Source organism: Cibotium barometz, chromosome 24 (genome assembly GCF_041138505.1).
Source record: "Cibotium barometz isolate CiBa-2024 chromosome 24, ASM4113850v1, whole genome shotgun sequence".
Lineage (NCBI taxonomy): Eukaryota > Viridiplantae > Streptophyta > Polypodiopsida > Cyatheales > Cibotiaceae > Cibotium > Cibotium barometz.
Window position 1 is genome coordinate 51,327,010 of NC_141069.1, and position 72,089 is coordinate 51,399,098.

A 72,089-nucleotide genomic window follows, 5' to 3' on the forward strand; every position below is an offset into this window, starting at 1 on the left:
CAAGCTCGTTGGGATGGTAAAGATGCGCAGGCTCATGCCTTGATTGCACTTTCTGTCAAACGTAACATCACCCCACATATTCGTTCAGCTAAAACAGCAAAACAGGCTTGGGATATTCTAGCTGGTTTGTATGCAGGTCGTAACGAGGCAAAAATCGCTTACCTGCGTAAAGAGCTAGAATTGAAGATTATGCAAGAAGATGATGACATGAATGTTTTTCTTGCTGAGACTAAAGATCTCAAAGAACAGTTGATTTCTGTAGGTGAGATTATTCCTGATCATTCTCTTGTGCAGACTGTTCTTGATGCTTTACCTGAGACATATCAGACTTTTGCTTCCACGTGGAGACTTCTTAATGAGGACAGACCTGATGCTGTCAAGTATGATACTTTAGTCAACAAGCTCTTGCAAGAAGCGCAGTCCAGGCAAAATAGGGCCAGGCAGCGTGCAGTTGATCAAGCATTTATTGCTGCCCAGCAGTAGAGAAGAAGTGGCAAGGCAGTCCCTTCCACTGTTTCTTCTCCTATTAGTAGGTCTGCAACTTCTTCTCCTTCCACAGGTAGCAACAATAAGTCTGAGAAGGCTCTTGATAAAGGTAAGAAAAAGACCAGGTGCAACTATTATAAGGCAAATGATCATGTCATTAAGAATTGCCCTAAGCTAAAGGCTAAAGAGGCAAAGAAGAAAGAGTCAAATGCAGCCACAATAGCGGATGCTTCTACAAATGCAGATTCTGCAAATGTTGTGCAGGATACAGAATGGGTGTTTAGCGTGTATTGCCAGTATGACCCATCTGTACATGATGCATGTTTGGCAGTTTTTGTTGACTCTCATGTATGGTATTTTGACAGTGGTGCTACAAAGCACATTACCTCGCATCGTGATATGTTCACTTCTCTTGAGGCTGTCCCTAATGGGAATACTGTCACATGTGCCAATAATGCTTCTTACCCAGTGAAGGGCGTTGGTAAAATTATGCTTACTACTGCAAATGGCAGCGCTTTCACACTTTCAGATGCTTTGTATGTGCCAGGGATAAAGAAGAATCTATTGTCTGTCTCTGCGCTTGCTAGACTTGGACTTGTAGTCAAATTTGTGGATGACAGATGTACTGTTCATGATTTGACTTCTGGTGATACGATTATTGTATCTGACACCTTGTTTCGTGGGCTGTATAGGCTCAATTCTTATGACAAGTGTGTGGAAGATTCAGCAAATGCAGTTTCTGATGAAAAGACAGTTTCTGATGCAAAACTATGGCATGCTCGTTTTGGTCATCTAAACTTTGCTAGTTTGCTGCGTTTGCAGAAATTTGATATGGTTGCTTCATTGCCCCCTCTTGAGGCACTATTGAAACATGTTTGTGAAGGCTGTATTTTGGGCAAAATGCAGCGTTCTACGTTTCCAACGGATGGTTCTGTGTGGGCCACTCGCAAATTGCAGCTTGTACATAGTGATGTATGTGGGCCTATGCAAACTCCGTCATTTGGTAAACACTTGTACTTCGTGACTTTCATTGATGATTACTCAAGGCATGCATGGGTATATCCACTAAAGGCAAAGTCCGAAGTGTTTTTGTGCTTCAAACAGTTTTTTCTTATGGTTGAAAATGTATCCAATTGTACTGTGGGCACCCTCCGTACTGATCGAGGGGGGGAGTACATGTCTAAAGAGTTTGATGCATTTCTGGCTAGTCGTGGGATAAAACACCAATGTACAGTGTCGTATACCCCTCAACAAAATGGTGTTGCTGAGAGGAAGAACAGGTCACTTATGGAGATGGCATGATGTATGGTCAAGAGCCAAGCTTTGCCACATGCGTTTTGGCTTGAGGCTGTCATGTGTGCTGCATATGTACTCAACAGGTGTCCCACTAAGGCCTTGTAGTCTATTACTCCATACGAAGCTTGGCATGGCAGGAAGCCTTCTATTGGTCACTTGCGTGTCTTTGGTTGCTTGGCCTATGCTTTAGTGCCTGTGCAACAACGCAGAAAATTGGATGATAAGGCTGTCAAATGCATTTTTGTTGGTTACAGTGCTGAGAGCAAGGGTTACAGATTGTATCATCTGCAGTCAAAGCGTATCTTGATTAGTCGAGATGTTGTTTTTGTGGAAGATGCTGTGCAGCCCTTGTTATCATGTACCAAAGAGACAGGTGTAAGCTCACGGGATGTATTTGATACGTTGTTGCCTCTCTTTACAGGTGGGAATTCAAATGTAAGTCCTAATGAGGTAAATATTTAGCCTATGCAGATTTCAAACGACATCATAGATCAGCCTATTTCTGATGCAGATTTACAGGATGTAATTCATGAGGATAGGGCTGAAAATGAGCAGGCTAGAGGTATGCCTAAATGGCTGGTGCAAACCTTGCGTGATAGTAAGATTGATGCACCTATGACTAGTCGTACTCGTTCAGGTTTTCAGCATGCCTCTTATGCATCAGATTGTTATGCTTTGGCTGTGTCTAGTATGTGTGAAGAGGAAGAACCTCTTTCATTTGATGAGGCACAAAATTCAAAAAATTGGTTGGCTGCAATGCAAAGTGAATATGATGCTATAATGAAGAATGGTACATGGTCTTTGTGTGATTTGCCTATTGGTAAAAAGGCCATTGGATGTAAGTGGATTTTTAAATTGAAATGAAAGCCAGATGGCAGTGTTGATCGCTATAAGGCTAGACTTGTTGCAAAGGGTTATGCTCAAGAAAAGGGCATTGATTTTGATGAGACCTTTGCTCCCACTTGTCGTATGACTACCATTCGTAGCATTTGTGCATTGGCAGCTCATAATGGTTGGAATGTACATCAGTTGGACATAAAAACTGCGTTCTTGAATGGAGATTTGCATGAGGAGGTGTATGTATCGCAGCCTCGTGGTTTTGTTCAAAAAGGGCAGGAAAACACTCAGACGGCTTATGGCTGACTTGGGTGTTGGACAGGAGTCTGCCACCTCTATCTTCACTGACAGTCAGAGCGCATTGGCAGTTGCGAGAAACCCAATTTTTCATGCTCGCACAAAGCACATTGAGGTGCATTATCACTATGTCAGGGAGAGACTCTCAGCAGGAGAGATCATCTTGGCCTATGTGCCAACAAAGGACAACCTCGCCGATCTTTTCACAAAGGCGCTTCCTCGTGAGAAGTTCGAAGCTTTCCGTAAAGCTTTGGGCTTGCTCCCCTTTGTGGATTGATCTACTTCGGGCATGGCACTCCCCTATACATGAGTGCCAGCTCTCGTTCACACCATCACTCCCAAGGGGAATTTGTTGCCATATATATAGGCAGTGATGTGTGTGAACACACTTAGGACCGCCGGGGCACTTTTTTCCTCTTTAGGAGGTTTTTTCCCCCGGCTTGTATATACGCCCATCCTTCTAGGGCTAACTTATCTTTGTACATTGACACAATCTAATACACTTTGTGTTGTGTGCATTCTTGCTTCTTCTTCTCCAAGCTTTGTGTGCTTTCCTGCAACCCTAATTCCAACACGAGGCACCCAAATTTGGGACGCACGCCTCGATTTGCGTGCCCGACCCCCCGGGGGGTGAATTTTTTCTTTTTTGTCCGGGAGGTTCTCCTGGTCGTAGGGGTTCAGACCGTTTGTCAATCAGACACTCGGTCGTGCATTTATTAAGGTTTAAAGGTCGCCATTTTTTAACTAAAATGATTGAAATTTGCGTATAGGCTTGGTCCGGTATCCGTTTTGGATGCTGCAAAATTCTATATTAGGGTAAAATCACGCACAGATTCCAAATTTGGGCTCAAAATTTGAAGATTCTAAGTAGAAATGACTCAAATAATAAAATCATTGATTTTTATACCATAAAAAACTCATAATTACATGGACATTTCTTTATTAGTGAAGATGAGTATGTTACAGATAGAAATTTCATCATGTTTTAGGTTAATATTGTGTTGGTAGAATCTAGGATCAGTTCCCTTCATGTCGAGGTAGTTCCATGCGAACACACTTTTGTAGGATTTTAACAATTCTAGGAGTCTTCCTCTAAATTTGTGATTCAGTTTTGCACTATCTCTGATTGTTATGGACTCTTTCTTGTCTCCCAGGTTTACTTATTTGAGATCATCTTCCTAGACTCTGATGTTTTGCTTCCTCAATTGGTCTTCCTCTTGCTCGAGAGCCATCATGGCCTTCTCCTGATCGGCATGCAATCCATCGTAATTTCCTAAGTGCCTTCCTCATCTTCCTTTACACTCTCTTCATTCAGTAGTACTTCAGGATAAGAGACCACGACTTCGTGATCATATCTCTGTATAATCCTCTCAATATCCACCTCAAATAGTGACAATAGATCTGGATTTTCTTTTAGGATCTGCTCTTCTTTATCGTCTTCTACCCCTTCCAAGTAATTTAGTCTTTCTACTTGCAACAAGGTCGGCTGGCAAGATTAATCTTGTCTTTTCCTATGAACTTTCTTTTCCCCCCTCCATATTATGATCCTATCCATATCCTAGTTGTGCTTGATCCTTCCACTTCTGAGCTACAATCTTCCCAATAGCATAGAATATGCACCCTCTATCCCAGTCATTTTCAAGACTATGAACACAACAGTGAACATGCATCTTGCCACTTTGATTTATTCTCCCATTAGGGGAAATTTAAACTCAAATTGGGCCCTTTAAGTATTGCTACACATTCTCTCTTTATGAAAATTGGCTCATGGGTGAAAATTTTGTAAATCAACTCAGAAGTGAGCAAAGTTTGGACATTTGGAATCTACTCTTTAATATCTTTCCAATGAACCCCCGTAACTTGCGCATCTATGCAACGCGTCTATGCTTGCTTTATGTTGTAGTGTAGAGTTTAGTAAAGAACCCCCTCACTTAAAACTTGGTGTTATTCTTGATGGTTTCAATCCATTTTTGCATAAATTGAATCAATTGGTCATCTTGGCTAGTAGTCCTGATAAATTACAACTTACCACCATTCATGTACATAAAGAAGGATCTTCTAATATTGAGTTTACTAATGTGAACAAGCAACACGGTCTAAAACTATATTCACCTGACTCATTGAAGCTCTACACAACAACTACAAAAAGAGATAAAATATAAAAGTGCTTGACATATCCAAGCCTATAGGCGAATGGAGCTTTGAGGTTCACGGAATTCTAACCTGGACTATTCATGACTATCCTACCTATGGTTATTCTTCAAGTACTTGATTCGAGTTACTTTGTTTGGATTTGAAAGTGATGTGGAATAACAATTGCACTAATACTTCAATTGTTCATAGGTCAATCAACAAAGGGTTACAAGGCATGTTTGCCATGCAAGGATTGGCTACGATACAAATATAGCAAGAACCTCAACAAGAATATAGATCTCCAACATAGAAGATTTCTACATGAAGGAAACATATTGTGATCAAAAGAACAAGAAAGACATTTTAATAGAAGGATTGAGAGTGGAGTGTATCCTATACAAATGACTCCTATGGACTGGTGCAAAAAATGGAAAATTGGGCCTATTATATATCCAAACTCTGAGCTAACAAGCCAGGAAGACAAGGATTATCTTAGAAACAGAGGAAAAAATTCATAGCACCAGAGATTTCAATATGTTATAGTTTGGAATATTGGAAAGAATTGAAAATCACACATCTTCTTGACCTTATGCAATTTTTAAAAAGCTTTGGACACTCTCTTTGGAAACATCTTGTGGTTGAATTTAAAGGAACAAAAATCTCTTTGGCCTATTGTAGGCCCTAAAATACAAAATAAGACTTATCACCCAACATCGTGGGTACTGACAAAGGTCAAGAAGAACACAATCAATGATAGGATGAGATACCTACAAGTAGCTACTTCTCCACCCACATTTTGATACTATTAAGATATCGTGATTGTGGGAGTCTTGGTGGAGTTTTCTTTAGAGTTGATGTGGAAGGTTTGGGTCCCTCCTTGACTTTGGTTGGCAGTGAAGCTGCAGGTTTGAGACTCATTGGCATTGTTGATGATGAGGTTAGAGTCTCTTGTGGAGTGGCTGTCAATGACGAGGCCTTTGAGCATGTGGTTTTCTCCATTTGTGAGGTTTGTTGATGAAGATGCATAGGCTCCGGGGTCTTTCCTTTGAGTTCCTTGTTAGAGATAGATGGTTGGCTATGGGAACTTCTTCATGAATAGTTGCTGATTGACAGGTTTTGGCATCGCACTTCATAGGTGTGGATGGGGTTGAAGGAGTAGATGCTTTATCGGAGTTGGTTGTTGATGTGGTAGGTCATTGTGTAGAGGGGCTTTTGTGGAAGAGGCTTGTATCCTTTTGCATTCAACATCATAGATATCCACTAAAGTTGGATCCTCTTCCTAGCAGTATGGTATTCACATGATGACTCTATCGCTAGTGGTGCTTGGGTAGCAATAGTCCATTTATGCCCCAAGATTAAATATTCTTCCAACACATGCTCAACCACAAAAAACTTGCAAGTGAGGGGGTTATTTTCAATATACATTGTATGTTCAAAGTACCCCAGACATGGCATGTTCAAGTCTTGTGTAAAGGTAATCCTTTCAGGATGTGCCGTGAGTGCTGGTTGACCTAACAAATCCCATAGCTCGAGGTCATAAGATTGTGTTTTGTTGTTGGATAAAGCTGTGCTTGAGCTATGGTGATTTTATTTGCAATTTCCAATCCAACCAAAATCCTAGGGATCTTTTCAGTAAGATATGTTGGAAGTTCCAGCTCCTATAAGGTTTCTTCCTCCCATATAACAATTGTACATTGCCGGCAGGAGTGTTCAAGGTGACCATTTGTATGGATTCATCTAGTGAATACAATGATTCACTTATCCAAGGTCCACTAAAGATGACATCATGCTCAAGGGAATCTAGGGTAACATGAAATATAAATTCCATATCGCCATCGATTGTTTGAGTAGTGTATCGAAAGTAACCTGGAACTTGAATGTTTTGTTCATTGGTTCCTTTTACAAGACTATTTCTTGTCGAGGTGAGTTTCGGTTGTCCCAATGACACCCAAGTGTCTATCGTCATGATGTTATGACTTGCTCGAGGGCTAATCAATGCGCGTTTGCACGCTGAACATCATTGCCTATAGGAAAATTCAACCATACCATGATAGAATCTTCCAAATGAACCATGGGTGTTTTGGTTATTGTTTCAGCTTCAAATCCCGTGTCTGTTTCATATTCCCATTCACTTTCATCCTCTATTTGGGTCTCAACTTTTTTAAGTACCCAAAGCGTACAATCGCACACTTGGCCCTCTGACTCTTAATGAGGGGTATTTGGAAACTTGCAAATCCTGACAGTCCTATTTTATGTAGTTTGTTATGTCCTTGTATAACTTTGGTTGAGCCATTAAAGATGCAAGTGTTGATGTGATGTTGGCTTTATCATGAGAGACGAGCATTGCTCCAAATGAGGTTTTGATGAGAGACTATTTTAATCTTGTAAGGAAATTATCGAATTCCTCACGTGCTTTCTCAAGACTATAGTTCGTATAGTCTGTTTCAAATGACTCTCTTCTATAGAGAGCTTCTATAGAGAGTGTGTATTTCTCTTGAAAGGGAAAGTGGTACTCCTCTAGGCTTTGTATTTTGGTTGTTGTTTTAGGTTTGGCATTATGAGGCTCAATCACAACCGGTGACCCTGTAAGACATTCAACCAAGCTAAGCATGCTCACCTGAGCTTGCTTTTTGTGTTCCGCATATGTCATGTGATCATCATTATCCATTTGGGGTGGCTGGGTGGGTTCTAGTTTCTTGATTGGTATCTATGCTAGTACACTGAGTGAAGAGTAAGCACTTGTTTCATTCTCACTTAGTGTTGTACTAGAACTTATTTTATTCTTTGACTTTCTTTGGTTTTTTAGTTTTTCATTATGTTTACCCATGCAACGAGATCGAATTTTCTTTTGGGTTTTTGTATCCTGTGTCGTACATATGGGTGTTGAGGTTTATGTGGTGGTCTTTGAGGTGGATGCTTCTGCATCTTGTATAGCTTTTGGCTCTTTTGTGTTTATGTCTCTTTTTGTGTTTATGTCCTCTACAGGCTCCTTTTCTCTATCTTTTAACTCGACCTTGGTTTCGATAATTTGTTGTCTTTTGTTTTTCTTGGGTTTAGAAGGTTTTGTTTTCTCTTTTGGGTTCTGTTTTAAAGCATGTTCTTCTATCCATGTTGAGGTATTTCTTTTATGTTATTTTCCCTGTTTGTCGTGCCTTGGCTTGTAAGTGTGTAGGCACATTCAAGCACACTGTGGACAATTACCCGTTTTGTACACTTAAGATGTTAAAAGTTATATTTTGTGAGACAAGTTGCATTGAAGCAACTCGTCTTGGGCAATCGTAGAACATGTGATCAATGCCACATCGTTCACACATTGGTGGCAAGGTGTCAGTGACTATGGGCATGGAAGTATTCCAAACTATGTAATGTGCCACCTTGTGAGATCCACGATAATAGAAACACTGAAGTGTGTGTTAGAATTAGGGTTGCAGGAAAGCACACAAAGCTTGGAGAAGAAGAAGCAAGAATGCACACAACACAAAGTGTATTAGATTGTGTCAATGTACAAAAGATAAGTTAGCCCTAGAGTAATGGGCGTATATACAAGCCGGGGGGAAAAACCTCCTAAAGAGGGAAAAAGTGCCCCGGCGGTCCTAAGTGTGTTCACACACATCACTGCCTATATATATGGCAACAAATCCCCCCTGGGAGTGATGGTGTGAACGAGAGATAGCACTCATGTATAGGGGAGTGCCATGCCCAAAGTAGATCAATCCACAAAGGGGAGCAAGCCCACAGCTTTGCGGAAAGCTTCGAACTTCTCACGAGGAAGCGCCTTTGTGAAAAGATCGGCAAGGTTGTCCTGTGTTGGCACATAGGCCAAGCTGATCTCTCCTGCTGAGAGTCTCTCCCTGACATAGTGATAATGCACCTCAATGTGCTTTGTGCGAGCATGAAAAACTGGGTTTCTCGCAATTGCCAATGCGCTCTGACTGTCAGTGAAGATAGAGGTGGCAGACTGCTGTCCAACACCCAAGTCAACCCATAAGCCGTCTGAGCCACACACACTCAACCGTAGCTGTGAAAGCTGCCCTGTACTCAGCTTCACAACTAGAAGTGGCCACAGTAGGTTGCTTCTTGCTCAACCAAGATATGCATGAGCTACCGAGCATGAAACAAAAACCACTTATGGACACTCTTGTGTCATAGCAACCAGCCCAATCTGAGTCCAAAAAAGCATGTAAATCTGGCGACAACGATCCCCTCTTGGGATAAAACAACCCAAGATGTATGGTGCCACTCAAGTAGCGAAAGATGCATTTAACTGCCTTCCAATGCTGAGACCCTGGGCTATGCATAAACCTGCTCACCTGTGAGACTGCAAACTGAATGTCTGGCCTCGTAATGCATACATAAATGAGGCAACCAACAGCTGTCTAGAGTGTGACATCAAAGTAATCTCCAGCATCATGAAGACTCAACTTCAAACCTGTCTCCATTGGAGTAGCAATAGGCTTGCAGTCTTCAAGGCCAAATCTCCGCAACAATGTCTCAATATACTTTGTCTGACACAAAGCAATACCTCCATCACACTGCTTAAATTGTATCCCCAAATAATGATGCAAATGCCCCAAATCTGACATCTCAAAAGAGGCATTCAAATCAGCCTTAAAATCAGTAATATGACTTTCATTTGGTCCTGTGAGCAGCATGTCATCGACATAGAGAGCAATGATTAGATGTACACCATCCACACATTTAACATACAAAGTGCTTTCTGTTGTGTGCATTCTTGCTTCTTCTTCTCTAAGCTTTGTGTGCTTTCCTGCAATCCTAATTCTAACATTCTCATGCAAATCTCCATTCAAGAATGCAGTCTTTATGTCCAGCTGATATACATTCCAACCATTATGAGCTGCCAATGCACAAATGCTACGAATGGTAGTCATACGACAAGTGGGAGCAAAGGTCTCATCAAAATCAATGTCCTTTTCTTGAGCATAACCCTTTGCAACAAGTCTAGCCTTATAGCGATCAACACTGCCATCTGGCTTTCGTTTCAACTTAAAAACCCACTTACATCCAATGGCCTTTTTACCAATAGGCAAATCACACAAAGACCATGTACCATTCTTGATTATAGCGTCATATTCACTTTGCATTGCAGCCAACCAATTTTCTAAATTTTGTGCCTCATCAAATGAAAGAGGTTCTTCCTCTTCACACATACTAGACACAGCCAAAGCATAACAATCTGATGTATAAGAGGCATGCTGAAAACCTGAACGAGTACGACTAATCATAGGTGCATCAATCTTACTATCACGCAAGGTTTGCACCAGCCATTTAGGCATACCTCTAGCCTGCTCATTTTCAGCCCTATCCTCATGAATTACATTCTGTAAATCTGCATCAGAAATAGGCTGATCTATGATGTCGTTTGAAATCTGCATAGGCTGAATATTTGTCTCATTAGGACTTACATTTGAATTCCCACCTATAAAGAGAGGCAACAATGTATCAAATACATCGCGTGAGCTCACACCTGTCTCTTTGGTACATGATAACAAAGGCTGCACAGCATCTTCCACAAAAACAACATCTCGACTAATCAAGATACGCTTTGACTACGGATGATATAATCTGTAACCCTTGCTCTCAGCACTGTAACCAACAAAAATGCATTTGACAGCCTTATCATCCAATTTTCTGCATTGTTGCATAGGCACTAAAGCATAGGCCAAGCAACCAAAGACACGCAGGTGACCAATAGAAGGCTTCCTACCATGCCAAGCTTCATATGGAGTAATAGAATGCAAGGCCTTAGTGGGACACCTGTTGAGTACATATGCAGCACACATGACAGCCTCAAGCCAAAACACATGTGGCAAAGATTGGCTCTTGACCATACATCGTGCCATCTCCATAAGTGACATGTTCTTCCTCTCAGCAACACCATTTTGCTGAGGGGTATACGGCACTGTACATTGGTGTTTTATCCCACGACTAGCCAGAAATGCATCAAACTCTTTAGACATGTACTCCCCCCCTGGGGATCAGTACTACGGAGGGTGCCCACAGTACAATTGGATACATTTTCAACCATAAGAAAAAACTGTTTGAAGCACAAAAACATTTCGGACTTTGCCTTCAATGGATATACCCATGCATGCCTTGAGTAATCATCAATGAAAGTCACGAAGTACAAGTGTTTACCAAATGACGGAGTTTGCATAGGCCCACATACATCACTATGTACAAGCTGCAATTTGTGAGTGGCCTGCACAGAACCATCCTTTGGAAACATAGAACGCTGCATTTTGCCCAAAATACAGCCTTCACAAACATGTTTCAATGGTGCCTCAAGAGGGGGCAATGAAGCAACCATATCAAATTTCTGCAAACGCACCAAACTAGCAAAGTTCAGATGACCAAAACGAACATGCCATAGTTTTGCATCTGAAACTGCCTTTTCATCAGAAACTGCATTTGCTGAATCTTCCACACACTTGTCATAAGAATTGAGCCTATAAAGCCCACGAAACAAGGTGCCAGATACAATAATCGTATCACCAGAAGTCAAATCATGAATAGTACATCTGTCGTCCACAAATTTGACTACAAATCCAAGTCTAGCAAGCGCAGAGACAGACAATAGATTCTTCTTTATCCCTAGCACATACAAAGCATCTGAAAGTGTGAAAGCGCTGCCATTTGCAGTCGTAAGCATAATTTTACCAATGCCCTTCACTGGGTAAGAAGCATTATTGGCACATGTGACAGTATTCCCATTAGGGACAGCCTCAAGAGAAGTGAACATATCACGATGTGAGGTAATGTGCTTTGTAGCACCACTGTCAAAATACTATACATGAGAGTCAACAGAAACTGCCAAACATGCATCATGTACAGATGGGTCATACTGGCAATACACGCTAAATGCCCATTCTGTATCCTGCACAATATTTGCAGAATCTGCATTTGTAGAAGCATCCGCTATTGTGGCTGCATTTGACTCTTTCTTCTTTTCCTCTTTAGCCTTTAGCTTAGGGCAATTCTTAATGACATGATCATTTGCCTTACAATAGTTGCACCTAGTCTTTTTCTTGCCTTTATCAAGAGCCTTCTCAGACTTATTGTTGCTACCTGTAGAAGGAGAAGAAGTTGCAGACCTACTAATAGGAGAAGAAACAGTGGAAGGGGCTGCCTTACCACTTCTTCTCTGCTGCTGGGCAGCAATAAATGCTTGATCAACTGCACGCTGCCTGGCCCTGTTTTGCCTGGACTGCGCTTCTTGCAAGAGCTTATTGACTAAAGTATCATACTTGACAGCATCAGGTCTGTCCTCATTAAGAAGTCTCCACGTGGAAGCAAAAGTCTGATATGTCTCAGGTAAAGCATCAAGAACAGTCTGCACAAGAGAATGATCAGGAATAATCTCACCTGCAGAAATCAACTGTTCTTTGAGATCTTTAATCTCAGCAAGAAAAACATTCATGTCATCATCTTCTTGCATAATCTTCAATTCCAGCTCTTTACGCAGGTAAGCGATTTTTGCCTCATTATGACCTGCATACAAACCAGCTAGAATATCCCAAGCCTGTTTTGTTGTTTTAGCTGAACGAATATGTGGGGTGATGTTACGTTTGATAGAAAGTGCAATCAAGGCATGAGCCTGCGCATCTTTACCATCCCAACAAGCTTGTTCAGCAGTGGGTAAAACAGCAGCAATAGTAGAGCTGCTAGAACCTGCAACATCCTCAACAGATCCTACATCCACAGAACCTGGACGTACATCCGTATCCTGCACAATGTTCCACACTCCTTTTGCAACCAAAACATACTGCATCATGTATGCCCAAAGTGGGTAGTTGCTGTCTCCATCCAATTTGTCTTCAGCAGACAACATGTGAAATACATCATTACTGTTATTAGCCATGGCCACTGACTGAAAATTGATGCAAAAGCTACCTGTAATGAAGCAAAGACTGAACAGAAGACAACTTGTGCTATGTAGCACAGACCACAATAGAACACGTATGCCTGTTTTGCAGAAAACTGCACTGTCAAAATTTCTGCAAAAAATGACGAAAACACCTGTGCAGAACTTGAAATGCAAAAACGGAGCCCGAAACGACCTCAGATGCAAATTCTGAGAACGCAAGGCCCTACGGGTTCATTTGCAGAGTATAGGGACCTGCAAGCGCTCATGAAAGCTCACCTCAATCGGAGAACGTGAGTCGGAGGGTGCCGGCGGCGTAGCCCTGGGAGCCGATGCCTGCTCTGATACCAATTGTGTTGCAGGAAAGCACACAAAGCTTGGAGAAGAAGAAGCAAGAATGCACACAACACAAAGTGTATTAGATTGTGTCAATGTACAAAAGATAAGTTAGCCCTAGAGTAATGGGCGTATATACAAGCCGGGGAAAAAAACCTCCTAAAGAGGGAAAAAGTACCCCGGCGGTCCTAAGTGTGTTCACACACATCACTGCCTATATATATGGCAACAGTGTCCGATTAACTGCTTCTTGAGCAGTTGAGTGGAAGTGAAAATTTATGAGAAATCGGTTGTTTTTATTGTGTATTTGTGTGGTGGAGTGGTCTTGGAAGAGGCCTCCACTATTTTTTCTAGTCAATTTGATGTTTGCATCACCAAAATCATTAATGTGAACGAGCAGGGTGGTGTTCCATTTTTCTTTCTTTTCAAAAATTTACAAAAATCACAAAAATAAGGAGCCATTGAACTTGTATTACATTCCTTATGCGTGGCAAAATCATCTTGGAAGCATTTGGATAAGGATTTTGCACCCAAATTCACCTTAGTCGACGTAGGAATTTCCTAGGTGAAACTGCAAGAGATCGTTTCACGACGTGAAATGTTTTCTGCAACTTCACGGCATGAAATGCTCCCGACATCAATGCCACAATTAGCATCACAATTTACGAGATTACCTTGTCAAAAATAGGTAGCTTTATCCTAACACCTATGACACCACAAGTCTGACAAAATTAAGAATTGTGAATTAGCAAAAAACTTTCACGACATGAATTGATTGCATTTCATGGCGTGAAACATTTTTATATCACGACATGAACCATTTCAGAGCTCTTCACGGCATGAAACATTTTCATTTCATGAAGTGAACCATTTGCATTTCATGATGTGAAACCTTTTCCCTTTATGGTGTGAACTATTTCTGCAATTTCACGCCTTAATCAAATCTAACTTAAAAATTATAACAAGGTATTGTGGATTTCTAAGTCCAAAGAAAAAAATTAAACATGTGAAAGTAGAGAAAATCGTTCACACGACGTGAATAGTTTTCTTATAATTCCTCAAATTTGAAGGTTGGATAGGTACTTCTTGCCTTGGACCAAGTCCAGCATTGGTTGACGAACCCATGCCCGTAGACTGCGCCTCTTCATCATCATTGCTGGTTTTTGGAGACCAAGAAATCCCCAGGCTATGTCAATGATACCACTGGATCTGGTAGAGGAGGGTGGTGTCTCCTCTTCCCCAAACCCAGAGTATCACATCCCTTCTTCCATGGATTCTTCACTACTAGTTTTTACGGTGGTTATATTTCTTAAGACACTCAATTGAGTGCTTACTGAGTGGCGTGAACCCACACTCTTTTGATAAGAAAATTTTGGGTGATTTGATACACTATCATCAGGAGTGAGGTCGTCTCCGATGAGCTTTCCAGACCTCAAGTGCATGTGAATATGATTTGATAAGCTATTTTATTGTCCCAATTAAATTCTAGTCAAATAATGTTGACTCGTTTCTGAGGCCGTGAGATTGCAGACAACAGTTCATGGCTTTAAACATTGGTACCCCCCGAATGAGAAGAGACATGGAAAGTGCAGCCAAGACTGGTGAAGTATTCTTTCCAACCTCAAAGAAAGTAGAATTAGATCTGAAAAGGATTGAGGTAGAAGGATAGCTACGACGAGAATGGAGCTTAAGGGAACAAGAGCTCGATACTCGAAGGGCTAGAGCCGAACAAAAGGAGATGGAAAGTGTAAACTTACTTCAATCACGGGGTAAAGAGCTGGAAATGGTCATGGGTAGGAGAGGGGGAGAAATTCCAAACTTAGAAACCATTAATGAAGAGCCCAGAGCAGAGCAAGGGTTGCTAACCCTCGATGAAGGGGATAATCTACCAAGAGAAGCAGGTGAAGTGGAAGACTGCCTGTACACCAAAAAGGACATTGAGCAAATGATCAATCATCTCACGTTCTTATAGGACATGGAACACTTAATTCTACAAAGGCGACTAATGATGATGAGCCATTCCAAAATGAAGTGGCTAGACCGTCCCATAGGCCGAAAATGCCTAGAATATCCAACATAGGAAGAGGACAAGGTCTACGTAGGGGGGGAGTAGTTCCTTTAAGATCAAGGCAAATGAATCTGGTTGTGGAAATGGGCCAAGGAATGGCATAGGTAGCCTTGTGGCCGAACTTTCCACTTCTGTGCAAATGCCATTGGGACAACTGCTATGCAGTTCACCAACATTATGGGCAGACATAAAGGAATGGGTAGAAGGCAAACTAAGGCCAGCCGAGGCTATAGAGGATGTTCTGTCACAACCTGTAGCAAAAAGAACCTTAAAACACACAAGGGAAAGAATAACCAGAGTCGTCAAGATACCAGTTAATCAATTGGGGCGTTATTACAAAAGAGATGACACTAATGCTACGATCCCAATTCATCATAACGTATACCAGGCATTAGCTATCTTGGGATGGTGGGGCGGGGGTTAGCATCATCATCACAAAAAGATGTTGGGAAAATTGGGGAAAACCCAACCTAAAAAGAGTAGATCTTACTGTTAAAATTGCAGACAAAACATATTCAAGGCCCATTAGGCTTTTAGAGAATGTGAGACTCAAAATCTTTATGTTTCACTACCATCATACATTTGTAGTAATGGACTTTCTTCACCAACCAGACACATATGAAATAATATTAGGGAGACCCTGAGAGGGAATCCAAATTGGTGCACGATTGGGCGTTAGACTATGTGTATGTGCGTAGGGATTCATAAATTCTAAAGATAGATCTCAAAACATGGAAAGCACACCCCATGGAAGGGCAACTGATCGATAATGATTCAGTCACAAATAAGCAGACCACATCCGTACAAATATGCCAGGACATGGTGGGAAATTCCAAAGAAGAAGAGGAAACGAAAATGTATGCATCACTTCCTCCTCCGAATTTCAGTGAAAATTGGATGCATGTGCTAGCTACCATAGATGTGATGCAACCCCGAGGAACCCAATACATGGAATCTGGAACTTTTCCTACTACCTCTGTCTGTATGGTCGATTGATGAGGAATAAGAAGAGAAGGTCTCTAGCATAAAAGTGACTAGATTAGCGCGCCAATTCTAAGACCACCCAATTGGGACCTTATATTTCATGTTCATATCGATGCATTGAACTTTGCTATTAGATGCATATTGGCACAGCCTGGTGAGTTCAAATTGGACTACCCAATTTGCTTCATTGGTTGCCAACAATTGAATGATGCATAGGTGAATTACACTACCATAGAGCGAGAAGGGTTGGCCATGGTTTATGCATTCAAGGAGTATCGACATTACCTATTGGCCAACAAATTTATGTTCTTTGTGGACCATCAAGCCTTATTATATTTGGTGAACAAGCCTTACACCATGGGAAGAGTCACAATGTTGATTACTATTATTATTCGAATTTGACTTCACGGTTACTGTTTGAAAGGGGACACAACATGTGTTGGCCAATCATATATCAAGAATTCCAAATGGGGAACTGACAACTAGTGTTGATGATGACCTCCCTTATGCTTGTTTATTCAAACTGGACATGGATCCTGAATGGAGGGAGGAAATATCCGATTATCTAGCTTATGGTTTTTCACAAGAAGGGCCCTTGAAAAAAAATAAAATGTAGCGGCTTATTAAGCTTGTTACACCTTATCAATTCATTGCAGGAGAACTATACAAGCTAGGTAAGGAATTGCAATGTCTTAAGAAGCTGAGTTCGTCACACGATATTGGCTGATGCACATTCAAGGATAGTCGGGGACATTTTGTTGTAGAGATTACGGCTCGCAAGATTCTTCAAGAAGGACTATGGTGGCCCACGTTGTTCGAGGATATCATAGGATTTGTTAAAAGGTGCAAAGAATGTCAAAGATTTGCTATCCCATAACAAAGGGACATGATGCCACTCACCCCTATTATTGTAAGACAACCTTTCAAGAAATGGGGGATTGATTTTGTTGGACCTATTAGTCCAACAGCACATCAATCACTCACAAGCCTGATATGTAATCGTGGCCACATACTATTTCACAAAATGGGCAGAAGCCAAAGCCTCTAAGCGAGTTCATGCATGATTTCATTAAAGAGGTGATTGATCACTTACTTCATGGATTCCTAGTAGTCCATCGGAAGTCATTGTTGAGAAAACCTGGTGCTCATGCTAGGCTAATGGTCAAGCAGAGAGTACAAACAAGATTTTGTGTACTATCTTTAAAAACATTGGAAGCAAGTCAAATGGATTGGGAGAATAAGCTAACAGCAGCCTTATGGGCATACCGAACATCGTATAAGGTACCGACAAGATATACTCCCTTCCGTCTAGCTTATGGTGTTGAGGCAGTAATGCCTATGGAATACTTAGTTCCAAGATTGAGAATTGCAGTGCAAGAATGTTTGACAGAAAATGCATTAGCTACTGAGAGGCTGATTGATTTAGAGAAGCTTCATGAAACCAGACTAATTATATCGCATGGACTTATGGTCAAAAAACTATAAAGAAAACATTGGTTTAGTAATAAATTAAAATAAAAAGAATTGGAAACAGGGGACCTTGTCCTCATATATGGTGTCCGAGAGATCACACCTCAAGGGTTGATTAGAATTGAGACAATTCGGAGGCCATAGAAATGGAGGGTTATGTCAATGGGAGCAAACTTAAAAAATATTTTGTACCACTCACCCACGAGATGCTCTAGCAAGAATATCTTTTAAAACAACGAAAGGAGCTAGCAAAAGAGAAAATCTAACAAGCTCAAGAAAAGGCTAAGGTAAGGGAGGCCAAGGCCAAACAGATACTCCAGAAGAGGATGTTGCATGTGAACATGGCTTCAGTAACTCTCCTAGACGAAGATGAACTAAACACATTGAGCCAACATGACTTAGGGTAGGAATCTCCATGGCTAAATGTCATGCAATGAGCATTGCATTGATAGATACAGAATCATATAATAACCTGATCTCATATGAGACATGGGTAGCCTTAGATAAACCGCACCTTGAAACCAGCAATGCACAAGTACATAGTGTGCACATGACAACTACGAAAGCTGAGGGACTTCTAAATGTTAATGTTTCCATCAGAAATAATTCCTTGGTTGGAAAGGTGTTTGTCATACCTACAGGTTCAATGGAGGAGGAAATGATCCTAGGACAATCTTGGATTTGTGCCAGCAATTATAATATCTAATGGGAGAAGAGGACAACATTACTAAACAAGGGAAACAATGTCATTTTTGTACCCTTATGGAGCCCAGTAAACATAGGGAAGCAGGCCACTCATGATTGAGGATATAGAAACACCAAGCATGGTGACATCAGCCCATGTAGCAAAAAAGGCATCAATTCCGCAATCCCTATACAAAAAGCAACCCAAGTCACAGGGTACACAATAGCAGCGGGTGCCTAAGGGTCAACTTGGAAACCAACTCTAAAAAGAAGAGAAGGGCATCAATAAGGAATCGACAAGAAAGGTTTGAAGTGGTCCAAAAGGCTTCACATCATGATGAACTGGTCCAAAAGGCTTCATGTCGTGAACTAGTCCAAAAGGCTTTATGCCGTGAAATGGTTACATTTTCTTGACCAATCATAAGAAGACACGTGGCATTATTCATTAAGGCAACCGCCTAGTCTGAAGGCTATGACATAAAATCAAAAATCCTCCCTCTTTTATCATTTTGCATTCGTCGTTCATCGTGTGCACATCACAAGCATCGACTATTCCTCTCATTACCTTCCTCCTCACTTCTTCGAGTGCAAAATTGACACATATGGGTTTGAGGTGGGATCTTGGGCCTTTCTTTGCATTTTCTTTCCTTTCATGTGTTTGAATCTTTTCTTTGTAAAATTACAAAAGTTGTAATCATTGATTGCCCTTGTTGACAATGTCTTCGTTATCATCCTTGCACAAACCCCGCTTTGCATTTCAATAACATCATGCATTCATTAAATCAAATTAATAAAAAACAAAACTTCACAATTTCACGGGCTAAAAGCCAAACACTTGCAATTTTAGGGCGGCTAAAAGCCAAACACCTGCAATTTCACGGTGGCTAAAGCCAAAAACCTACAATCTCATGGAATTCCATCTCAGGAAACTAACTTTCATGGTGGGTAGATACCCCATTTCACGAGATTACCCTTCATGGACTGCACTTTCATGGAATTCCACCATTTCACGGAACTGACCTTCACGAGACTACCCCAATTCACGGAACTAACTTTCACGGGTTTTCCCCATTTCACGGGATTACCCTTCATGGCTGCACTTTCACAAAATTCCATTTCATAGAATTTCATCATTTCACGGAATTTCATTTCACAGAATTCCACCATTTCATGGAACTGACCTTCATGGAACTACCCCAGTTCACGAAACTAACTTCACAGGCTTTCCCCATTTCATGGAATTACCCTTCATGGCCGACCTTGTCATGTCATAGCACTTATACCACGTTAATTGTTCACACCACTTATACCCCGTTAATTGCTCACACCACTAACACACTTCCCATCAAAATTAACCTTGTCACCACTCGAGAAAAAAATAAAAAATAAAACAACAAGGCATAGCACATGCCCCACCAGTCTATGGAATAACCTTTTTCTTAATGTATAGATGTTGACCTCAACAACATCCGCGACCCAGAAGTCGCAGAGACCCCCATGGTGACACAAGCCAGTGCAACGCGATCCCCAGTAGTGAGCTGAAAGAAAAGACCTACACGAGGCCCAAAGTGGAGCTACCTAGGTAAATACGTCCAGGTATTCCATGGCACGATAATCAGCAGAGAACTCCACACGGAGCATGTGGAAAGGTGGCATTATAGTACCACAACCCTAAGTGCCTCCAGATTTTGGAATATGCTGAAGTCAAAGACAATCTGGAGAAGGTGGGCCTCGAGCAGATGGCATAGATTCTCCCCCAAAACATAGACACATAGCTATGTGCAGAGTACATAAAGACATATGACAAAGCCACCAAGAGGGGGACAGTGACTAAAGCAGATGGCACCACGGAACAAGTGTTGATCATATAGGACTTGATACGTGAGGACTAGATGCAATGTTGAAGAAGAGCTCATACAACTTGAATGGAGCAGAACACGAAAATATCAGGGATGAAGTCACGAAAAAAGCTTGCAGGGCAATGTCACTAATAATGCAAGAACTCCATTTAGATAATCTGGGAAAATCCCATTCCCATTAGAAAATTGGGACCATAGTAAACTTGTCCAAAATTTTATCAAAACCCCCTCATGTGACATATCATTGGAAAGATCTTGAAGAGTAGAATCTAGATCTACAATCTTTGACAAAATTGGAGTTGGTATGTTTAAGATATATCCAAAATTAAATGGAGTGATTGATTCCCAAAATATGATATTTTTTCCAAATTATCTAATATTGACTTCAAGTGAAGCCAGTGGACACGTACAATAGGGTGCCACTAAACAGAATAGCCAAGGTGCATGAGCAAAAGGAGGATGATTAGGCTACTACATCCACCACCCCACAAAGATATGGAGAATTATCTAAAGGCCCATCAGTCAAAGATCTGCAACCCATACGTGCTGACACATGTACTAAATCATGTGGCCCAGAGGCGTCTTCCAAATCTAGAACTAGAAGAAAGAATGCAACTAGCACTCCTAACAAAACAACCAACATTGACTGCTGCGAAAATGTAAGAAGGACAAGTTGTGCTCATGGTGGCGACTAAAGAGATAATGAAGGAGATAAAGAGAGGAAGGAAAAAGAAGACTAAAAAAAAGATGAGGGGAATCATACTAGATGTCATTAAAGAAACATAGAGGATTGAGGCCAAATTAGCTCAAGAAATAAAGTCGCACCAAGAAGTACTAGGACAGTAGGAAGCAAGTATCAGTGAGGCAACACATCAACAAGAGAGGACGAAAGTACAACACCTGACTACTCCTCAAAGCCCAGCATAATTAATCTTCAAGAATCTAAGTTCTCCCATAAAGAATTTCACAATGTCAGACACACCTGCAGGGTTGCAGAGACAGAGCTTGAACCAGAAGCACTGCTAGAAGGAGAGCCCCAAGGACTCAAAGAAACTACATCTCTCCCAGTGCAACTCATAAAAGAGACATTGGATATAGGAAAATGATCACGGGCTGAAGACATACCAAGTCCTAGCAAAAGAAGACGTTTGGATGAAGAGGTGATACCAAAAACATCCTTCCTACATAATTTGGATTATGAAATATTCTTTCAAGAAATTTTAGAGGGACTGGACGAGCTCTTGAATTTGCCACAAGCTAGACTGGAAGGGGCCGCAGCCACAAGTGCTTCACTTTGGGAGCAAGAACAATGGGTATGGCGGTGCCATCTCCTCACGACCCACATGCTTCATGATCACAATGCCATATGGAAGTAGGTTCAAGAGGCAACCAACCAATTATGGACATTTCAACCAACCAATTATGGACATTTCAAGAACACCTCACAACGACAGAAGAAACCCATAAGGATGTGATCCTAAAGAGCTTGAAGGCGACCGAGGAGTAGGAAGCCAAATACCAAGCATTTGAAAACAATAATTTGGTTCTAAGCTAGACAATTATGCAAAAAATTAAAGAGAATGCAGATTTGAAAGCACAGCTAGAGCAAGCCAAAGAGCAACTTCAGAAGGAAGTCACACAACTAGGAGCAAGCCAAAGAGCAGCTAGATCAAGCCAAAGAGCAACTTCAAAAGGAAGTCACACAACTAGGAGCAAGAAGCTATGCTCAGCAGTTACTACAGGAGCTCAAGCACACTTCCCTAGTCAAGGAATAAGATCTACAAGGCTAACTCCATACACTATCCTTAACTCCGAAGGAAGTAAAAACCAAGTGAGCCAATTACAACAAGAAAGAGAACAGATCAACAAAGAAAATTCCGAGAAGATCAGAGAACTCAATGACACCATCAGCACACCAATCAGTCTGATATGTAAAGAATATTCTTTTAGGGTAATGTTGCTAACAAGGTCTGCACCAAGCGATAGAAGGCTCATTGGCATCCTAATGCCCCATATCACTACCGAACCCCCTTAGGGTCATGTTGCTCACGGGGTCAGTATGTACCAAGCAGCACGAGTCTTGTTGGCATCCTTAATACTAACCCCCTTTTGATATTATTTTTCTCAAGGGGTTAGTACCAAGCGATAGGAGGCTCATGGGCATTGTGCTAGCTCGATATCGCTTGGTACTAACTCCCCTTGGGATACGTTGCTCACGGGGTTAGTACCAAGCGACACGAGTCTCGTTGGCATCCTGTATGCCCCATATCACTTGGTACTAATCCCCTTTTGCGGTCATTTTTCTCCCCACGAGGTCAGTACTACCAAGGGATGCGATCCTTGTTTGTAGGCACCATTTTGCCTGGTACTATCCCCCTAGTGGTCACTTTGCTCACGAGGTTAGTACCAAGCAATAGGTTGCTCGTGGGCATTGTGTTGGCTCCATATCACTTGGTATTGACTTCCCTTGGGACACCTATCAAAATGTGGTTTGCACGGCATCTATATAAGCTATCTCTCTAAGCAGCCAACAGTAGTGTAACTCAAATCTAGCCTGCTGATCCTGACATACATCAAACTCCACACACACGATCTTTTTGTACGTAGTGTGAAGGATCCATGCCCCCTCTACGCAATGAATTCCGAGGTTCTAGGAGTGGAAGTAGCACTTCTTGCGCAGGCTAAAACCTCTCACTCGGTGCCTCGCCCATGGATATTCCGGGGTGCTAGGAGCGGAAGTAGCACTTCTTGCACAGGCTAGAACCTCTCACTCGGTGCCTTGCCCCCATGGATATCTGAACAAGAGACTAATCCCTCGGTTCTTCCAAAATCGAACCTGGAAAAACTTCCCTTGCCTAGCAGACATAGGCGATTGCTCTAGGATATTTTTATTCTAATGTCGTCAAGAGCCTTAACTAACCAAACTGATCCGACAGAACCCGTAAGTCACATGGTCAGATCAAGGAAGAGATTTGCACTTGGATCATGGGGACCAACGCTTTTTTCCTCACCAAGAGGCATAGCCATTGATTCTTTTCCATAGAACAAAGACTATCCGGGATTTACTTCATCTATCGTACTATAACAGAATTGAGTCTCATTTTAGGGATCCATCAGTCCATCCTACAATCCCATGGGTTAGCCAACCGCCCAACCACTGTAGTGATAGGATCCATTTAAAAATTTGGTTATGCTTTGTCCCCGGGTACCAGGGAAAAGAGTTCCCAGGCCCCCTAGCTGGTGCTTCAAGCAAACTTCAAGATAGTCACACCACGTACACACCTAATATGAAATTGCCTATTTCATAGTTTCAGTTGTCTTTAAAACAATCTTTTAATGAAACCACAGTATCACTGATCATAATCCTCCAAACTATCTAGCTTGAATTCTAATTTCCAATCATTCCTTCATCAATGTACCTATGGTATCATTGGTAACCAACGCTCACCACCTGTTCACTCAGGGGCCTTTTCAATAGTTCCTAGCTCATAGTACCCGACAATATAATCACATAAGAAAATCTAGATGCTCTCTATTGAAGATCAGCAAGATCAACCAATAGGTCCATATAAAAGAGCCATGGACTCATCCATTGAGGACCAGCAAGGACAATCAACCAGATCCATGCCCGAGTTACTCCCACACCTTGTTCCATTTTCTTCCTCGACGCATGTGTGGGTATCTTCGGCAACCCGGAGCCCGAGCACCGTATGGTCATCACCCTCTAGGCTCCTTCGCAGGTCACCTAGCACTTCACTCATAGGCCGCTTCCTTGGTCCCTCATCCACCGTACCGGAAGCTCACCATTTAAATCGAACCGAGGCTGTTCAAGACCTCGGCCGACCTTGCTACGCGAGACATCCTCCGTTGACTCTCCGTCAGGTGTTGCAACTTTATCACTTAGGTCTCCACGATCTCATTCACAAGATGATCAAAATGCTTCCCCAGCATTCTTGACATAAAACAGTCATTTAAAAACAGGTCATAAATATAATTTCTAACGAACTCTCATCTTTCCACGTTGTTCCACATCATTTCTCGTTATTCCACATTCTTCCAAATCAATTCATTTTGCTTATTCCACATCCACTCATATCTATTCCCATCATCCTTCATCCATTCTCATCCAATCATATCATATTACATCTCATCGCATCTATCCATATCACATAACATTCATCCACATCACATCCCATTACATCTATTCAGATCCTCATCACATCACATCACATCCATCCTCATCACATCTCATCCATTCACATCTACCCCGATCCTCATCACATCACATCCACATCCATTCACATCTACCCCGATCCACATCACATCCATTCACATCACATCACATCCATTCACATCTACCCCGATCCACATCACATCACATCTCATCCATTCACATCTACCCTGATTCACATCACATCTCATCACATCCGTTCACATCACATCTCATCACATTCACATCATATTCACATCACATCTCATCACATCCGTTCACATCACATCTCATCCATTCACATCTCATCACATCATATTCACATCCATTTATATCTCATCACATCATATTCACATCCATTTATATCTCATCATATCATATTCACATCACATCACATCCATTCAGATATCATCACATCACATTCACATCCATTCATATCTCATCGCATCTATTCAGATATCATCACATCACATTCACATCCATTCACATCTCAGCGCATCCATTCACATCTCATCACATCCACACACATCTCATCACATCCATTCATATCTCATCACACCCATTCACATGTCATCACATCCACTCACATCTCATCACATTCATTCATACCTTATCACATCCATTCACATCCATCACATTCATTGCATCCACATCACATCACATACATTCCATCCACATCACATCACATACATTCCATCCACATCTATCCTTATCACAACACATCCATTCCATCCATATCATGTCACATTCATTCCATCCACATTACATCACATCCACATCACATCTCATTCATTCCATCCACATTACATCATGTCCACATCTATCCACATCACATCTCATTCATTCCATCCACATTACATCACATCCACATCTATCCATATTTCATCACATCCATTCACATCTCATCACATTCATCCACATCCATCCATTCATTCACATTCACATCTATCCACATCCATCCATTCATTCACATGCACATCTATCCACATCAATCCATTCATTCACATTCACATCTATCCACATCAATCCATTCATTCACATCTATCCACATCAATCCATTCATTCACATTCACATCTATCCACATCCATCCATTCATTCACATTCACATCTATCCACATCCATCCATTCATTCACATGCACATCTATGACTTCACATCTCATTCTTATCCATTTACATCACATCACACCATTCACATATAATCACATCCACATCCATTTACATCACATCACACCATTCACATATAATCACATTCACATATAATCACTTCTCATCACATTCACATCCACATCCATTCACATATAATCACATCCACATCCATTTACATCGCATCACATCCACTCACATCTCCTCACATCACATTCACATCTTATCACATCACATACACATCTTATCACATTCACATCCACATCCACATCCATTTACATCACATCACATCTCATCACATTCACATCCATTTATCACATCACATTCACATCGCATTCATATCTTATCACATCGCATTCACATCTTAGTACCGTTTTCTACTTTCGATACCGATGGGACTTTTCTTAGTTTTTGCCAATTGCTTGGCCTAGTTAAATGTACTTTTTCTCGATGGATATTTTCATATTTTTTCTCAAGTGAAATATATTCAATATTCTTCTTTTTGAGTAAAAGATTCATGGGATTTACAAAAATCAATTCTATCCATATTTTTCAATAAAATTAATAATGCTCAAAATTTCACTTTTGATAAATACTCATAATTTTAATTATGTCAAAAATTCATCTTTTACCACTTAATTACTTAGATCTCAATATCATGGGAATTTCTCTTTTTGTATAAAAATAAATTTACCAAAATTTACTCTTTTCTCATAATTAATTAATTATGCATAATTATAAAATAATTATTTCTCATGAATATGATGAAAATTATTCTTTTTGCATAGGATATCCAATCCTAGAATATGGTAGGAAATCCACTTTTAGCATTATGCATAAGATATGTATTATTTTTTAAAAATTTTACCATAGCTTCGCTGTTTTACTGATAATTCTCAATTTTTTCTCTAAAGAACAAAAAGCTTGTATTGAAAATATGATAGTAGTTCCTCTTTTGTGCTTAAAATCAAACTATGAATTTAAATCATAATTTTAACCATAATCATAAACTTATCTATGATTATCCCACTAGATTAAGCTAATTCCATTATTTCTCTTTTTCCAAATTGATAAGATAATATATTTCTCATTTAGAATCAATCAAAGTAGTTTTTAACTACTTATAAATGATCTAAAAGAATTAACCATTATTTTGTTAACACAAAAATATAAAAATACCATTTTCTTAATCTCTAGCTTATCAAGCCTAGAGTTTAGCTTTGAACTAAGAGACTATCATTGAGAAGCATCCTTTTTCAAAGGATTTAGCCATAAAGATGGCTATTCTTTTAGAGAGAGAGAGATGTACTTAAAGAAAGCATTACAAATAAGCATAAAGATTAACTTTCTCTTAATTAAGAATTTAGACTTTAAGGGAAAGCTTGATTTGAATTAAAACAATCATTTAGAAAGCTTCTCAAGCTTGAGAGGGGTTTAGAAGAAGAAAGTCATTGAGATAAATTGGAAAAAACCATAAAATTTGAGTTTACCTCCAAGTTTGGCTTGATTCTCTATTAGCAGTGAAGCCCCCGACCAATCAATTGGTCCACCAAGAGGAGAAGAGAAACTCCAAGAGTTATTGTAGAGAGAGAGAGAGCTCCACAAGCTCCCAAGAGAGGAAAATTTAAGGGATAATAGAAAGTATGATTATTTTAATATAATACTAGCAAGGTATAGCTCCAATATTTTTTTACAAATGATTAAGGGTCTATTTATAGGTGACAGAGGTCACTAACCAAGTCCACTTGAGTTCTAGAATTTTCCAGGTTATGTTTGACTCAATTTGGACAAGATTTAGACCAGTTTAGCTCCCTTTTTTATTTGGTTTAATCCAAGAGAGGAGAGATAAAAATATCATATTTTTTTTGAATTAAAAACCCTTCCACACACGTGAAATAGGCGCCTACCTCAAGAGTCCCCCTTTCCTTACCAAGGTGTCAAAAATGCAACATTATTCTAAAATATCTCATTTTTTTAGCAACATCTCATAATTTTTAACTAATAAACCTTGTACTCAGTCAACTCTTCATCTTATGTGAGCATTTACTCATTTTTGGGTTTTTTTTTATTCTTTTGGATTTATCTCATCCTAACACTTGGATTAATCCAATTGTCCCATTGGAACCTTAATTGGACCATAATCCAAAAATTTTTGAAAATGTAGACCCTTAGTCTAAGGTCCCTTATACACATTTTCAATTAATTCCTAATGCACCTCGGAAAGTTCATTTTGAACTTCTGTTTTAAGGGAATCCATTTTAGACACTAGGAGAATTTTTATATCCAAAGATATCTCAATTTTGGATTATCTCTCTCTAGACCAAGACATAGTAAAACAAGATCTTTCTTCTATTTCAGAGAGGGGAATAATTTCAAGAACAGAAGTGGAGGTTCTTACACCTTTACACCTCAAAAGCTAGAGGGAGGAATCTTACATAGTGGGATCCTCCAATACATAACCTGCATCCACACTAAGCTTTCCATTTTGATATCTAATGGCACCGAGATTGACTTACAATCAGTCATTCCATACTTGGACAACATGTCCAATACATAGTGTCTCTATGCACCCAAATACCATCAGGTGTACGAATGACCTCAATTCCCAAAAAGTAGAGCAAATCTCCCAAATCGTTCATCTCAAACTTCCTTTCGAGAAGACTTTTCACATGCTCAATCTAATCCAACTTGTCACCCCCAACAATAAGATCATCTACATAGATGGTGATGATCAAAATACCCTTAACACTCTTGCGCATGCGCACATACAAAGAGTGATCTACATCTGCAATATGAAAACCAATAGTGACAAGATACTCAGCAATCTTGTCATGCCATGCTCATGGATCTTGCTTCAGCCCATACAAAGCCTTACGAAGCTTACATACATACTCCGAGTGACCTGTATCCTCAAAACCAGGTGGCTAATCCATATACACTTCTTCTTGCAAATCACCATACAAGAACACATTTTTTAAATCCATCTGATGTAAAAACCAGCCTTTTGTTGTAGCCACCGCAATCACAGCTCTCACAGTTGCCATCTTTGTTGAGATGTCAAGCTCAACATGAGCAGGTGCTTGCATGACCGTTCGACATTTATATCACTGGCGGGTTCAGTAGAGCTGGCACTGACATATCTTTGCCAGAGATTCTACAGCTCGACTACACCAACTAGTCCATATCTACCCACTCCTCTTAGCATGTTCACATTTTGGACCACTCTTGTATATACTCTATTATGTGTGTTAGTCACTTTATCTTCTTTGTAGACCTCTTTCGTTGTGTGGAGAAGAAGAAGAATTTTTAGCCTCTCACCTTGTGTGTTCTCTTCTAGGGTTTGTATGAGTCTCATGAGACTGACAAAATCTTACAGTTTTTGCTGCCAATATCCATTAAGGATTGCCTCAGCATAGACATAAGAGAGAAAATACACAATATTAGTGCAGTGGTATGGTGGATATCAAAGAAGGAGATTAGAAAAATATGTTAGAAGTAGCTTGTCTAAACTCCAGTGAAGGAGTTACAATGGCGGGGAAATTATTTCCAAACAAGTTTCCTGACCATTCAATTGCACCTACTTGTTCATGTGGTTGACAAGGTTGATATAGCAGGTGTTGTTCATAGAGTCAATGGATGTTTTTCCTCGAGATATTTATGAAGACACTATAAGTTTTTGTTCGTCAAAAAGCTCGCCCTAAGGACAACATGGCAATGGGATGGCTTGTTCAATAATCTCTTGTATATATAACATAATTTCTTAGTACGTAAGACCTAGATATGCTATGATTGTAAACACAAGAAGAGGATGATCGATTCGTTGGGGAAGAGCCTTAAGGAGGACAAGAGCTTTAGAGAGAACAATGGATATGGCATTATGAGATAAGATTAATAAATTTTTCATCCTTAACTCAAGTGCTATGGAGAAATGGATCGAGAGGTATAACCTAGCAAAGAGGAAAAGAGACTGAGATTGTTTGAATTTTAGAAATAAATAGTCAAACAACTAGAGCATTGCCATACCCAGATGATTCACTTTCTCAATTTCCATAATTTCCTTCTAGTGGTGGATGGCTTCAGCAAACCATACAACAAGCAAAACAGAGTGGTGAGGTTATAAGCAATGAGGAGTAGGAGCTTGCATATGGTTGTGATTTCCATGTAAGTGAGTTTCTATGTGTACACAAGAAGCCGTAAGACATAGTCTTGTATAAGTTTTTTTTCTTGATACAATTTTATGATCTTCTTTTGCTTGTAGTATCGCAAATTTGGTGCACTTTGGTCACATAGTCTCACTAATCTGCTTGCACATGTCCAGGATTACCACCACAATAAAAGCATCCACGTGTATCATTATACTGACTCCCCCTGCCTCTGAATTGGCCTCTTCCACCTACGTGTTGTTGTTGTTGTGAATTCTGGGACTGTTGTTGTTGTTGCTGCTGTTGGGTCATAATTCTGATTACCTGTTCAGCCACCTCCTTGGCCGCATCCACCATGGCCTCCTCTACCTCGTCCTCTTCCTAAACTTGTGTAAAAGGCCAGTTGCTCTCAACTATTTTTGTTTTGTGAAGGCTGTTGGTCTTCACCCAAGCTCTTCTCTTCTATAATCAACATAGACACCAAATCTATAAAATTGGGAATGTTTTCTTGAGTCTGAATAGACATCTTGAATGCCTTGTATTGTAGCCCAAGACCACTTAGACACACTTCCACCTTATCATCATCATCTACTGAAACGCCAATAGATGCAAGGGATTCTACAATACCTTTGATCTTCAATGCATAGTCATTCATAGACATACTCTTTTTCTCCACAGTATGAAGTTCATTCTTCAACTGTATCTTTCGTGCCTTGGTATTCATTTCATAGAGTTTTATCAAGGTGTCCCATGCCTCCTTGGGGGACTTGGCATCCTGTATGTGCCCAATCATGGTGTCCTATATACTGATAGAGAGCCAATACATAACTTTTCTAGCTCCTTGGTTTTCCAATCCTTGAACTCTTTCACATCTGCAGCAGCAGTCAGATTGATCTCAGGTATCTCCAGTGTCTCTTCATGCTCACCTTCTATGTAGTCCCAACAGTAACCCTTTCCCACCAGGAAGTTTGTCAACCTGAACCTCCAAGCATGGAAGTTGTTCTTATCAAGATTCTGAGCAACAATATGGTTTATGCCATCATTTGACATCTTGCCAGACACACAAATTTACCAGAAATAGCACTCTAGTTTGTGCTCCACAAACTACTGTATTTTCTGCGCGGTACTGTACTACACAAATGTCACAACCACCAGTGACCTCAATGTGCATACATACACCCAATGGCAACTGTTGACCTCCTTGCAGCACACACAATGTCTGCACAACCAATCTGTCTTCTTGCAGTTCTTAAAACAGAGTTCTGCAGAGAATCGATGACTTACCCGCAGTGCTCGAAATCGCCTGCTTTCTAAAAAATGGAGGTCCTAACGCGCCCGAAATGCGTTTTTGTCCCAAAAATTGTTGTCCACCAATAGGATGAAATAGTTGCCCTATAGCTTTGCTACCGTGAAGAAAGCTCCTCAATCAGAGATCATTTTCCCGGTGCCTCCCGTAGAGCTCCCAACAAGGGTATAGTCACCAACACAAATAGGGAAGAGTAGATGAAGCTCTTACCCTCGTACTGCTTCCTGTGCTTCTCTTGCTTGCAGCTCAACCCTTAGCATGAACCAGGCTCTGATACCATGAAAAGATGCAGGGAAGAAGAGAGGTTGAGCTCTTGCAAGCACACACACAGTCACAAAACCCTAAAAGAGAACACACAAGGTGAGAGGCTAAAAATTTTCTTCTTCTTCACACAACACTCAACACACCATATACAAAGATAATACACACATATAAAAAGGTACTTAACCAAATACATACTAGGGTTCTCTATAGTGTGAACCCAACTAAATGAGCTGGCGCTATAACTATGCTAGTCTCTAGAATGACTGTCACACAGCCTGTCATCCCACTGGCCGCATATCACCCATGATCTCACCAACCATGCCAATGGTGTAAGTGTGGGGCCTATCCCCCAGGCGGGTCATCAGTGTCCACCGCCTCACAAGATTAGCTCGATATCTCAACAAAATGAGCATACAAAATTTTATGAACCCAACCTTGATAATGTCTTGTATCATTCCACAATAATCAAGCATGCCAATGCCAGATGTCTATGCATATTCTTTGGCTACCAATCCAGCCTTCAATTGCACTAAATCCCAAGTCTCATTTCCATATAATGCATCCATCTCCTCATCCATAGCTTTATCCCAACACACATTTTCAATAGCCTCATCAATGCATGTGGGCTCTACAACCTATACAACTTTTGCCATGTATGCATAGTGATGTGCCATATAACCATCATAGATAAACCTCTACATCACAGGATTCTTCACTCTCCCAGATCTTCGTAGCTTTGCATTTATGGCTTCCCCATAACCTTCTTTACACCAGGTGTTCTCATAGTAGCTGGGTTGTAAGATCCCTGTTCCCACCGAGCAACGGATTCGGGTACTGGCAGCGGAAGTAGCGCTTCTCGTGCGGGACAGGGGTCCCACACTCGGGGCCTCGCCCACGGATATCCGGATAAGAGACTAATCCGTCGGTTGTTCCAAAACCGAACCCGGAAAAACTTCCTTTACCGGAAAGCACGGGCGATTCCACCAGGATAACTTTTTACTCTAACGTAGTCAAGATCATTTCTGATCGAGATGATCCGATTACATCTATAAGATACTTAGTCAGTTCAAGGAAGAAACTTGCACTTGGATCATTGGGATCAACGCTTTTTTCCCCATTCAAGAGGCACAGCCGTTGATTCCTATCCATAGAACAGTTTCTGTCCGGAATTCAAAATTTTTTTTTTCTATCGTAAAAACAAAAGTTTGAGTCTCGATTTACGGATCCATCAGTCCAGCCTAACCCCATCCAATCCCATGGGTTAGCCAACCGCCCAACCACTGTAGTGATGGGATCCAATTAAAAATTTGGTTACATTTTATCCCGGGTACCAAGGAAAAGAGTTCCAAGGCCCCCTAGCCGGATGTTCATGCAAAATAAAACTAGTCACACCACTCACACACCCAATATGAAATTGCCCTTCTTCAACCAGATTCAACCAGTTTAAAACAATCCTTTAATAAAACCATAGTATCATTGATCACCATCTTCCAATTTATCCAATTGATTCTTAATTTCCCATCATTCCTTCATCAGAGTATCTATGGCATCATTGGCAACTAGAACGCTCAGGAGCCGTTTCGATAGTTCCTAGCCCATAATACTTGGCAATATAATCACTTAACAAGATGGACTCTCGTTGAAGATCAGCAAGATCAACCAACAGATCCATATAAGGAGCCATGGACTCATCCATTGAAGACCAGCAAGGTCAATCAACCAGATCCATGCTCGATTTCAGAAAACAACTCCAACTCAGTTCCAATATCTTCCTCGACGCACGCGTGGGTATCCTAGGCAACCCAGAGCCCGAGCACCGTATGGTCAGCACCCTCTAGGATCCTTCGCAGGTAACCTAGCGCTTCACGCATAGGCCGCTTCCTTGGCCCCTCATCCACCGTACCGGAAGCTCACCATTTTAATCGCACCGAGGCTGGTCAAGACCTCGGCCGACCTTGCTACGCGAGACGTCCTTCATTGACTCCCCGTCAGCAGTTGCAACTTTACCATCACGACTTTAATCACAAGACGGTCAAAATGCTCCCCCCAGCATTCTTGACATAAAACAATCATTTACAAACAGCATTTACAAACAGTATTTACAAACAGTTTACAACACAATTTCTATTTTAACTTTCATTTTTCCACATTATCCTTCATCAATCTACATTACTTATTCCATATTCCATTTATATGTATACTCATCCCATCACATCATTTCTATCTCATCACTTCAGGTTCCCTCCCATCGCATATCGTATATTCACATCCATACATCCCCATCTATATGCGTACATTCACATCTACATGCATACATCTACATCTCTATGCATACATCCACATCCACATTCACATTCACCTCCATACATCTACATCTACATGCATACATCCACATCTCCCTTCACATCTACATCTATACCTTTACATCTACATGCATACATCCACCTCTACATCCACATCTACGTCTATACACCTACATCTACATGCATACATCCACCTCTACATCCACATCTACGTCTATACACCTACATCTACATGCATACATCCACCTCTACATCCACATCTACGTCTATACACCTACATCTACATGCATACATCCCCATCCACATCCACCTCTACATCTATACATCTACATCTACATGTATACATATACATCTCCATTAACAACTACATCTACATGCATACATCCATATCTCCATTCCCATCTACATCTATACATCTACATCTACATGCATCCATCCACCTCCACATCCACATCTACATCTATACATCTACATCTACATGTATACATCCACATCTCCATTCACATCTACATCTATACCTTTACATCTACATGCATCCATCCACATCTCCATTTACATCCTCATCTACACATCTATTTCTACATGCATACATCCACGTCCCATGCATACATCCACCTCCACATTCACACTCACATCCATACATCTACATCTACATGCAACATCCACATCTCCATGCATAATAAAATTCTTTTAATTAATCTAGGATGATAGTTCCTAGAATATGGTAGGAATTCCTCTTTTTATACTTTGAATGAATTTATTTTATGCGTAATTTCTGTAAAAATTTTGCCATAGCTCCGCTACTATGACTGATAAATCTCAATTTTTTTCTAAGGGATAAAGCTCATTATTAAAGAAATAATTAGAATGGTCCCTAATTGGATCATCAATCCATAATGGTCTCTAATTGGATCATTAAGAAAACAATTAGAATGGTCTCTAATTGGATCATCAATCCACAATGGTCTCTAATTGGATCATTAAGAAAACAATTAGAATGGTCTCTAATTGGATCATCAATCCATAATGGTCTCTAATTGGATCATTAAGAAAACAATTAGAATGGTCTTTAATTGGGTCATCAATCCATAATGGATTGAATCATCAATGTGCATAAACTAAAAGCATAGCAAAAAGCCATTAATTTGGCCTCAAGCATAGCTTAATCTTGGATTAAGGAAAAGCTTTATGAAAAGCTTCATTTGGATTGAGAATGGGTCGTGAGTATGACCATTTCTTGAGTGAGAGAGAGAAATTATAAAAACCATTAGAATTTAAATATAAGTGGAAATTAACTTCTATAGCATTTATTAAATTATGTAACTCTTCACTACTATTCACCAATTAACTTCAATAGCATTTAAAAAAAAACCATACCAATTAAACTTCTCAAGCTTGAGAGGGGTTGAGAAGAGAGAATCATTGAGAAATCATAGAAAAGATCAACATTCAATATACTTACCTTATGATTTGCTTGATTCTTTATTCACGGTAGAGGCCCCCAACCAATCAATTGGTTTAGTATGTTGATGGAGCCACCAATGGGGATTGAATAAAGAGGGAAGTATCAAAAACTAGTGAAATATTAAAGAATTCACAGTTCTTGGCTTAGGTAGAGTAGAGTAACAAGGCATAAGACACTATATATTTTAGCTTAGGTGGAGTAGAGTAACAAAGCATAAGACTCTATCTAATTTGGCTTAGGTGGAGTAGAGTAACAAGCACAAGAGACCATATATTTTGGCTTAGGTGGAGTAGAGTAACAAAGCATAAGAGACTATATTTTGGCTTAGGTGGAGTAGAGTAACAATGCATAAGACATTATATTTTTTTTCAACAAGGGGAGGCTTCTATTTATAGGAAAATTTGAGCTCCTAACCAAACAAACTGATTCTAGAATTTTCCAAGTCAGTTTGGTTGAATTTGGACTAGATTTGGACCTAGTTTGGTTACTTTTTGATTCGGTTTGGTTCCATTTTGATTTGGTCTGGTTCAAGAGAGATGAGAGATAAAAATATCACACTATTTTTGAGTTTAAAACTCATTCAAGCATGTGAAATATGCACCTCCTTTAAAGAATTCCCCTTCCTTACATATGTGTCAAAATTTTATTGCTCATAGTTTTTTACTAATAAACCTTGTACATTTTCAACTCTTCATCTTATGTGAAATGTGCACCTCCTTTAAAGAACTCCTCTTCCTTACATATGTGTCATAGTTTTTTTACTAATAAACCTTGTACATTTTCAACTCTTCATCTTATGTGAAATATGCACCTCCTTTAAAGAACTCCCCTTCCTTACATATGTGTTTATTTACTAATAAACCTTGTACATTTTCAACTCTTCATCTTATGTGAAATATGCACCTCCTTTAAAGAACTCCCCTTCCTTACATATGTGTTTATTTACTAATAAACCTTGTACATTTTCAACTCTTCATCTTATGTGAGCATTTACTCAATTTTTGGGTATCTTCTTTTACAAATTAGATTTATCTCCTCCCTACACATGGATTGATGCTATTGGCCCATAGGAACCTTAATTGGACCATAGTCTAAAGATTTATGAAAATCTAGACCCTTAGGCTAAGGTTCTTTATACCTATTTCCAATTAATTCCAATTGCACATTGGAAAATTCTTTTTAAATTTCTGTTTCAGGGGAGCTCATCTGAATTATAAGAGATATTTTTCTATCCAGAATTATTCAGAATCTGAATATTCTCTCTCTAGAATATTTTCTCTCTCTAGGTTAAAACAGTCACAAACAAGATCTCTTATATTTCAGAAAAGGAATTGATTACAGGAGAATATACTAGACATCAAAAAGGGGTTGGGGGAGGAATCTTACATTCTACCCCACTTAAAAAACGCGAGATGTCCGCATCTCGCAACTTGGAATAATTTCGCAAGATGCACGAATATGAGACTTAGAGAAAAATTTTAATCACGATTAACCACCAAGAAAAGTCTTAAAGAGAGCAAGATTCAAAATAATAACAAGATTTAAACTTTATTCATTCTCGGAACTTATACAGTAAAGATAGAGAAACTCTTTACACTTCCATAAGCCCGTCCATCATATGGTCACAAAAGCAGTCCTCACAAGCTGCACAAGTATAGGGTAACTCATCTATGGGAATGATTCTGCTGGTTATTGCCGCACCTATCTCAGTGGTATGAGGTGATCTAACAAAAGGACCTGATCTAACAAAAGGACCTCTGAGAGGCAAGCCAAAAACGGGGTAAAGGCATATCTTCTCATGAGGAAGAAAACACGCCAGTAAGAAGACCCGCTCAGAAAACCCAAGATGCCTTGATCTCATGACGCAGTAGTATCGGGGACCCAAACCCAAGGCTTCGATAACCATGGCCAAGCGGACATTGTTACGAAAGTGCTGCTGTCCCCAGGGTGTTACCCTAGTTATGTTTTGATAGGTCCGCCATTTGGTCTGCGCTACAGAAGTTCCTAGGTGAGGAAAAAGTGAGCGCTCATACTGTTCTATAAAGTCTTTCTTCATAGACTCTCTTGCATCTTGAAGGTGAGAAATCATCAGGGATAAAACTAATTCCTATTGCCAAGCCATGAAGGAGATTAAGAAAGAAAGGAGATTGATGGGAGTAAGATTACTGTGAGCGACAAGTAAAAGTTACGACTTATATAAAGGAAGGAGCTAGCGTAACCTAGAAGCCAACGGTAACATGCCACTGAAGTTTTACCGTCTTTCCATGATTTGTGTTTGACACATTTTTCTATAGAAAGCATTAAGAATTTTGAGATGAGGAGATAAAAGAAACTTGTAGGCTAAGTCACCTACTTTCATTGAATTCAGATATAAGGATCACAATATCTGGGGGATAACTTCTTATACTCCCCAAGAGATAAAGAACTTCTTTTGGGCCGTACTCGAATGAAAACCAAAACCTTGGTATCCAAAACACCGATTCTCACTTCTAAACTCATTGTTCTAAATCCTTAAAACAGGCGTGACTCCTGAGAAGTATTCTAGGAAAAGGGTCTTCCTTTTTTAAACAGAAATTTTCTTTTATTTTAGAGAGGGAATAATTATAAGATCAGAAAGGAAGATTCTTACTCCAGTATACCTCGAAGGCTGGGGAGGAATCTTACATTCTACCCCACTTAAAAAAATGCGAGATGTCCTCATCTCGCCAAGTAGAGAACAACTCTTTTTCTTAAGATCCAATTTATTCTGGGGTTCCTTATATTCTGGTCAACCCAACAGAACACTGGGATAAATATCCCTTATATAGAACTCATTATTAAATAACAATTCATTCAGATCATATCATTCATATCTTTAACATGATAATGGTCCATTAGACCGAAAAGTTTCCTTCGAAACATTCCTCCACGGAAATTTCAGTCAAGCAAGTTCTCAATTTGACATCCCTTAACTTGATCTACCGGTCAAATATTAACAGTAGCAATCTAACAGCACACCCATTAACCTCATAGTGATTTGCTGAATTCATTATCATCATTCTAGTTATGAATATCATTACAGGGATTCGTCCCATTCCCCCTCATTGTGGTTTCATTATATTTCAACTAATTTTTTAAAAATCAACATTTTTCAATCAGCATTTTCAATCAGCATTTTCAATCAGAATCCAAATCAATTCATCCATTCTCAAACAGAATTAAAAATCATATCAATCACATGCAAAATCATCATCTGGATAGCATTAACGCTTATAATTTCAAGTCTTAGATTTACTCGTATATACTGTCAGTAAAGAGCTGCAGTATACTCTCGGTATATACGGGTAGTCACGGTCCTTGGAATTATAAAGTAAATACTATCATGTCTAGGCCTCAAGCAAGTCAGGGATTCTATATAATTGCGGTACTTCCATTTGAAGACCCAATTACCAAAATTACGAGTTTCAGTTTGAATATCAAATTGTATGAATTATATCACACAATTATAACCTTTTTGTGTTTCTTGATAAATTTTTGACCTATTTGTCTTCTCAGGTGATCTTTATTAACCAAATGCTCTGATACCAACTGTAAGATCCCTGTTCCCACCGAGCAACGGATTCGGGTACTGGCAGCGGAAGTAGCGCTTCTCGTGCGGGACAGGGGTCCCACACTCGGGGCCTCGCCCACGGATATCCGGATAAGAGACTAATCCGTCGGTTGTTCCAAAACCGAACCCGGAAAAACTTCCTTTACCGGAAAGCACGGGCGATTCCACCAGGATAACTTTTTACTCTAACGTAGTCAAGATCATTTCTGATCGAGATGATCCGATTACATCTATAAGATACTTAGTCAGTTCAAGGAAGAAACTTGCACTTGGATCATTGGGATCAACGCTTTTTTCCCCATTCAAGAGGCACAGCCGTTGATTCCTATCCATAGAACAGTTTCTGTCCGGAATTCAAAATTTTTTTTTTCTATCGTAAAAACAAAAGTTTGAGTCTCGATTTACGGATCCATCAGTCCAGCCTAACCCCATCCAATCCCATGGGTTAGCCAACCGCCCAACCACTGTAGTGATGGGATCCAATTAAAAATTTGGTTACATTTTATCCCGGGTACCAAGGAAAAGAGTTCCAAGGCCCCCTAGCCGGATGTTCATGCAAAATAAAACTAGTCACACCACTCACACACCCAATATGAAATTGCCCTTCTTCAACCAGATTCAACCAGTTTAAAACAATCCTTTAATAAAACCATAGTATCATTGATCACCATCTTCCAATTTATCCAATTGATTCTTAATTTCCCATCATTCCTTCATCAGAGTATCTATGGCATCATTGGCAACTAGAACGCTCAGGAGCCGTTTCGATAGTTCCTAGCCCATAATACTTGGCAATATAATCACTTAACAAGATGGACTCTCGTTGAAGATCAGCAAGATCAACCAACAGATCCATATAAGGAGCCATGGACTCATCCATTGAAGACCAGCAAGGTCAATCAACCAGATCCATGCTCGATTTCAGAAAACAACTCCAACTCAGTTCCAATATCTTCCTCGACGCACGCGTGGGTATCCTAGGCAACCCAGAGCCCGAGCACCGTATGGTCAGCACCCTCTAGGATCCTTCGCAGGTAACCTAGCGCTTCACGCATAGGCCGCTTCCTTGGCCCCTCATCCACCGTACCGGAAGCTCACCATTTTAATCGCACCGAGGCTGGTCAAGACCTCGGCCGACCTTGCTACGCGAGACGTCCTTCATTGACTCCCCGTCAGCAGTTGCAACTTTACCATCACGACTTTAATCACAAGACGGTCAAAATGCTCCCCCCAGCATTCTTGACATAAAACAATCATTTACAAACAGCATTTACAAACAGTATTTACAAACAGTTTACAACACAATTTCTATTTTAACTTTCATTTTTCCACATTATCCTTCATCAATCTACATTACTTATTCCATATTCCATTTATATGTATACTCATCCCATCACATCATTTCTATCTCATCACTTCAGGTTCCCTCCCATCGCATATCGTATATTCACATCCATACATCCCCATCTATATGCGTACATTCACATCCACATGCATACATCTACATCTCTATGCATACATCCACATCCACATTCACATTCACCTCCATACATCTACATCTACATGCATACATCCACATCTCCCTTCACATCTACATCTATACCTTTACATCTACATGCATACATCCACCTCTACATCCACATCTACGTCTATACACCTACATCTACATGCATACATCCACCTCTACATCCACATCTACGTCTATACACCTACATCTACATGCATACATCCACCTCTACATCCACATCTACGTCTATACACCTACATCTACATGCATACATCCCCATCCACATCCACCTCTACATCTATACATCTACATCTACATGTATACATATACATCTCCATTAACAACTACATCTACATGCATACATCCATATCTCCATTCCCATCTACATCTATACATCTACATCTACATGCATCCATCCACCTCCACATCCACATCTACATCTATACATCTACATCTACATGTATACATCCACATCTCCATTCACATCTACATCTATACCTTTACATCTACATGCATCCATCCACATCTCCATTTACATCCTCATCTACACATCTATTTCTACATGCATACATCCACGTCCCATGCATACATCCACCTCCACATTCACACTCACATCCATACATCTACATCTACATGCAACATCCACATCTCCATGCATAATAAAATTCTTTTAATTAATCTAGGATGATAGTTCCTAGAATATGGTAGGAATTCCTCTTTTTATACTTTGAATGAATTTATTTTATGCGTAATTTCTGTAAAAATTTTGCCATAGCTCCGCTACTATGACTGATAAATCTCAATTTTTTTCTAAGGGATAAAGCTCATTATTAAAGAAATAATTAGAATGGTCCCTAATTGGATCATCAATCCATAATGGTCTCTAATTGGATCATTAAGAAAACAATTAGAATGGTCTCTAATTGGATCATCAATCCACAATGGTCTCTAATTGGATCATTAAGAAAACAATTAGAATGGTCTCTAATTGGATCATCAATCCATAATGGTCTCTAATTGGATCATTAAGAAAACAATTAGAATGGTCTTTAATTGGGTCATCAATCCATAATGGATTGAATCATCAATGTGCATAAACTAAAAGCATAGCAAAAAGCCATTAATTTGGCCTCAAGCATAGCTTAATCTTGGATTAAGGAAAAGCTTTATGAAAAGCTTCATTTGGATTGAGAATGGGTCGTGAGTATGACCATTTCTTGAGTGAGAGAGAGAAATTATAAAAACCATTAGAATTTAAATATAAGTGGAAATTAACTTCTATAGCATTTATTAAATTATGTAACTCTTCACTACTATTCACCAATTAACTTCAATAGCATTTAAAAAAAAACCATACCAATTAAACTTCTCAAGCTTGAGAGGGGTTGAGAAGAGAGAATCATTGAGAAATCATAGAAAAGATCAACATTCAATATACTTACCTTATGATTTGCTTGATTCTTTATTCACGGTAGAGGCCCCCAACCAATCAATTGGTTTAGTATGTTGATGGAGCCACCAATGGGGATTGAATAAAGAGGGAAGTATCAAAAACTAGTGAAATATTAAAGAATTCACAGTTCTTGGCTTAGGTAGAGTAGAGTAACAAGGCATAAGACACTATATATTTTAGCTTAGGTGGAGTAGAGTAACAAAGCATAAGACTCTATCTAATTTGGCTTAGGTGGAGTAGAGTAACAAGCACAAGAGACCATATATTTTGGCTTAGGTGGAGTAGAGTAACAAAGCATAAGAGACTATATTTTGGCTTAGGTGGAGTAGAGTAACAATGCATAAGACATTATATTTTTTTTCAACAAGGGGAGGCTTCTATTTATAGGAAAATTTGAGCTCCTAACCAAACAAACTGATTCTAGAATTTTCCAAGTCAGTTTGGTTGAATTTGGACTAGATTTGGACCTAGTTTGGTTACTTTTTGATTCGGTTTGGTTCCATTTTGATTTGGTCTGGTTCAAGAGAGATGAGAGATAAAAATATCACACTATTTTTGAGTTTAAAACTCATTCAAGCATGTGAAATATGCACCTCCTTTAAAGAATTCCCCTTCCTTACATATGTGTCAAAATTTTATTGCTCATAGTTTTTTACTAATAAACCTTGTACATTTTCAACTCTTCATCTTATGTGAAATGTGCACCTCCTTTAAAGAACTCCTCTTCCTTACATATGTGTCATAGTTTTTTTACTAATAAACCTTGTACATTTTCAACTCTTCATCTTATGTGAAATATGCACCTCCTTTAAAGAACTCCCCTTCCTTACATATGTGTTTATTTACTAATAAACCTTGTACATTTTCAACTCTTCATCTTATGTGAAATATGCACCTCCTTTAAAGAACTCCCCTTCCTTACATATGTGTTTATTTACTAATAAACCTTGTACATTTTCAACTCTTCATCTTATGTGAGCATTTACTCAATTTTTGGGTATCTTCTTTTACAAATTAGATTTATCTCCTCCCTACACATGGATTGATGCTATTGGCCCATAGGAACCTTAATTGGACCATAGTCTAAAGATTTATGAAAATCTAGACCCTTAGGCTAAGGTTCTTTATACCTATTTCCAATTAATTCCAATTGCACATTGGAAAATTCTTTTTAAATTTCTGTTTCAGGGGAGCTCATCTGAATTATAAGAGATATTTTTCTATCCAGAATTATTCAGAATCTGAATATTCTCTCTCTAGAATATTTTCTCTCTCTAGGTTAAAACAGTCACAAACAAGATCTCTTATATTTCAGAAAAGGAATTGATTACAGGAGAATATACTAGACATCAAAAAGGGGTTGGGGGAGGAATCTTACATGGGTATCCCAAGATCCTCATCAAGGCTCATCTCTGAGCCACTAGACTCTCCATCAACATGAGAATGCCCTGCAGAAATGTCAGGCGTACTAAGGGGCTCAACCACTTTAAATTTGCCTTAATGTGATGTACTAATCACATTTGCAAGACTGGTATTATGGCAAAGCATGCCACTCCATGGTCTATCAACTGAACCACTAGATGAGGACTCTCTTGGTCCACTCAAAGACTGTGATTGCTTACAACATCCCTGCTTATCCTCAACTCAGGTGTAGCAGGGTTATAACACTTGTATCCCTTTTGCTCAAGGGAATATGTAACACACACACATTTTTCAGCTTTTGAATCTAGCTTAGTTCTCAGCTCATCTGGCACATGCACATATGCAATGCATCCAAAGACTTTCAGATGAGACAAATCAGGTTTTCTGCCCAATAAACCTCTCCTCTCGAAATACATCATGTATGGCTGCAGTTGGAGTCCTGTTCATGATGTAAATTTCTGTAGAAATAGCCCTAGTCCAATAGCTATGCGGCATATTCTTCTCTTCAATGCTTGCACAATCTCAGCAATGTGCCTGTTTTTTTGCTCAGCAACTCCATTTTGCTGCGGAGTGTATCTACATGTAAACTATCTCTGAATACCATTCTTCTTCAAAAATTCAGAGAACTCATTGGAGAAGTACTCTCCCCCTCCATCTAACCTTAGGCACTTTACATATTTCACTGTTTGCTTTTCAACCATAATTCTGAAATTCTGAAAATGCGTGAACACCTCACCCTTCTCCTTCATGAAGTATACCCACACTTTCCTTATGTGGTCATCAATAAATGTCACATAATACCTACAGCCTCCCATAGACATGGTCTTCGTGTAGGACCCCATACATCTGAATATTTATTCCCTCATCATTGGGGGGATACATAGCCGATTATTATAATACATGCATCCTTCATCCAATTTGTATCTAAGAACTCGACTCATTTTGTGAGGAGTCTTGCTTTCCTGCATCAGAAGGGTAGTAATAGGGGAAAAGAATTTGTCCTGCAAGATTATCTCCTTTGCTTCATTGATGAATGGATTTGACACCACTGTTATTGCAAGCAAGGAGGCTTTTTTGCTGAGCGCATCTGTAATCACATTTTCTTTCCCCGGCCGATACTTTATTTCAAAATCAAATTCATGTAGGGTTTGCATCGATCTCCTTTGACACATGTTAAGATCCCTTTGGGTGAGGATCTACTTCAGACTTTGATGATCTGTCATCAAGGTGAACCTTTGTTCCAAAAGATAATGTCTCCACAACTTCAGAGCATACACTACTGAGAGTAACTCCAAGTCATGGAAGGCATAATTCCTCTCATGTGTTTTGAGTTTTCTGGATTCATAGGCCACTACATGACCTTCGTGCATCAAAGCACCGCCTAAGGCAAACCCACTGGTATCACAGTAACTACCTCAAAGGGTTTGGTAAAATCTGGCAATTTAAGGACAGGGTTGGTTACTAAGGCTATCTTTAGCTTGTCAAAGGTACTCTTACACATTGCAGTCCAATGAAAAAGTGTACTCTTCTTGAGAAGGTTAGTTAAGGGGGATGCTATCTGAACATACCTAGGTATAAAGATCCTATACCATCCAGTTAACCCTAGGAATCCTCTGACTTCCTTTATTGACTTGGGTTCTGGCCATTCTATGCTGCTTGGATCTTTGCGGGGTTAGGAGAAATCCCATCCTTTAACACTATGAATCCCAAGTATTCCACCTGGTCAACAGAGAAAGAACATTTGCTCTTCTTTGCAAAGAGTTGGTGTTTCCTTAGGATTTCCAGGACCTTGCGCACATGATCGTCATGGTCTGCAGCATTCTTTGAGTATACCAAGATATCATCAAAGAAGACAAGAACAAAATCATCCAAGTATTCTCTGAGAATATCTTGCATAAGACAATTGAATGTCATCGGGGCATTAGCCAATCCAAACGGCATGACTGTGAACTCATAATGCCCATAGCAAGTATTGAATGCCCATAGCAAGTATTGAATGCTATCTTTGGGATGTCCTGCTCCTTGATTCTGATCTGGTAGTACCCGGATTTGAGATCTATCTTTGTGAACATTTGGGTCCCACTTAACCGATCCAGCAGTTCATCAATCCTAGGAATAGGATACTTATTCTTAATTGTTAATTGATTCAGCCCTCTGTAGTAGTCTATACAAAGTCTTAACGTTCCATCTTTCTTCTTTTGAAAGAGAACGGGTGCACCCCAAGGTGAGACACTGGGTCTAACGAATCCCTATACTAACAGTTGTCTTAATTGTTCCTTAAGTTCTATGGCTTCAGGGACTGACATTTTGTATGCATGTTGGGCTACTGGGGCTGAGCTCCGGGGGTTAATTCAATCTCATGATCTACTTCACGAGATGGAGGCATCTCAATCAGCTCTTCAGAAAACACATCTGCATACTCACTTAACCACTTTGGTTCTTTAGCCTTGCATTTTATGTCTGCTGGATTCATTTTAATGACATACACAGCTTGCCTCTTTCTGAGCCCTTTAATAATTTGGAAGCCTTGACTAATTGTAGCATTGGGGATCCGGAAATTCCAATTCCTTGAACTTTATTCCCATGAAGGTCCTCCTCGCCAGCTGTTCCAACAAACCTCCTCTTAGAAAAACATAAGCCAAATGCTTCCTCTAGCATTCTGGCATAAAATAGTCCTTTGAATTTAAAAAAATAGAGGTTCCAATGCAAGTAAAATTCCAATTTGAGATTGGTTCCAAAAATCCTTTTTCCATAATTCCCAGTTTCATAATAAGGATCTTTGATCTCTCATCAAGGTAATCTACCCATCATTCAGTTTGATTGTCCAGCTAGATTCTTGGTGAGTTCGATCTAGAAAAACTAGTTTAGTTCCGATAGTCTATTCTTTGATTAGGAATTGGAATTGGTCACGAAGTTTTTACTTGATTCAGATCAAGAGATGGATAAGTAGGTTTGCTATCCGTCCCTCTCATAGTCTAACCAAATTCATTCGGCTTAGTTCTACAAGGATTCCCTTCAGATAAACATCTAGATTTGGGTAAATATCCATTTAGTGATTTTACCAATTAAAATATCCAAAGATATCCCTTCTATCACATAATTTCACAACCTTAATTCACTAGATAGAATTATGGTGGAAATTCATCTTTTGATATTAAAATTTAATTCAAATCCATCTTTTCTTAATTATCATAAAAATTCTTCTTTTTAACTAAATATCATACCTTTTTTTAATAAACTTGAAATCCCTCTTTTTCCCAATTTAATGAGTGCAATCCAATTATCATGGGAATTCCTCTTTTACCATAAATTAAATCTATTTAAAATTCTTCTTAAAAATTACATAAAAATATCCATTAATTCTATTAAGCTAAAAATTTCACTTTTCTCATCTAAATATTTGAATTCCAATATGGTGGGAATTCCTCTTTCATCATTTAAACTTATCTATGCAAAAAGATAAATTTAACTAAATTTTCTCTTAAAATTTAAATAAAAATCTCCATTAACTCCTTTACACTAGGAATTGCACTTTCCTCATTTAAATATTTGAATTCCAATATGGTGGAAATTCCTCTTTGATCATTTACACTTATCCATGCAAAAAGATAAATTTAACTAAAATCCTTCTTTAATTTTTAAATAAAATATACATTATTTTAGCATCCCAATTTTTCTCTTACTTCATTGGATTACATGGATTTCCATTGTCATGGCGATTACTCTTTTAACATAAAAATGGATTACTAGAAATTCCTCTTTTCCCTAATTAACTATTTATGCATAAACATAAAAATAAATTTTTAAAATAATTATAATGAGAATCATTCAATTAATCTAGGATGATTAGTCCTAGAATATGGTAGGAAGTCATCTTTTCATATTATGAATGAAAATGATTTATGTGTTAATTTTTTAAAAAATTTACCATAGCTCCACTACTATTACTCATAATTCTCAATAATTTTGAAAACATAAAGTTTAGTAATATCATATGATATAATAACCATTAATTGGATCAATATCCAATTATGGACTTGTTTTCTAATTTTCTCATGAATTAAAAGCATTAAAAAGCCACTTATTTGGCCTCAATTTGACAAGCATAGAAATTACTTTTAGATTAGAGAATTACTTCATGAGAAGCTTCATTTGAATATAGAGAATAGGTCATAGGAATGACCATTCTTTGGGGGAGAGAGAGAAATGCTTTTAAAAAAAAACATTATAGGTTACGCATAAATTGATATTTATGTATTTTTTCACTACAATTCATTAAAGAACTTCAATTGTATTAAAAAATCATTCAATTGAATGCTTCTCAAGCTTGAGAGGGGTTGAGAAGAGAGAAACATTTGGAGATTTACAAAAAAAGACCATAAACCACACTTTACCTCCTAGATTGCTTGATTCTTTAATCAAAGTAGAACCTTAATTGGACCATAATCCAAAATTTTCAGAAATCTTGACCCTTAGGCTACGGTCTTCTAAATCATTTTTAATTAATTCCAATTGCACCTTGGAAAATCTATTTTGATTTTCTATTTCAGGGAAACATTTTTGTGATATTTGTAGAATTTATTTATCCAAAAATATCCCAATATTGATTTACCACTCTCTAGAAATTTTTATCTCACTAGGTCAAATAAGGAAAAAAAACTATTTTCTTGTATTCAGAAACATAGAATGATTACAAGGGATTGAAGTAGAGGCTTATTTGTTATTCAGGCTGCGGAGGAATCTTACAGGGGTGAGATGAGTAAGGGAAGTTGTGTGTATCATTTCCTCTTGGGGGGACACAAGAGGATAGTGGCCTTTTGGCCACAGTCCATTGATTGCCATGGTGGTCGTCTTTTCATGCCAATTGATTTGGCAATGAGTGGCATCAATCCACTCTTTTCCAATGATAATCAAGCCGTGGAGTTTTGCATCAATAACATGAAATTTGCACTTGAACTGGTTATTTCTAATATAAATTTTAGGAATGAAAGACCCAACACTCATTAAACGCATTTCGTGTGATATTTGAATGTAAGTGTCTTCTTTAGTTAGTGTGGGTTTTCCAAGAGCTTTCCACACCTCCAAGAATATGAGATTGGTGCAGACCATAGGATATATATGAAAAGATGTAGGGTAGAAGAGAGCTTGAGCTCTTGCAAGCACACACATACTCACACAAACCCTAGAAGAGAACATACAAGGCGAGAGGTGGCTGAAAATTTGTCTTCTTCTTCATACAAAAAAAGAGGTCTGCGACTAATGCACATAATAGAGTATATACAAGCTAAGTGGAGTGGGTAGGTGTGGACTAGTCGGTGTAGTCCAGCTACAGAATCTCTAGCAAAGATATGTCGAAAGTCATCTAGGCGCCTCGTAAGTGTTAGCTCATGTTGAGCTTGACATCTCAACACTCCCCCTCAAGATCTACTCTAGCTCATGAACTCCAAGTATATCTTGAAATCTACAAAGCTTCTCAGCTCTCCCAAGGCCTTCGTGAAGATGTCAGCAACCTGATCCTTTGTGCTAACATAGGCCAAGTCGATGTCGCCTGCTGCCAAGACTCTCTCCCTAATAAAGTGGTAATGTACCTCAATGTGTTTTTTCTGTGCATGGAAAACTGAGTTATCGGCTAACTGTATATTGCTAAGATTGTCACAATATATGACAACCTTTCTCTCCACATACAACCCCAACCCCAAATCAGCAAATAAGTAGCTTGTGTAACCAAGCTACCTCACACGCTACATGCAGCTCCTCTCTACCTCTCTACTCTGCAAGGCAACTATGGGCTGCTTCTTGCTGCTCCATGTCACAACACCACTCCCCAATGAAAACATAAATCCACTGGTAGATCTCTTATTTGAGATACTATCTACCCAATCTGCATCTGTGTACCCATATGGCTTCAATGGTACACATATTGCATAAAACAATGCATAATCAACACTGGCCCTCAAATACCAAAGTGTGTGTCACACACTGTCAAGATGTGGTTTGCACGGAACCTATATAAACTCTCTCTCTAAGCATCCAACAGTGTCACTCAAATCTGGCCTACTGATCCTGACATAGATCAAACTCCACACACACAATCTTCTTATATGTAGTGGGATCCTCCAATACATAACCTGCATCATGACTAAGCTTTCCATTTTGATCTAATGGCACCGAGATTGACTTACAACATTCAGTCATTCCATACTTGGACAACATGTCCAATACATAATGTCTCTATGCAGCCAAATACTATCAGGTGTGCGAATGACCTCAATTCCCAAAAAGTAGCGCAAATCCCCCAAATCCTTTATCTCAAACTTCCTTTCGAGAAGAAGACTTTTTACATGCTCAAGTTGTCACCCCCAACAATAAGATCATCTACATAGATGGTGATGATCAAAATACCCTTATCACTCTTGTGCATGCACACATACAAAGAGTGATCTACATCTGCAATATGAAAACCAATAGTGACAAGATACTCAGTAATCTTGTCATGCCATGCTTGTGGAGCTTGCTTCAGCCCATACAAAGCCTTACGAAGCTTACATACATACTCTGGGTGACCTGTATCCTCAAAACCAAGTGGCTGATCCATATACACTTCTTTTTGCAAATCACAAGAACACATTTTTTAATTCCATCTAATGTAAAAACCAGCCTTTAGCTGTAGCCACCGCAATCACAGCTCTCACTGTTGCCATCTTTGTTGAGATGTCAAGCTCAACATAAACTGACACTCACGAGGTGCTTGCATGACCGTTCGACATTTATATCACTGGTCTTCTTGTCCTCTCTCGAAGTGACCATCTCCCCTTCCTTCACGCCTTCGCCACCTTCCAGATAACGAGCTGGCAGCCCATAAGGCCTCCACGTCAACCTTTCTTATTTATGGCCACGTTGATTATCATTTTATTTCTTTATTTTGGGCTTGGAAAATGGCCACAATCCAGCTGTCCTTTTCACACCATGTTAAAGTCTACATTGGCCCTATACTTCCACGTATTCTTAAATTGCAACCTTCAGTGCCCACTTATTTAAGGGGACGCGCACACAACCAAGGCAACCGAGCAGCTAATTTCGTCTCTAGTGGACCTCCAGTAGACCACGTCCGGACAGGCCTATACATGCTCACATCAAAACCATCTACTCTGTACACCTGGCAATGCCCTCAAAACCAAACTCTTCACACATGCCACGCACACGTATGTACACATTATCAGCCTCTATTTTTGTCCACACATATTTAGCAACCCCCTACTTCTACTGAGACATTCATGTCCAGCAGCTGTACAAACAGGGATGAAATATTCAGATTTTCCTTTGTATCTTGCACAACCTCCTGACATGCATCACAAGCTTCCTGATCTTCTTCTTTCACGGCTAACATCAATCGAGCAAAATATTTCTTCAGTCGTAAACCATTCACTCTCCTTTTATGCTTCTTTCCATTCAAATCAGCAAGTTGATAACTCCCATTATCAAATTTTCTCTCAATTTTATACGGACCTTCCCACTTTGTCTGGAATGCAGTATGAAAAGTACTATCCAGCTTGCTATTATACCTGAGAACCAGATCACCCTCTTCAATTTCTTTCTGCTCCACCTTCTCATTCTCTCTCTCTTGTCTTTTCAATTGCATAGCCGCATAGTGATCAAATGCTAGCTCTCTGTCCAACTGGACTATTTGCAAGGCCAGTAATCTTTCTCTGTAACAATTAATAGGCTCATTTCCTTCTTCAACCAGGAACTTCAAAGCTCGAATTTCCACATCAATAGGCATGAGTGCTTCTTTCCCATAAACTAAATGAAAGGGTGAGAATTGTGTACCAGATTTTACTGCAACCTTGTATGCCCATAATACACGATTCATCTCTATATCCCAATTCTTGATATGGCCTTCTGTCATTTTGGTTATCATCAGCTTAAATTCACCATTGAATCTTTCATTCAAGCCATTGCATTGAGGGTGATAAGGAGTGGAGTACTTGTGGTTGATATTCAATCTTCTGCATAAATGGTCAACTACCTCTCCTCCAAATTCAGGACCATTATCTGATAATATCTCCAGAGGAATACCAAATCTGCAGCATATATGTTCATACACAAAATTAGCCACCTCTTTACTATCCACTCTCTTCACTGCCTTCACTTCTGCCCATTTTGATAGGTAATCCACCGCAGTAAGCACATAACACTTTCCTCTGGCCGTCCTGGGAAGTGGTCCAACTGCATCCACTCCCCATCTTTCAAAAATGTCATATACCAGCATGATATTTCTCGGCTCCATTTTTAAGATTCTCTTCCCCATTCTCTGGCACTCATGAGACAAGACCTGCACCAGTGCCGAATATCCTTTTGGATGGAAGGCCATACATAACCCTCCAGTAATATCTTCTGCAAGGTGATCTTAAATGCATAATGACCCCCACATGCTCCCTCATGATTTGAAGATAGAATATAATAAATTTATTCCCTCCAGGGAATTCTTCTTAATACCTGATCAGCTCCTTGCATGTATAATTCATCTCCAATCATGACATAATGCTTACTTTTCCTGATAAAATGATACTTTTGGCCTTTTTTGAGCTCTTCAGGCAAGCGACCTGAGAGTAAGTAATCCACCACTCTGGACAGGTATTACCTCCCTCTGTATAATGGCTCTTCGATTTTTGCAATTACTGGATCCTGATTAATTGCCTCCTGAGCCAACTCATGTGCCATATGATTTTCCTCCCACCGCACATGTTGAATACTCCATGCTGTAAATTAATGTAGCAGTCTTTGAACATCAGCCAGACATTCTTTTAATCTCGGATTCTTTGCTCGCCAGCTACCCAAGACCTGCTTTACTACTAATAGAGAATCTCCCTTTATTATTAGCCTTTGAATTTTCTGTTTTAAAGCAGCCTGCAGCCCTTGAAACAATGCTGTGTATTCAGCCTCATTATTACTTTCAACTTCCAGAAGTATCCCATCCTTTAGAATCAGCCCGCCTTCTGAATCCTGGATTATATACCCCCCGGTGGCTTGATGTATACTCCTCTTATATGAACCGTCAAAGAATAAAACATGAGCTCCAAGAATGATAATTTGTTCCTCTTTTTCTATCTTTGAATCCACTTTCTTTACCAGGATCGGGCCGTCCTTGTATGTTAGAAGATCTGCCAGAGTTGCCTTGCAAGTATCTTCAATCAAAAATGAGAAATCATATTCTTGAAGCTCCACTAACCATCGCATCATACCTTTTGAGAGTGAGGTACCATTCACCAGCTGAGGGAGTAAAGTATAGTTTGTCAGTACCACAAATGGTCTCATCAGGAGATATGACCTGAATTTCCTGCAAGCATACACCAGACTTGACAAAACCAATTCAGCCTCAGTGTATTTCCTCTCTGCTTCTGTCTTCACTCTACTTGCATAATACAAAGGCTTCATATATCTAGATTCATCTCCTCTCTCCATTAAGATTGCTCCAACTACATCCGGACCAAAAGATGGATTCACATAAAAGACCTGAGAGAAATCCGGAGCTTTTACACTGGAAATACTTCCCAATACTTCTTTTACTTTCTCAAACACTTCCTCGCATTCTTCATTCCATTGCAATGGTTCTTTCTTCATAGAACTCTCTCACTTGTAGCAAGAGTAGTACGATCCACACATAGCTCAATCCAATGGGATTTGCATCCCTTTCGGAGCTAGGGATTCAACCCGTACCGGTGCACAAAAGCTTATCCAATTAATGGAGAGAATGCTAAGAAAACTACTACTATTGACATAGATTCAACACACACTCAAGCTCAATCTTGCCATACTCATTCACTCATCATCCCACTCCTTCATACATCCAAACAAGAAGAAAGCTAAGCTATTGCATACACAAGCTCAAAGCATCCTTCATTCTCAAAATCTTACTCCCAAGCATGCACACAAACCTTGAAGCTAACAACAAAGAAACATGCATACTAGAGAATAGACAAGAGAAGAGAGACAAACATCACTCATTGCATTGAATTAACAAAAGAATAGAACTTACAACAATGTTGATGGGGAGTGAGAAGAGCTTGCACCTCTATGGAAGAAGAGGGAGAGCTAGTCTCAAGAGAGCTCAAACATGAGTTTGCCCAATATGTCCATGCTCTCAAATGAGCCACCTTTTATACAAAAATTCTAGAACTCACAAAAGTTCCCATGTGGGATTATTGTGAAGCCCTCTCCCACATACATCTACAAAGTGGAACTCTTTACAAGAGCCCTAAGTATCTTTTTTGTTGCTTCCTTGTATTGATCTTCATTTGCATGCAACACTCCCCCCTTCCTATTTTGCGCACGTCCTCGAGCGCGGTAGTAGCAAGAGCTGCAACAAAAAAACACTTGATACATTGAAGTCTTTTATTGAAAAAGAAAAAGAAAAGAAAAGAAAAGAAAACTCAGCAATGATAATTTTCACACGTGAGCATACAAGTGCAAGGCTGAGTAAAGTTTTAATGAGTACTAAAATAGGTGAGTAAAGACTAGTCAAAGTGAGACTTAAGTGGTAGATAATGCTATGCAAAGGCAAGTGTGCTTTGTACACCGCCGGTTATGACCGCAGTCTCAATGTCCTACAAGTATGTAAGTTATTCCTAAGTGGCATACCTACTCCTAAATATGAGCAAAGGTGATTGGAACTCTCGTTTTTTCTTTTTTCTTTTTTCTTTTTTGATATGTGTGTAGAAGGTGATAAAGATTAAGGTTCTATCCCAAAGAGACCCAAGCAATGGCCAAGAGACCTCCGCCAAGAGAATCTAAAGACCGCTAAGTATCTCAAGGGCGACAAACCCTTTTTCTTTCTGTTATGACCTAAGGAGTACCCCTTGAAGATGAAAGCATCGGTCTTGAGGGCCCATAGTGTACCCCCGAGTCCTACCAACATCTATCAAGGCGATAGATTCCTCAAAGTTCTTCTTCTGAAGTTTTTAGACATCAGTGTTCACCCCATGGAAACCAAGGCATCGGCCCCAAGGTGCTTAAGACAACCTCAGGTCCTACCAAGCATTTCACATGGCGGTAGACACTTCCTGTCTCAATTTATTTTGGATATATATATATTTTAAGGCACATTTTTGTAAATTTTTATTACTCCTAGCACCTAGCTCATATCTAAGAGGTAACTACCACTAGGGATAACTAATATACCTTGAAAACATAAGTACTTGGCATACTCCATTGGTATATATCCTACACTGTCTTTAGATAGAAATAGCTTTTACTAAGTCTTCTAAGAGTCTAGAATGTACTCACCATATTTTAACAACTAATCAAAAACTAAAACCAGCCAATATTGTGTGAACATGCAAACCATATATTCGAAAGATAAGAGCACATAAAGAAATAAAGATTAAGAGTTGAATACACCTGTTGTAGTGCCCTGTTGATGTTGTTCGTTTGCATTGATGAATTGCTGATTTTGTGCAGATTGCTCCTCCTTGATCTTTGTAGGTGTAGCATGTCTCCCCCCTTCCTAATTTGTGTGCAAGGTAGGTGGACTAGTGGGGCATGTTTGATGCTCTTGTTGTAGCGAGGATCTCTGCAAAATTTTTATTAACAAACACAAAAAAAAAAAAAAAAAAAAAAAAATTTACCATTGGTGCCAAACACCGAATATAGCCGAGGGGAAAAAACCCAATGGGAGAAAAGTGCCCTGGCTTGTCGATCTTATTGTGGAGTCGATGTGCTTACCCTTGCGCTGGTGGTGGGGATCATCGCAAAAAGAACATAATTCTTTAAAGGCATAAGGAACCACACTATTCAAACATTGATCGACCAAAGAGCTTCATTTGTAGTGTTAATGCCTTATCTTTGGTTTTAGGTATGTCCTTCTTGAGTGGAAATTTTATCGATTGTTTTGGAATTTGAGCAAGATAAGAGGATTTAGGCATTGAAATGCTAGAATCTATGCTCAAATGAGACTCCTTTGGACTTGTCTTAGGTACACCAGTTGATGGTTGAATCATGTAACAAGGAGAAATCGGGACAATAGGTGTTTCAATACATGTTTTAGGAAGATCAACACAAGTAATTTTGTAGGTGTTATCACAGCCCCCTTTCCTTTCTTGAAGAATTTGTGTTGATGTCTTTTGCACCCACTGATATGGAAAAGCAAGGGTGGCTTTTTGAATCTTTTTGAAACACTCATTTACCCCTAGCAAAGCATGGCATTTTGGAAGCCAAATTGCTGTTGCACCCTCATAATAACCTTGTGCTTTGAGCACATTTTTTGGGACCCATCGAGTAACAATCCGAGGTTTGGGCTTGGAAATGATGTGCTTCTTAAGAGGCTTAGCAACTGGACTAGATGGTACAAGTTTATACGCATATTTGGGTAGCCACATTGATAATTCCTTCTTGCCCGGCCTTCTTTGAGCAGCAACTAGAGTAGTTGGAACATGCCAGCCATGGCCCTCACTTGAGTACTCATCAATTATCCACATCATTTGTTTTGGAGCTGCAAGAGCAGATTTTGATTGTGGGTTGTGTAGGGTAGAAACACCGCCCTTTTTACATGATAAAGCTTGTTGAGTAGCAGAGACTTTCTCTACATACAGTGCTGTTGTGGATGCATTCCTATAGTACAAATCATCTAGAAGATTATGTGGTTGTACCATTCGTATAGGAACAATATCATATCCATCTGAGTCACAGAATTGAATTGGTTTCGGTAAAGCACATGTCGATAATGTTGCAAGGACTTGACTCCATTCCAGTGGATCAATTAAATGCTCAGGGAAGGGTTGTGGAATGTATGCCTCGTCTGATACACTTCGATTACCCTTAAGTCTCTCAGTGTTGAAATCCCTACATGAGGCTCCACACATCCATAGATCTTCTCGCCCATCTGACAATGTAACTCTTGAGCCCTCAGATGAAGCAGAATCAAACTCATCTATTGGAGATCTTGTTACATCACGATATGAGTGATTCCTTAGGTTGACCCTTGTGATGACAGAATCATGTCGGAGGTACAAGTAATTGTATCCCCAATCTTGTATCATTTTAAATTGTCGCATGAATGGTCTACCCAATATCACTTCATAGTTTGGATGCTTTCCAAAATCCACTACTGCAAAGGTATGCTCATATTCAATCCCACATGTGGTGACCAATATGTTCTCAAGCAGCCCAAGGGGATGTTCTAAGCTTCCATCTGCTAGCTGCAAGCGCATCCTTGTACTCCTAATAGCTGGTTTGCCCCACTTTTCCCAAATGGACCTTGTCACAATGCCCACTCCTGCACCACTATCAAGTATTGCAGTTGAAGATACTTTTTGCACTTCTAATGGGAGGGTAGCATTTCCCTGATCGTCTTCACAAAATTTTCCTACTTTGTTGATAGGAACTGGCATTACATGCTTTGTCTCAGGGTGTATAGTACACTCTTGGTGACCCTTTTGTAGCAATACCTGCTCTGACAAACATGTGGCAATATCATTCCACAACTCAGGTTTAAGCTTTATCAACTCAAGCAAAGGTAAGGTACAAGCCACTGGTGCTGACAAAATAGCCTGCACCATACTCATATCTTTCTCCTTTGTCAACCTTTTATGCATGGAGGGTATCCTCAAAGTTTGAGAACAGTTCTCATATTCCCCCAGATATGATGGTAAGGTTTTCATTGTATGCTTACTTCTGGGAGAAACCATTGTTTGACCTTCCTCCTGGATGCTTGGGCGTCCAAAGTTGTTTTCCTTGTCTCTGGTAAAATCCACCTCAGAGAATGGAGGCGAACTAACAGAAGACATGTTTTCATTTATTTTCTCATTTACAGCGGCCCACATGTCATTTGCCATGTCCTCATTAGCATCAATAATTTCATCATTGCATGGGAAGACAAGGCTAGGTGATGGCAGAATGTCATCTTTTAATGGAGTGTCAATTGGTGCAGACCTTTCGCTCTGAGCTTGTGAAATGAGCTCACTTTTCATTTCCCGACTTGATGACACTTCCGGTATGGTTTCTAATGTTGGCTTAAGAGAGGTTGGGCCTCGAGGAATAGGTGGTGGTGGTCCCTCAAGTATTGACTGAGCTTCCCTAATGAGTTGCTGGTGTACAGCTAGATTGATCTTCTCCTCACGAGGGTTTGGGTATTCTTGAAGCTTTTTGGGTAGCTCAGATAAAGCTGCAATGCGACTTCTATGAGCATCAATGATGGCCTCTAGAGTCTCATTTACTTTATCCACAAAAACAGAACCCCCAGAACTAACCTCAGTCGTACTAGCCTCATCTTGTTTAACACTAGGCTCAGGTTGAGGTTGATGTTCCTCACGCACTTCCTGGGATGTAAAAGTTTTATCCCGTATGTTTTGTTTAGAGGTCTCCTGAGAACTAGTGGATGTACTTTTAGTTTGTTTGTTTCGGTTCTTCTTTCTCCTAGTGGTCTTTTTTCTATTGGACTGTAGGGTCTTATCCACTAGATTTGTCTTTGCATCCCTAGTTCGAGGTGTCTCATCAATTTGCATTTCTGCATTTCGTGTTTGTGATCTAGTCATGACTCTAAGTGGCACGACATCCTCATTCTCAGATGAAGGTGGCGATGGAACTGTGCCTACAAGGTTGAGTGAAACCTTTGGTTGAGAGGTGCCTTCCTCATGTGGTTTCAGCAGACAGTCTTTTGGGAAGTGTTCTACACAACACCCTAGACAATATCTTTCAATCGGTGGAAACTGTTGTACTGTTGTATTTGACCGAGATGCTTGCCTTGAGCGATGTGGACAATCACGAGCCCAATGGGGTTCTCCGCACTCATAACAGGGGCCCATTGGTTTGGTCTCTACTTTCCTTGGCTGCCATTGACCTGAGGGGCCTGGAGTCCTAGGTTGGTAGCCGCCTAGCAACATTAAAGAGTTTTGTTCCCCTGGTTGAGTCTCCAGTGCTTGGCTTGGGTATGCGGGACTTTCAAAGATATTTTCTTTGGATGAATATGATACATATTCTTCTTCCACATAGCCTGGGTTTACCAATTCTCTACACATATTTGAATTGTCGTAGTCGACAACCCTCACAGGAGCAGTCCCTGGAGCAGGAGGTTGAGCACCAAGAACAGGTCGTGCTTGTTCTTGTGTCATCGGTGGCTTACGTTCAAAACTAGTATACTGTTGATACATTTGTGGAGCCACTCCACCCCTCGGCTGCTCACGTTCCTGTCTCATTCTCGCAATGCGAGTACATTCCTGTGTGGTATGAGTAAAGTTCCAAGCACAGGCTTGGCACCACTTCTTTGTGGGTTAGTTTGTGACTAGAGGAGAAAAGGTATTACAGTCCTCTGTTTTATGGTCACCGCCACATGCTCCACAAAGATGAGGACCTGTAGGAAGTACACTCCTCATTCTCTGCTGCTGTTGTTGTGGCTGCATGGGTGGACGATAGGTCTGTCCCAATCTCCGTAGTACTAGGTTAGCTATCTGGTCTGGATTTACTAGCGCGCTAGACCCTGAACTTTGGTCATCACCCCATTGATTTCTAGGTTTCACCTCCGGGCCAGAACCATCTTGGAATTTGAAGTTATCGGTGAAATCCATAGCATCATGGCAACACTCATTGAAACTTGTATGCTTCTTCGCATAGAGATGTGTATGCAGTGTTGAATTTTTGAGGCCTTTTAAGAAGAGAGAAATTAATCGACTTTGGGCGGGTTTCTCATCTTCTGGGCAACGATTAATGTACTGCTTCATTCTATTTACACAATCTCTAACACTCTCATTCTCACCTTGCTTGAAAGAGTAGATGTGTGCTACCGTGTCATGTTGAATTCCCATCAAGGAAAAAGCTGCAATGAATCTCTCTTCCAAAACTCGTAAAGAAGTTTTGTCTGAAGCTTCTAATGCCTGAAACCAAGCAAGGGCTTTTCCTTCAAGGGTGAGTCCAAACCCTTCTATTTGAGTATGCTTATCAGCAACTTGCTCAGCTCGAACTGCTTGCCTAAAAGCTGCTACATGATCGTATGGATCTCCCGACCCTTCATACTTCTTAACCAATTTCTGAAGAGTTGATGGCCTTACTTGTCGTGAATACTCATCATAGGGCCTACGGCCTCTCACTCTCAGTGGAAATTGTTCCTCTCTTTGGAAAGATGGTCCACATGTTTCCAAAATTGGTGTGGGTACCCTATTACCAGCCTCACCAAACCCCTCCAAAGATCTTGTCACCCTCATTTCAGTTGGTGCATTTATGGGAGGCCGAGTTGGCTCCCCTATCCTCCGATTGTTATAATGAGAAAGATGTTGTTGTGGTGTGACCGGTGGTCGCACATTTGTTGTAGGACAATATCTTGGTGCTAGAGTTGGGCTACTAGCAGTGGTCCACTTGGATGTTGAAGGTCCCTCTCTAGTGAACTCTCGTAGGGGAGGAGCAACAGTTTCTCCAAGAAAGGCTGTCTCTCCTGGTTTGGCTGTATTTGTTGAGAACACTTCCATAAATAATGGTTGTCCTTTCCACGTGAGTTCCCGAATCTCTTTCCAATCTAAGGTTCGGTATTCATTGGCCCATTTATCGATTATTCTGTTCATGTGTCCTGCACGCTTCTCAACTACCACCACATGAGCTAGAGGAAGATCCAGCTGTGGCAATCTAGTTGTGGCATAATATCCCTCTAACGAGTCCTTATAGACCTCTTGAAGTGGGTCATCCTGTAAGACCTTTGTCACAGGAATTTGTCGTACAAACTCCCATTGGCATTCAGCCCCCTGATCCAGTTTGCTCTTGCCTTTCCTATCCCTTTCCAAATTTAGATCTACAAGAAGTAAATCATCTATGGATGGCTTTGAGGACTGGGCACTGGATGGTCCAGGCATGTCCGGCTCGATGAGCCAATCATCTCTAGACACCCTTGCTCTGGAAAGTTCTGATAAGTCTAAGAACTCGGTTTTAGAGAGCTCCCCTAATTTGTCTACCTCTTCTGGATGGTAGGTGACTTCGTAGCGAACACCATCTCCACCCATGTACATGTTACCCTGGTCATTGACTAGAGGTGCTCTATCAAGTTCTGAGAATATGTCGGCTATCTTAACAAGATACCGTTGTTGTGGGTCCCTAAAGATCTCAGCTCCCTGAGCATTTGTGTAGACATATTGGAGTCTCACATTGAGTGTTAACCCCATGGTGTCAGCTTCAAATGGATTAAAGGATCTTGAGGGTGTTCTATTTGGGGCTACGGGATGACTATTTGTCGGCACTAGATTGTCCATGGACAATGAACTAGTTGTTCTAGAGGAAAGGGTATCGGATTGGGATTCCGAAAGGGTTTCAGTAATATCTGCCAAATTGCCTACCGATTGGGTCCCACTTTCTTGCGTAGGCACTCTAGAAGGTGCCCTAGGTCCTATGGCAGAATCTACACAACGTCCCGACCGCAAGTGCATAAGGTCCAAAAAAAAAAATTTTGGTTTTGTTATGTGTTTTTGTTTTGTTTTGGTTTTGGTTTTTGTGTTTTGTTTTTTTGATAAAAATATATATATATTTGTATATATATATATATATATTTTTACCCTACCTAACCACTAAAGGCAACTAAAAATGGGTCTGTGTGGCGTAACTATCTACCCTATTTTTTATTATTATTTGTTTTTTAAATGTTTTTTTTAATGATTTTATGATTTTATGATTTTTACTTTTTTTTTAACACAAAAATTATGAATCACACTAAAAAATACTAATTATGCACAAAGTTACAAAAATTTAAAAAATGCAAGTTAAACTAATTATGCAAAAAATTAAAGAATTACAAATTATGCAAAAAAGTAGACTCCTAAAAAACACTCAATTTTATCTTTCTTTTTTTTTTTTTTCTTTAGTTTTCTTTTATTTTTTTCTCCTTTTGTTTTGTTTTGTTTTTGTTTTTGTCTGTTTTTCTTTTTGTGTGTGTTTTTTTTTAAAAAAAACTTATAAATTTCGTGCCAAATATAAAAAATATGAATTTACTAATTATGCATCATTTACAAAAATTCTAAAAATAAAAAATAAAAAATGCAAGCTACCTTAATTATGCAAAAATTTAAATGATGAACAATGGTTTCAAAATACAAAAATAAAAATTGTTTTTTTTCTTTCTTTTTTTTTTGTTTTTTTGTTTTGTTTTGTTTTTTGTTTTTGTCTTTTTTTTTTTAATAACAAAAAGTTAAAACAATGCAAATCACTCTAATTATGCTAAAAATTACAGAAATAAAAAATAAAAAATATGCAAACAATATGGACTCCTAAAAAAATAATTTAAATTTTTTTTATTTTTATTATTTTTATTTTTTTTTTAAATTTCTTTTTCTCAATTTAATTATTTTTCCTTTTTTTTATTCTTTTTTTCTTTTTTAATCTCTTTTTTTCTTTTTCTTTTTTTAAATCTCTTTTTTCTTTTTTTATAAAAAAAATATTATTTTTTTGTTTTTTAATTTAAAAATACAAAAAAAAAACATGAAAAAATAAAAAAAATAAAAAAAATAAAAAAAATGGAAAATCCACTAACCTTATCCGCCTCGCCGTTCGCCTGATTTGCCGCACGCCGCTCGGCCTTCAATGCACCAGCTCACCGCTCGCTGGAATCCAGCTCTTCCTGCCGACCTCCTGTACTGCTTTTCTCTTCCTCTGCAGGCTCGCCTTCTCCTTCAGCCCGCCTTTCTCCTGGTCTGCTGCAACCGGCCGCCGTCAACCTTCTACACGGCTGCCTCCCGTCGCCCTGCTGCTGCTCTTTGGCGCCTCCACAACTGCAGCTGCCGACCAGCTGCTTCTTCGCCGGCTCCCTCCACAACTGCAGCTGCCGACCAGCTGCTTCTCTTTGGCGCCTCCACGCTTCTGCTCCCTCCACAACTGCAGCTCGCCTCCTCCTTCAGTTGCAGAGGACGCCAGCATCCACGTTAATGTATAATATATATATATATATATATATATATATATATATATATATATATATATATATATATTCAGCTCACTGCCAAACAACCGCCTCTCGCCTGTTTCACCGCCAGCTTGCGCTCTTCGCCCACAGCAGCCGACGGCCACCACCTGCTTGCAGACGACGGCCACCACCTCCACTGCCGGCCTCTCTAAGCTTTAGCGAAACTATATAACTATATATAGAAGTATCCCATCGTGATCTCGCCCATGGCTAAGTACCCATATTTTACCTGCACCCTATTTGCCTTAACTCATTTGCAAGCGTAGTTCCTGTGTAGTTGTTTTGTTTGTATATCCAAGGCGCCACCACTGTTGCAACCTCTCATGCTATTACTGCTTGGTACTCTCATGCTATTACTGCTTGGTACTCTCATGGATGTTGTCCATATGGTTGTATCTCTTCTAATAGCTTGTAGCCGCTCTCGCAGCAAAGTTCAAGGCTGTCAATGTTATGCTGTCACTTCATACTCCACTCAAAAAAAAAAAAAACAAAAAAACAAATTTTCAACCTCTCCTCTCTTTCTTAAGCGGGCTTCACGCTTGGGAGTCCATGGAGCTTGCATAAGCTATGGAAGAGCTTAGCAACGCACTTCTTTTATTTTTTTTATTTTTTTATTTTTCACTAATTACATGTTTAGCGAAAAGCATGAAAGCATGAAATGGCAAAAGAAAACAATGAATGTAAGCATAATGAACGGTACTTGAAAAAGCATAAAAGCAATGAAACATAAAAAAAACAATGCGGGAGAAACCTCAACCGCTCAATGGTTAACCTTATCCACTCACACCGGGATCACACACCCAAACTTAACCTAATCACTCAATGGTTTTGCAACCAAAAGAGGAAATAGTGGTGGTTTCCACACACTCTCAACCGGATTTGAGTCTTCTCCCCGGCAGCGACGCCAATGGAGAGACGGAAAACTCTCTCACTTGTAGCAAGAGTAGTACGATCCACACATAGCTCAATCCAATGGGATTTGCATCCCTTTCGGAGCTAGGGATTCAACCCGTACCGGTGCACAAAAGCTTATCCAATTAATGGAGAGAATGCTAAGAAAACTACTACTATTGACATAGATTCAACACACACTCAAGCTCAATCTTGCCATACTCATTCACTCATCATCCCACTCCTTCATACATCCAAACAAGAAGAAAGCTAAGCTATTGCATACACAAGCTCAAAGCATCCTTCATTCTCAAAATCTTACTCCCAAGCATGCACACAAACCTTGAAGCTAACAACAAAGAAACATGCATACTAGAGAATAGACAAGAGAAGAGAGACAAACATCACTCATTGCATTGAATTAACAAAAGAATAGAACTTACAACAATGTTGATGGGGAGTGAGAAGAGCTTGCACCTCTATGGAAGAAGAGGGAGAGCTAGTCTCAAGAGAGCTCAAACATGAGTTTGCCCAATATGTCCATGCTCTCAAATGAGCCACCTTTTATACAAAAATTCTAGAACTCACAAAAGTTCCCATGTGGGATTATTGTGAAGCCCTCTCCCACATACATCTACAAAGTGGAACTCTTTACAAGAGCCCTAAGTATCTTTTTTGTTGCTTCCTTGTATTGATCTTCATTTGCATGCAACACCTGCTGAAGAGGGTAAAGCAATTGAGACATTAAAGGAACAAATCTTGCCATATATTTTACCTTCTGGACAAAAGTCTGCAGCAGCTGCTGCCTGGATGTTGATGGTGTAGATAATAAGACAAGAGCTTTTATCTTCTCTGGATCAGGTTCAATTCCATTCTGAGATATCATATGCCCCAACAGCTTCACCTTTGAATATCCTAAATGACACTTCTTTGGATTTAGCTGTCCACTTGCATCATCCATTTTAGAAAATACTTGCTCCAATTTATTACCATGCTCCTTTTGAGAACTATATACACATATATCATCCAAAAAAGCTCTCACAAAATGATCTGTAAGAGGTGCAAGTACTCTGTCAGTGTTTCTCTGATACCACGAGGGTGCATTTTTCAAACCAAATGGTACTACTCGGTAACAGAAGCAACCCCATGGTGTAATGATAGTGGTTTTTGCGTGGTCCTTCTCAGCAATTGAGATCTTAAAATACCCAGAGAAGCCATCACATACACTATATCTCTCATATCCAGCTACCCTGTCCAAAATATCATCAATGAATGGCAGAGGATAGTGATTGCTTTTTGTTGCAGCATTTAAAGGCTTGTAATCGATACAGACTCTCCACCCACCTGTATGCTTTGGAGTAAAGACCACTGGATTTGCCCAATCTGAGTGATCTACTGGATAAATTAACCTTGCTTTTAACAACTTACTCAACTCCTCTCTTAATACAGGCAATAGCTCTCTATTTATCCTTCTCAATTTTTGAAACACTGGCTTCACACCCTCTTTCAATACTATAGGCATTGGTTCACATTTGAATCCTTGGATCTCTTCATATGAAGTAATGAACAAATGAGGGAATTTATGTATTACCTTCATATACTCTTCCTTCTCTACTGGCTGTAATCTAGGATTCAGCATGCCCTGTAAGCTTCTCTTTCTCGATACTGGGTGATGGAGGTTGCATCAGATTGTCCATATCTTCAAGTCTTCTCTCTTCTTCCTTCTTTAACTCCTCAGCAAGCATCAACCGATGGACAAATATCAGGAAGGTCTTCTACAGACATCAGCTCCATTTCACCTTGTGTGGGCTCCTGCTCATTTACTTTCCTCGGATTTGCCAACTTCTTCCACTCTCTCTTAAGCTTCGGACACAATCCAAGCAATTGGGCAAAAGTTATATTGGCTACCCTTCCCTTTAAATCTCCTATCAATGTATACTCCTCCTGACCTTGACCAATATGCAAATTTGAAGTTTTATAATGTCTTCTTGGCTTCCTCTTCTTCTTCTCTGGTTGAGGGCTTATATGAAATTGGACATGCTTACCTTTCTTAGAAGATGGTTCAGGTTCTGCCATTGTACTTCTCGTCCTCTTTGCCACAGGCATAATCTCTGGAATGGCCTCTACTCCTATCAGGCTGAGAGCTGGTCCCTTTCCTTTATCCTCCTATTTAACTCCACTGGTAGAGGGTTGATTTGGATCTTTTACTTCAACACTATGATCCCCTGATCTATCATTAGTCCTCTGCATCACAGGATACATTCCCCCACCTGATCTGGGCAGTTTGTCACATTGAGGGCTGATATGTCCCCGCTCCCCATAGTTCCAGCATTGGACATTGCTTAAATAGTAGCCCCATCCTCTCCTTGTTCCTCCCATATTCCCTTCACCTGTTGACATATTGTCTCTTCTATTATTTGGTGCACCTCGGCTTCTTCCCTTTCCACCTGCTTCCATCCAATTCAAACTTAGAGACTTCATGAGCTCCATTGCATCATGTATGTCCCTCTTCAAAGTGTCCTCCTGTTCAGGAACAACAGCAGCTTCCCTTTCAGGATGTATACTCTCAATCTCTGGCATCTTCATAAACTTCTTCGGCTCTTCCTGTATTCCCATCTGCCTTAGACGCTTCACCTTCCACTCCTTCTCTCGAGCTACTCTGACAGCCTTCTCAAAGCTATCCAGGTTCTTTAGCTTCACCTTCAGACGGAGGGTTGGCTCCAGACCAGCCACAAACCGGTCTCTCTTTATCATCTGCAGGGGTACTTCAGGAATCAAAGCTTCACACCATAGACTCCACAGTCTACCAAACTCTATCAGATACTGATCCACATCATGATCGTCCTTCTGCTGAATGTTACACAACTCCTTCCACACTTCATTCGGACTCCTCACACGGGCAAACTGTGCCAAAAATGCAGCTCTGACTACACGGTACTCAGGATCCTGTTGATGAATGTTCCTGTGTGTAGTCACAAACATCTGTAGCCATGTTTTTGCATCACCCTGCAAGCAATAAGCCAAAATCTGAGAAAGGATCTCTGGGGTTGCCCTGTCTTTCATCAAGGCTGTAAACTCCATCTTCTCCAGAAATCTGACTGCACTCTCCTGTGGCAATCCCCAATACTCCGGAAAATCCTGAGCCATCTTTCCAAATCTTTCTTCACACAAACCCCCGTCTTCTTTCATAAACCAGAGGAAATCTGCTCCTCTATGGAGGCACCAAAAAGTGATGGCACAGAAGCGGTAAAGTTGTTTACGCCCTTATAGGGTGCCACACTTCCATACACGCATATAAACACACCAGCACACCAAACCCAAGTTGCATGAACAAGATTTATATTTATGAACAGATCCTTAACTTTAATGAATTGTATAATTCAAACACCAGCCCCACTGCTAATCAACAGAAAGCAACACCCCTGGTCTGAAACTCCAGGAGATAGAAATCCACAAAAAACACACTCACACCCTCTCTCTCTGGCTCTCTGTGCTGATCCTCTACCAGCCAGTCCAAACCCACTTCCTCTGCCACTTCTCTGCACTGCTACCGGCCCCACCAGCCTAGCAGCCACACTGTTCTTCTCTTCTCTTCACTCGACACCCGCTCTGCTTCCACTTTCGGCTTCACCTAGCCCAAGCACTATAGCTTTTGCGCAACCAGCTGCACTTTCTATGTTGCCAACACCTCAAAGGCTGCCTTTATTTGTCATCACCGCCCTTTGCCTTCTAGCCACTGTAGCGCCTTCCTTGAGTCTCCCTCTCTGACCACCGGCCCCACCCCATGGACACCTCCATTCTCTGCACTTGCGCCAGTCAACTGCGCATCACCTCAACGGTGGCCTCTGCTCTCCCACGCATCTGCTAGTTTCAACTGCAGCCACCGAAGGCGGCCTCCCCATAGGTCTCTCACCATGCCACACCACCTCAGCACTTAAGGGCCTTCTCCTCTTGCACCTGCAGCCTGCATCATCTCAACGGTGCTAGAGGGAAGACTATTAAACTGACTCACCTTTTGTCTGCGCCAGCATCTCTAGCTGCTCCAGTCTTTGCCAGCTCCAGTCTCTTTCCCACAAGCGGCGCCCTTCACTCAAGTCTTCGCTCTGTCCACTCAGTATCTCCCGGCTGTGCCTCTTCACACCTCTTGCAGCTCTCTCCTGCCGACTCAACTCTCCAGCCCTTCACGTTTGATGCCAGCAGCTTCTCTCTTGCCTACTTGCATGGCCAACTGTAGCTCATCACCTGCACAAAGCTGCGCTCCCTTCACACCAGATGGCTGCAGCTGCACAATCACCAGCTTGGCCTCCTCTTACTAAGCAGCTCCACGCCTCTGCTCCCCAGAGCCCTACAGCTCGACCCAAGGCAGTCTTTGAGCACCAGCCAGCTACTCTCCACACACACCCGTCTGCTCTGCAGCCTTCTTTTGCAAGGCGGACTCTTCACTCTACCTGACAGCCACACCTCGAATCTTCGAAGCTGCTCCAGCACCTGCGCAAGGCGATTTTTCTTTTTTACCCCGGGTCCTCTCTCGAAGCGACCATCTCCCCTTCCTTCACGCCTTTGCCACCTTCCAAATAACGAGCTGGCAGCCCATAAGGCCTCCACGTCAACCTTTCTTATTTATGGCCACGTTGATTATCATTTTATTTCTTTATTTTGGGCTTGGAAAATGGCCACAATCCAACTGTCCTTTTCACACCATGTTAAAGTCTACATTGGCCCTATACTTCCACGTATTCTTAAATTGCAACCTTCAGTGCCCACTTATTTAAGGGGACGCGCACACAACCAAGGCAACCGAGCAGCTGATTTCATCTCCATGACCTCCAGTAGACCATGTCCGGACAGGCCTGTACATGCTCACATCAAAACCATCTACTCTGTACACCTGGCAACGCCCTCAAAACCAAACTCTTCACACATGCCACGCACACGTATGTACACATTATCAGCCTCTATTTTTGTCCACACACCGTCTAGACAGAAATACTCAGTCCTGGACCAACCTAAAAACCTATTTGAGAAAGAGATTTTGTCCCCCTAGATTTTTGGAAACCAAAATGAACGAATTCTTAAAGCTAAAACAGGGGAGCAAAACCATCGAGGAATATCACCAGGCCTTTGCTCTTCTACTCAAATATTGACCACTGTTGGAATTAGGGTTGCAGGGAAACACACAAAGCTTGAAGAAGAAGAAGAAGCAAGAAGCAAGAATGCACACAACACACAATGTATTAGATTGTATCAATGTACAAAAGATAAGTTAGCCCTAGAAGGATGGGCGTATATACAAGCCGAGGGAAAAAACCTCCTAAAGAGGGAAAAAGTGCCCCGACGGTCCTAAGTGTGTTCACACACATCACTGCCTATACATATATGGCAACAAATCCCTGCTGGGAGTGATGGTGTGAACGAGAGCTGGCACTCATGTATAGGGGAGTGCCATGCCCGAAGTAGATCAATCCACAAAGGGGAGCAAGCCCAAAGCTTTGCGGAAAGCTTCGAACTTCTCACGAGGAAGTGCCTTTGTGAAAAGATCGGCGAGGTTGTCCTGTGTTGGCACATAGGACAAGCTGATCTCTCCTCCTGAGAGTCTCTCCCTGACATAGTGATAATGCACCTCAATGTGCTTTGTGCAAGCATGAAAAACTGGGTTTCTTGCACTGCCAATGTGCTCTGACTGTCAGTGAAGATAGAGGTGGAAGACTCCTGTCCAACACCCAAGTCAGCCATAAGCCGTCTGAGCCACACACTCAACCGTAGCCTGTGAAAGCTACCCTGTACTCAGCTTCACAACTAGAAGTGGCTACATTAGGTTGCTTCTTGCTTAACCAAGATATGCATGAGCTACCGAGTATGAAACAAAAACCACTTGTGGACACTCTTGTGTCATAGCAACAACCAGCGTCCGAAAAAGCATGTAAATCTAGCGGCAATGATCCCCCCTTGGCCAAGATGTATGGTGCCACTCAAGTAGCGAAAGATACATTTAACTGCCTTGCAATGCTGAGACCCTGGGCTATGCATAAACCTGCTCACCTGTGAAACTGTAAACTAAATGTCCGGCCTCATAATGCATACATAAATGAGGCAACCAACAGCTGTCTGATAGAGTGTGACATCAACGTGATCTCCAGCATCATGAAGACTCAACTTCAAACCTGTCTCCATTGGAGTAGCAATAGGCTTGCAGTCTTCAAGGCCAAATCTCCGCAACAATGTCTCAATATACTTTGTCTGACACAAAGCAATACCTCCATCACACTGCTTAAATTGTATCCCCAAATAATGATGCAAATGCCCCAAATCTGACATCTCAAAAGAGGCATTCAATTTAGCCTTGAAATCAGCAATATGACTCTCATTTGGTCCTATGAGTAGCATGTCATCACATAGAGAGCAATGATTCGATGTACATCATCCACACATTTAGCATACAAAGTGCTTTCTGTTGGACTATTCTGAAAACCATGTGCAGTAAAATATGCATGTATCTTTTCATACCAAGCTCGTGGAGCTTGCTTTAAACCATATAAAGCTTTTTTCAACCTACACACTTTGTTTTCCTGCCCTCTTTGAACAAAACCACGAGGCTGCGATACATACATCTCCTCATGCAAATCTCCATTCAAGAACGCAGTCTTTATGTCCAACTAATGTACATTCCAACCATTATGAGCTGCCAATGCACAAATGCTACGAATGGTAGTCATACAAGAAGTGGGAGCAAAGGTTTCATCAAAATCAATGCCCTTTTCTTGAGCATAACCCTTTGCAACAAGTCTAGCTTTATAGCGATCAACACTGCCATCTGGCTTTCGTTTCAACTTAAAAACCCACTTACATCCAATGACCTTTTTACCAGTAGGCAAATCACACAAAGACCATGTACCATTCTTCATTACAGCATCATATTCATTTTGCATTGCAGCCAACCAATTTTTTGATTTTTGTGCCTCATCAAATGAAAGAGGTTCTTCCTCTTCACACATACTAGACACAGCCAAACCATAACAATCTGATGCATAAGAGGCATGCTTGAAAACTTGAACGAGTATGACTAGACATAGGTGCATCAATTTTACTATCAGGCAAGGTTTGCACCAGCCATTTAGGCTTACCTCTAGCGTGCTCATTTTCAGCCCTATCCTCATGAATTACATCCTGTAAATCTGCATCAAAAATAGGCTGATCTATGATGTCGTTTGAAATCTGCATAGGCTGAGTATTTGCCTCATTAGGACTTACATTTGAATTCCCACCTGTAAATAGAGACAACAACGTATCAAATACATCCCGTGAGCTCACACCTGTCTCTTTGGTACATGATAACAAAGGCTGCACAGCATCTTCCACAAAAACAACATCTCGACTAATCAAGATACGCTTTGACTGTGGATGATACAATATGTAACCCTTGCTCTCAACACTGTAACCAACAAAAATGCATTTGACAACCTTATCATCCATTTTTCTACGTTGTTGCACAGGCACTAAAGCATAGGCCAAGCAACCAAAGACATGCAAGTGACCAATAGAAGGCTTCCTACCATGCCAAGCTTCGTATGGAGTAATAGACTGCAAGGCCTTAGTGGGACACCTGTTGAGTACATATGCAGCACACATGACAACCTCAAGCCAAAACGCATGTGGCAAAGCTTGGCTCTTGACCATACATCGTGCCATCTCCATAAGTGACCTGTTTTTCCTCTCAGAAACACCATTTTGCTGAGGGGTATACGGCACTATGTACATTAGTATTTTATCCCACGACTAGCCAGAAATGCATCAAACTCTTTAGACATGTACTCCCCCCTTGATCAAAACAGAGGGAACCCACAGTACAATTGGATACATTTTCAAACATAAGAAAAAACTGTTTGAGGCACAAAAACACTTCGAACTTTGCCTTTAGTGGATATACCCATGCATGCCTTGAGTAATCATCAATGAAAGTCACGAAGTACAAGTGTTTACCAAATGACGGAGTTTGCATAGGCCCACATACATCACTATGTACAAGTTGCAATTTGCGAGTGGCCCGCACAGAACCATCCTTTGGAAACGCAGAATGCTGCATTTTGCCCAAAATACAGCCTTCACAAACATGTTGCAATGGTGCCTCAAGAGGAGGCAATGAAGCAACCATATCAAATTTCTGCAAACGCAGCAAACTAGCAAAGTTTAGATGACCAAAACGAGCATGCCATAGTTTTGCATCTGAAACTGTCTTTTCATCCGAAACTGCATTTGCTGAATCTTCCACACACTTGTCATAAGAATTGAGCCTATACAGCCCACGAAACAAGGTGCCAGATATAATAATCGTATCACCATAAGTCAAATCATGAACAGTACATCTGTCATCCACAAATTTGACTATAAGTCCAAGTCTAGCAAGCGCAGAGATAAACAATAGATTCTTCTTTATCCCTGGTACATACAAAGCATCTGAAAGTGTGAAAGCGCTACCATTTGTAGCAGTAAGCATAATTTTACCAATGCCCTTCACTAGGTAAGAAGCATTATTGGCACATGTGACAGTATTCCCATTAGGGACAGCATCAAGACAAGTGAACATATCACGATGCGAGGTAATGTGCTTTGTAGCACCACTGTCAAAATACCATACATCAGAGTCAACAGAAACTACCAAACATGCATCATGTATAGATGGGTCATACTGGCAATACACGCTAAACGCCCATTCCGTATCCTGCACAACATTTACAGAATCTGCATTTGTAGAAGCATCCGCTATTGTGGCTGCATTTGACTCTTTCTTCTTTGCCTCTTTAGCCTTTATCTTAGGAAAATTCTTAATGACATGGTCAGTTGCCTTACAATAGTTGCACCTCATTTTTTTCTTGCCTTTATCAAGAGCCTTCTCAGACCTATTGTTGCTACCTGTGGAAGGAGAAGAAGTTGCAGACCTACTAATAGGAGAAGAAAGAGTGGAAGGGGCTGCCTTACCACTTCTTCTCTACTGGGTAGCAACAAATGCCTGATCAACTGCACGTTGCCTAGCCCTATTTCGCTTGAACTACACTTCTTGCAAGAGCTTGTTGACTAAATTATCATACTTGACAACATCAGGTCTGTCCTCAGTAACAAGTCTCCACGTGGAAGCAAAAGTTT